The sequence below is a fragment of the Hibiscus syriacus genome, unplaced genomic scaffold (genome assembly GCF_006381635.1).
Source record: "Hibiscus syriacus cultivar Baekdansim isolate YM2019G1 unplaced genomic scaffold, ASM638163v2 tig00110430_pilon, whole genome shotgun sequence".
In the NCBI taxonomy this organism is placed as follows: domain Eukaryota; kingdom Viridiplantae; phylum Streptophyta; class Magnoliopsida; order Malvales; family Malvaceae; genus Hibiscus; species Hibiscus syriacus.
This window is the reverse complement of record NW_024062734.1, coordinates 166,775-238,863: the sequence shown is the minus strand read 5'-3', so window position 1 is coordinate 238,863 and position 72,089 is coordinate 166,775. Positions and strand designations below refer to the sequence as shown.

At 35.2% G+C, this 72,089-nt stretch overlaps 4 protein-coding genes, 1 non-coding gene and 3 pseudogenes across 5 annotated transcripts; 1 reads left to right on the top strand and 7 right to left on the bottom strand.

Moving 5' to 3' along the window:
• Positions 1-19,496: 19,496 nt before the first annotated feature.
• On the bottom strand, positions 19,497-21,031 carry LOC120125296 (probable receptor-like protein kinase At2g39360). Its single transcript, XM_039143763.1, has 6 exons — positions 20,926-21,031; positions 20,725-20,838; positions 20,419-20,637; positions 20,234-20,349; positions 19,901-20,161; positions 19,497-19,813 (listed from the first exon to the last, which is right to left on the bottom strand). Exons 1-6 carry the CDS (start codon positions 21,029-21,031, stop codon positions 19,586-19,588), a joined length of 1,044 nt encoding a protein of 347 aa, XP_038999694.1. The 3' UTR covers positions 19,497-19,585.
• A 57-nt stretch (positions 21,032-21,088) lies between these two features.
• LOC120125295 lies at positions 21,089-21,927 on the bottom strand. The gene is made up of 2 exons (XM_039143762.1): positions 21,279-21,927; positions 21,089-21,177 (listed from the first exon to the last, which is right to left on the bottom strand). The coding sequence occupies exons 1-2, from the start codon at positions 21,925-21,927 to the stop codon at positions 21,089-21,091; spliced, it is 738 nt and encodes a 245-aa protein (XP_038999693.1).
• Positions 21,928-22,912: 985 nt separating this feature from the next.
• Positions 22,913-28,457, bottom strand: LOC120125384 (annotated as a pseudogene).
• A 1,236-nt stretch (positions 28,458-29,693) lies between these two features.
• LOC120125294 lies at positions 29,694-37,369 on the bottom strand (annotated as a pseudogene).
• Positions 37,370-37,954: 585 nt separating this feature from the next.
• On the bottom strand, positions 37,955-42,401 carry LOC120125274 (deoxynucleoside triphosphate triphosphohydrolase SAMHD1 homolog). Its single transcript, XM_039143749.1, has 19 exons — positions 42,071-42,401; positions 41,272-41,309; positions 41,145-41,167; positions 40,965-41,071; positions 40,823-40,874; positions 40,639-40,723; positions 40,162-40,252; positions 40,029-40,067; positions 39,842-39,909; positions 39,683-39,745; positions 39,468-39,523; positions 39,311-39,384; positions 39,104-39,196; positions 38,924-39,025; positions 38,748-38,828; positions 38,574-38,665; positions 38,451-38,466; positions 38,254-38,364; positions 37,955-38,180 (listed from the first exon to the last, which is right to left on the bottom strand). The coding sequence occupies exons 1-19, from the start codon at positions 42,182-42,184 to the stop codon at positions 38,073-38,075; spliced, it is 1,413 nt and encodes a 470-aa protein (XP_038999680.1). The 5' UTR covers positions 42,185-42,401; the 3' UTR covers positions 37,955-38,072.
• Positions 42,402-50,209: 7,808 nt separating this feature from the next.
• TRNAL-AAG lies at positions 50,210-50,290 on the top strand. Its single transcript has one exon. It is a non-coding gene; the product is annotated as a tRNA-Leu (tRNA).
• Positions 50,291-50,811: 521 nt separating this feature from the next.
• LOC120125224 (protein NUCLEAR FUSION DEFECTIVE 6, mitochondrial-like) lies at positions 50,812-52,712 on the bottom strand. Its single transcript, XM_039143706.1, has 3 exons — positions 52,491-52,712; positions 52,286-52,404; positions 50,812-51,016 (listed from the first exon to the last, which is right to left on the bottom strand). The coding sequence occupies exons 1-3, from the start codon at positions 52,658-52,660 to the stop codon at positions 50,997-50,999; spliced, it is 309 nt and encodes a 102-aa protein (XP_038999637.1). The 5' UTR covers positions 52,661-52,712; the 3' UTR covers positions 50,812-50,996.
• A 4,045-nt stretch (positions 52,713-56,757) lies between these two features.
• Positions 56,758-58,936, bottom strand: LOC120125490 (annotated as a pseudogene).
• Positions 58,937-72,089: the final 13,153 nt, after the last annotated feature.

Genomic DNA, 72,089 nt, shown 5'->3' with positions numbered 1-72,089 from the left:
GTGTCGATATAGGTTGTAGACCTATTCGCGCATAAGACCGGTATATTTATACCGGTTATATTACAAAATTATCTATTTTATTATAATATGTTGAAAGTGTCCATACTTTTATAAAAAGGATCGAAACTTTTTTTAAAGATATGTAATTTATGTTTCAATATTTTTTAAGTATGTTTCATGTTTTCCACCTACAATATTAATTTAATAATTTCATTTGCACAAAAAATTAGTTGATTGTGTTGATATTTTATAAATAATATTAAGAATTTTTAATTTAACAATAATATATACCGTAACGTAAAAAATTAATCATTAGACGCCTATAATTACTAAATTAATATCTTAAAACTCACTCAAATGTATATGTACACATAGAAGCAAATATGGAATAATTAATGAAAATATACATACAATATAATCACACCAAAATTTAAATACACAAGAATGTTCAAATAATGTACCGACAAACAAAATTAATCCGATGAAAAAGGGTTGTTTCTAACGAAGTCCGGAACATTAGAGGCCTTCAACAAATTTTCCAAATACTCTCGTATGTTTCCGCCTTTTTCTGAGGACATACATAAATAATTTCAATTATCAAACTAATGAGGTGCAATTTTACTAACAATAAATTAAATTCGCATAAGCATGAATAAATTTGTGTCATACCTAGAGCTTTGTCGTTCGAATGGGAAGCAGCGTCAAAGGTATGTGGACATATGTAATTGTATTTCTATATAAACACATAAGTTGTTAAAATAATCAATGTCTGAACACCTGTTCAACTGATCAGAAACATATTGCATAAATGCAACCTACCGGATTATAAATCATTTTTTCCGCTGAATCATCGACCAAAAGTGTATTTAGCTCGTTAAAATCTGGACACGCGTTCCAAACATCATTGAGATCTTTACAATAGGTAACAGAATCGTATGTTTTGCATTTTTTTTGATCCTGTTCACAAACAGTCGAACATAAATATGTAGGAATCATAGACAAGGAAAAGTCAGCAAACTGTAATGACATTCATCTTACCCACACGAATAGAAAATGCTCGGAAAATACAGGTAGTTTCTCAAGTACACGGTCGATGTTATGCCTGAGATTGTAATCAAGATTGAATGTTAACATTCAAATGTATATTAACGATTTTGACTACAGTAATTCAATTGCCTCAAACATGTTCTAACCTCATCTTTGAAGACCAAAGGGCAACAACAAAATTGTCGACACAAAATTGCATAAATTCAAATAATCCTCTTCTGAGGACAACATCTACAACATGAAGAAAATGAGATTAAAGTTCTACGCTTATATGTTAAAATAATGGATACAAAAGAATAGAATTAAAACCTGCCGGCAGTCTTGGGATGTAGGCAAGGACACCATTGAGATCAAAAATTAAAAGTTTTCTTGAAGGCGGCGTTGCAGACACGATATACTTGTTTGGATCATCATCTTCATCATCATCGTCATCATCATCATCATCGTCATCTTCATCGTCAGCTTCATCTTCTGCGACCGATTGGTTGTCCACATCTGTTAAAAGAAAATAAAATAAAGTTCAGAACGTGTAAATGTTAAGAAACATAGATAATGAATTACCTAACTCGTTTGATGTCGTTGACGTAATTCGTTACGCAACATGGAGACTTCACGTTGCAATGATGAAATATCGGATCGCATTCCACTCACAAGGGAATCAATATGCTCCCGAAAATTGACCATGTATTCCATCACGGTCTTAATTGTGACATCCTCTGCAACTGTTGCTTCTTCCATCATTGCGTCTCCACTTGGTTGCTCTTCTTCATGGCCAACGGGGTCCATTTCCTCCCTCTCTTGATCTAATCCGACCTCCTTGACACGCTTCCAACCGAGTTTTTCAACAAAATCATATCCCGCTTTTTTAATAAATACCATGTCAATCTTGCGGGTTAATCGAACAGGGGCGTCATGCGAAAAATCAACTTCCTTCTTCTTCAACAGATGGGTGATGACACATCCATATGGTAGTGTAGTTGAAATTGTTGCTCCCTTTGTGACCATATATACAATTGTATTAAATATGAGTTTTGCAATGTGTGGAGCCGTTTGGATTTATACTTTGCTATCCACCAATAATCGCTGTCTCGAAGCGTTGAATGTTTTCCCCCACTAGGCCGGATATACCATGTGAGCATTTTGTGAAACACTCTCGACTCTACATCGAGGTGAATTGGGCTATTTCTAGTAACCCGTTTAATTGTAGACCAATCTACACCATTTTCATCTGAATCCCTGTATTCGCTACACCTAAACCCTCCGCAATAGACTCTGGAGATATATATATCCTTCCCCATGACATGTGTATTAATTCCTATTATATTAGTCTTATTAGGCTCGTGCTGTAAGGAAGCATTGTTGTAGAAGACTCTAACTAGGTTGGGATAATATCTTGGTTCTACACCAAGGAATTCAAGCCAACCCCAAGATGTAAATGTGGATTTAAAACTAAATGCATATTTATCATCAAACAAGAAACCCAGGTCAATGACACGTTCGGGACGAATCTTCCTTACTTTAAAACTCGTCTGCCATCTTTGTTTCTCCATGTCGGATCTAAAGTTCAGAGTTTCGAAGGACCTGATTTCCTCAGAAGAATCGTTTGTTACAGAAGGAGGTGGTTGAGAAGAACTGGGTTGAGAAGAGCTTTGAGAAAGACCTCGCTTCTGACGCTGACGTTTTGGAGCCATTTTGGTTGGATGCTACCCCTATTACAATGGAACACAAACACATTCAGGATAAAAACTCCAATATAGAAATCAATCAAACCCATAAAATATCGATAAATTTACCTGAATATCTGATCGTCACTTATGATAACGGTAGAAGGAAGAAAGGAGAGGAAGATCTGCCTGCTTGCATTTATGTTTAGGGTTTCTCGATTAAGAGTACTATATAAACGGTGGAAAACACTTGATATTTAAATTAGTATCGACACAAAATATATTAGTGTCGACACATTATTTAGACATATTCTCTCATAAAACCGGTATAATTGTACCGGTTAGATTAAAAAATTACATATTACATTATACTTTTGGGTTCGATGATTTTGGGATCGACACTTTTTATATGGATCGACACTTTATTGATTCACCTTGTAAAAATTCATTCTGGAAAAAAATATCGACACAAACTATATTAGTGTCGACACATTATTTAGACTTATTCTCTCATAAAACCGGTATAATTGTACCGGTTAGATTAAAAAATTACATATTACATTATACTTTGGGTTCGATGATTTTGGGATCGACACTTTTTATATATGGATCGACACTTTATTGATTCACCTCGTAAAAATTCATTCTGGAAAAAAAATATCGACACAAACTATATTAGTGTCGACACATTATTTAGACTTATTCTCTCATAAAACCGGTATAATTGTACCGGTTAGATTGAAAAATTACATATTACATTATACTTTTGGGTTCGATGATTTTGGGATCGACACTTTTATATATGGATCGACACTTTATGGGTGCACCTTGTTTTTAATTCATTCTGGGAAAAAAATATCGACACAAACTATATTAGTGTCGACACATTATTTAGACTTATTCTCTCATAAAACCGGTATAATTGTACCGGTTAGATTGAAAAATTACATATTACATTATACTTTTGGGTTCGATGATTTTGGGATCGACACTTTTTATATATGGATCGACACTTTATGGGTGCACCTTGTTTTTAATTCATTCTGGGAAAAAAATATCGACACAAACTATATTAGTGTCGACACATTATTTAGACTTATTCTCTCATAAAACCGGTATAATGTACCGGTTAGATTGAAAAATTACATATTACATTATACTTTTGGGTTCGATGATTTTGGGATCGACACTTTTTTATATATGGATCGACACTTTATGGGTGCACCTTGTTTTTAATTCATTCTGGGAAAAAAATATCGACACAAACTATATTAGTGTCGACACATTATTTAGACTTATTCTCTCATAAAACCGGTATAATTGTACCGGTTAGATTAAAAAATTACATATTACATTATACTTTTGGGTTCGATGATTTTGGGATCGACACTTTTTATATATGGATCGACACTTTATTGATGCACCTTGTAAAAATTCATTCTGGAAAAAAAATATCGACACAAACTATATTAGTATCGACATGACCCTTAATGTGTATAAGAAACATGTACAACAACATACTGCTAACTTTTCTCATCTCATTCATAATTATATCACATAAAAAATATAAATCGTATACAAAATTATAAATCTTATACAAAATTAACTCGACATTTACATCATTGCATCCTTTGTTATTCTTATGTAATATTGCGGCTTTTGTTATCTCCTGTCTTCGTTCATTTTGATTGTGGCTTACGAGATCATTTAATACTCGCGATCGATCCCAGTCTCCAACAACCTATATTCAAATTGTCAGAACGTTAAGTATTGTCAACTACAGCATTCAATCTACGACTTTTAACAATTTTACCACAAACAATTTTTTCTATCCACTTACAAAATCACCAGTTGCCCCTGTAGAACCGATCGATTCCATCCACATCATCACATACATGCCGCAATCATATCTGTTACAAAATTTGAAAACCACACATGTCAATTATGATGAATACTGCATAAATTAAGCTTTCTATTTGTGATAACATCTCATACCCATTCAATTGCTTATTCTTCTTATGCTCCACAAATTTGAAGTTTTTCAAGGGATACTTTCCTAGAGATCCACATGACTCAACCCAAATGCGTTTCTTATTATAAGAATCTAATATTTTAATCTGCATTAAAATAGAAGAAGTTATGCACCAAAAAAATTATGCATTATAATTTACATAATGTCCTTTCATACATACATACATACCAATCTCTTAGCATCCTTCACTCTCTGTTTAGCTGCTTCAGTTGTAAACATACTATCATATATTGTTACAACATGATCTACCATATCCAACACCAACAGATACCAGTGTGAATTATGGTAGTTTATTGTGATCATTATCTGCAACAAATTTCACACCCAATTTGACAAAATTCAACATTCTATATCCGAAAACATCATTTGCAATTGGTATGGTGTCTTACCTTCTCACAGTCCGTGAATTTCACATAGTTATCCAATATGACACCCCAGAAGGTAGAAATATTCTCAACACTTTCTTTATTGTTGGCTTCCAACGCCTGTTGCTGTAATTACGCAACAAACATTATTAATTTACCGTCTATAACACTACTTTTCAATATTTATTAATTTAACTCACCACTAAGAGGTATGGAAGGTAGCCAATCCTCCGGTGTGACTTTTGAGAATCGTAGCATATGGTCCAGGCGAGCAAATCGATAACCTAACAAAATTAATTACACAATCAGAACATATTCAATAAGTTTTATTTATTTTCTACTTTCTACTTACCACACCGCCAACCCATTCTGTAGGCTTCAACGTTGCAACGTCGTATACAGTAGCGAATTGATTTCCCATTGATATTACAGAATATCTGTATGAATCATTAGGATTAATATCTTGTCATGAAATATTTAAATATCACTCACAAAACAATATATTTCACTTACCCCGATTCTAACTCGCTATTCTATAAATAATCACAAATTGCAGCTTCGATGTCATCAATTCCAGTTGGAATGTCCGCTTTTTCAACCTACAATTTTGCATACAAATTTTTGTCACAACAACATAATAAAAATCAAATTAAGTATTCTTTTATTAAACTTACCTTCTGCTTCTTCTTCTGGGTGCAGGACATTCCGAATCCAAAACTGCTGCTATGACACTCTCCGGTGTATAAAGCACATTGGGCCTCTCCTTCCTCCTCATTTCTTCCATCTCTTCTTCTTCCTCCTCCCTCTTTCTTCTTCATTTTTTCAGTTCATCGTACTTTTTTTCTACATAGCTCTTCATATCTTTTATTTCACCCTTCAATTGAGCTCCTTCATCCGAGTATTTATCAACCACCCCCTTCACCCCGTAAGTTCACTCCTCAAATCAACAACCTCCTTCACCACTCCCTCAAATTTCTCTCCCGTCACCATCTTAATATCACCCCTTAACACCGAAACTTCTTTCACCACTTCACCCCTCAACACTCTACTTCTTTCACCACTCCATCTATTTTTCCTTCCACTACCCCCTTATGCCTCTCGAGTTTCTCTACGACTTGATCAAGTTTCTCTTCGACTCTTGATTGTCTTTGCATGATTTCAAATTGGATTTTTTTGATATCAGCCAATTCAGACATCAAAATGTCGAAGTTACTCTGTTTTGCTTCACCGTCGTCCCACTCACCTTCATCCCCCAATACTTCTTCCCTCAATACAACCATCCCTCCTTTCTTCTCCTCTGCCTCCACTGCCTCCTCTACATCCTTGCCAATAACCTTCAAAAAATTAAATTACAATATTAAGACATTGATTATATTCTTAATATTATTTAATTACATTTATTACCATTTCTTGCTTCTTCCCTCTATCCAACTTCAACTTCACCATCACTCTAACCACCTCTTCCTTCCCCCATGCACGGATGCGTGCCACTCCGGTTCTTTCATAAGCCGGCACTGCCTCACAGCCCGACCAAAAATCGAACAGTGCAACCTGCATTTATAATAAAATTAGAATTTTATATAAAAACACAAAAAAGTGATTCAACTCATTTACCTCTAAGATTGCTATGCACCCTTTGAGGTATCTCTGGCTGCCCTTTTTAAAGGTGATAATTGATTCAATCAATCTCGAATGGATATATTCAGCCCAATTGAATTCACCCTTCAAGCCTTCATCGCAAATGAGCTTCATATATTCCTTGTTCGTTGACGTATCACCCGTTGGACAAAGAAATATACCGACAAGGTACAATAGAACTCGGGCCTTCAGCTCATCCCCCAAGTAAGATCCACTTTTGATATCCTCTTCAACTTCAGTATATGTCACCTTATGATTCAAACCATATTTGGAGGCAAGTGCTTTCCAGTTCTTACTCCTACAGACTTCTATAACACTTTTGCCTTTGTTTTGTACCCCCAATACGGCTGCAGCAGTCGATACCCCCAGAGGGAATGAATAATCACCATACTTAGCCATACATTGACTGACGTCAAATTGTGCCATCAAGGATCGACACAATTCCCTCCGAATAGGTCGATCCCTTACTCCGATCAACGATCCAAAACCTATTTCTCCAGCACATTCAACTGACCCTTCTCCTTAAGGTGTTTAATTAATAAATTCACCCTTTTAATGCTGCATCTTGTCGAAACTTCCTACATTTTTTAACAATATAATGTTATAGTTCTTATATATTTTGTATCAACGTATTTACAAGTTTAATGAATACCTTATTTTCATGTGCTTTCCTCCGTTCTTTGTATTCTTTACTATCATTCCTTGACTGTGTGATGTAAGGTTCCTTTTCAGCATCACTCATTGAATTCCATTTGGACCTCACATCTTTTTTCACCTAATATTAAACATAAACGTTTCTTAATCAATACATTAACACTAAATACTAATACTACTCAATGTCAATTTCATTTTACATACCGAACCGCTCTGTGTGCCATCTCCCTTCATCCTTTTGCATTCGGCCATACTGTTAACATTTAAAATTTGTAATCAATTTAAAGTTTATCGATACTTTAATCCAATTACCATTTCAACAATAATAACAAAAAGACATTGATACTTACTAGAAGTACATATATCCACCCTTTGGTTGCTTTCGAGTCTCGGCCTCAATTTCAAAGTCATCTGCTCCACCAACAATTTTCCAACCCATTGACTCCATTTTTCCTTCATATATCAGTTTACGCAAATCAAATTATTTTGTTACATACACTTTTCAATATACAAATATAGATAACTACTCTTGTGGTAAAACGGTTTTCTTCAAAAGAATTTGAATGGCCACACCAAAATGTGTCGGCACATTTATACAACCTATAATATCATTTTCTACCTATAATATTTAATAAAAGTATCGACATTTATCGTTTTCCTTGAATATCTATTTCTACCTGCAATCGGTCCCAAATGCTTCCTTACTCCAAAACCCCAAACAACACATAAAAAACCCTATCGCGATTACTGTAATAATAAAAAATTAGGGTTTCGACAACATACTTTTCGATTCGACTGCAGCAACAAACAAACAAACTTCGCTTTAGAAACGCCTTCTGAAATGCAGCAACAATTACTCTTCGATTTCAAAAACTCGTCCGTTCTATCTATTTTCAGAGGATATTTAGCTTATATTTTCATCGGATATGTTATTTATATTTAATCGATACAAATACAAAAGTGTCGATACTTTTATGTCAGGTGTCGATACTTTCGAAAGGATAATTACCTATTTCTTTGAAAGTGTCGATAATTTATTACACGTACTTACGAAAGTATCGACACTTTCAATATATCCGGTATCATTTTACCGTTTTTATCATTTTGATACCGGTTTTATCATATTTTTACCTGTTATATCGTTGTGGATCGATATTTTTTTTAAAGTATCGACACATTATAGGCGCTATAACTGCTTCTCTTTTAAATTCACAAAGTGTCGATCCTTATATAACGTATCGACACTTTTAATTTTACCGGTTTTATCATTTTGTTACCGGTTTTATCATAATTTTACCTGGTATATCGTTTTGGATCGATATATTTCTTAAAAGTATCGACACTTTTTAGGATTTAAAACTGCTTTTAAAGTTATGTAATTTATGTTTCAATTTATTTAATAGTGTTTTATGTTTTCCACCTACAATATTAATTTAATAATTTAATTTACACAAAATTTTATTTGATTGTTTTGATATTTTATAAAATATTATTTAGAATTTAAATTTAACAATATTAACCAAATATAATAATAAATATGTTTTCAACAGTGAAATAAGTATGGACACTTTTAAAAATGATATATACTTTTTTTGAAAGTTATGTAATTTATGTTTCAATTTTTTTAATAGTGTTTCATGTTTTCCACCTACAATATTAATTTAATAATTTCATTTACACAAAAATTATTTGATTGTTTTGATATTTTATAAAATATTATTTAGATTTTAAATTTAACAATATTAACTAAAGATAATAAATATATTTTCACAGTGAAATAAGTATGGACACTTTTATAAAAAGGATAGATAATTTACAATATAACAGGTAAAAATATGACAAAACCAGATTCATTATGACAAAACCGGTAAAATTTACTTGATATGTTAAAAGTATGGACACTTTTATAAAAAGGATAGATACTTACCGATAACCAAAGTTTACCGGTTACCAAATTTTTAATAGTTTTTCATATTTTCTACCTAAAACATTATTAGTTGTCAACATAATAGGTACCGCTAAACCGAATTTATTAAATACATTTTAATGTATCCGGTAATGCTGTATATTAGCCGTATATTAACCCGCCTTTCCTGAGACATTCCCCAAAATTAAGAAAGGACATTGCATTGCATGTGGGGTGGATACCAAGGAACATGAACCTTATCATCTTAGTTACTTTATTCGTTTAATATATAGGACCTTTCTTTAATTTAATATATATATATATATATATATATATATATATATATATATATTATATATTAATAGTTGATTTAATTTTAAAAATCAAGTTGATACTTAAGTTTAATTTTAAAAATAGGAAAAATATATTTATCTGAAATAATATAAAAAATATCATTATATGTATTTTTAGATTATATTTAAAATAGCGCTAGTTTGAGGTGTTTTTCTCGAAAAATTATCGATGATCGGTATATTTATCGATCTAACACTGGTCAGATTATATTTCTCGATCTAACACCCGTAGCAGTAAAACGCGCCCCCTGAACCGCGTTATATGCTGATTTGGCACCACGTGGGGTATAGCGCGCCCTCTGTACCGCGCTATACGCTAATATGGGTTACACGTGTGTATAGCGCGACCCATGATCCGCGCTATACATCACGTAGGGGTATAGCGCGGATCAGGGGCCACGCTATACGCCACGTAGGGGTAATTATATTTAACGCGGTCCCTGGTCCGCACTATATCTTTTATCTGAATAATTACATATAGCGCGGTGCAGGTACCGCGCCTTATATGGTTATAAATACTCTCCTCCGCCGGTTAAGTTTCTCACATCTCCTTGCATCTCTCCTCTCAACTTATAAATTAATACAACAATTCCGTCAACGAGTAATAATTCGGGCAATCTTCTCATATTTGATTTAGAAGTTCGTGCGATTTTTCGTTATAAGGTAATTTTGTTATAATTTTTTAATTATACTTATTGTTTATTATCATTATTTGAAACAATATTATACTAATTATTTTCAATTAATTTTTATGTTTGTAAAATTGAAAAGCGGGAGCATACGTCGAAATAGTTTTGCGGTGTAGGTAATAATATTTACGTTGTATTTTTTAAATTATTTACGTTGATGTGTAAAAAATTTATTGTGTTATATTTTTGTTCATATATAATTTATTTAATTAGGTTTGTTTCAGTAATTTTTTTTGCAGATATAATATTGCCGCACTTTTAAACTAAAAGAATGACGCGACTTTCAGCTATTATTTATTATGATGGTGAAATTCGAGAAGATGAAACCGGCGTTGTTTTCGTATCAAATGAGCGTGTTAAAATATCATTCAAGAGAAACATAACTCTTGAGGAGCTGATAACAAAGATTTCGAGGAAGATTCATGTTAGAAGTAGTAGAAGAATGTCGTCGTTGCAGTACAGATTTCCAACATCATTGTTGCCATTAACTTATACAACGTTCGAATTTTCGAACAGTGATGATGTTCAAATGATGGTTGAAGCTCAAAGTAATTATTCAGACGCCACTATTGAGATGTATGCACATTTTGTCAAGTGCGTGCTGTTCGGGGTCAATCATTAAGCTCCCACTATGAGCTGGTTGAACAAGTTGACAGCCCGACTACAGTAATGTGTAATGATTTTAATGCCATAATGGGGAGACATTCATCCGCAACTCCTTACGATATGTACCGAGGTGGGTCCACGAATAATCCGTATGGCAACACCGCGTCCAGTTCAAGGGGAAGACATTCATCTGCAAATTTCTTTGACCTTAATATGGAGATGCCATCGAGGCAACAATCTGTGCAGTTTCCATTTGACACGATGGCTTCAAGCTCCAGGGGGAGGCATCGACTGTGAGTTTTTTCGATCTCAATGTCGATATGCCTTCTAGTTCAAGGGGAAGACATGCAAGTAGTAGGTTCTTCGACCTAAATGTGGAGCATATGGAGGAACCATCATCTCCACCAGAAGAACCGCTTCATGAGCCTGGTGTGGATGGTGCTAAGACTGGACTATTTATTCACTCAGAATCACCGTAATTCAACTCCGATGATGATGATGTAGATGAAGTTCCAGGAAATGTGACATAAACTGACCCTTCTGCACACATGTATGACGCTGATTATGGTGCAATGTACGGGCCAGAATTTACGGATATGCCTCATCTCGGTGACTATGGATATTACTCATCAATAAATAATGGTGAGTTATCTTTAGGCATGTAGTTTTCAAGCAAAGAAGAAGTGATGATGGCTATCAAAAATTACAATATCCGTAATTCTGTTCAGTCCAGAGTCAACCGATCGACGACCAAAAAATATGTATGCTACTGTGCCCGACGTAAAAACAGATGCAATTGGATGGTTCACGTATCGAAAATGAAGAGGAAAAACAACATATGGGAACTAACAGTATACAACGGTCCTCACACATGTTGTGCTGGAGGGGTCAACCAAGATCATCCCAACTTGGACTCTGAAATGATATGTCAAGCCATCATGCCCATGGTAAAAGCAAGCTCTCATATAGCTATTGCAGTGTTGATTTCAGCTATACAATCACAGTATGAGTACACTATCTCCTATAAAAAAGCTTGGTTGGCAAAACAAAATGCCATTGTCAAACTTTATGGCGAATGGGATGCATCTTACAACGAACTTCCAGGTTGGTTTAGGCTGGTGCGGACGTTGAATCCTGGGACAATTGTGGACTTCGAAACCTCCTATGCATACCATAATGATCCAGTTCTTCGCGATCGAATCCAATTCTAAAGGGTTTTTTGGAGTTACCCACAGTGCGTTAATGCTGTCAAATACTGTAAGCCTGTGGTCTAGATCGACGGGACTTTCTTATATGGAAAATACAAACAAGTTTTATTATTGGCAGTTGTCCAAGATGACAATCGCAACATTCTTCCAGTTGATTTTGCTCTCGTCGAAGGAGAAGATACAGATTCTTGGGCTTTTTTCCTCCGAAATTTACGTGCACATGCTATCACGAGGGAAAACATCTGTTTCATTTCAGATCGCAGAGCTGGGATCAAAGCAGCAATGGAGTCTTTGGGTCCAATGTGGCAACCACCATTTGTCCAACATATGTATTGTCTCCGACACATTGCTGCGAACTATCATGGAAAGTACAAGAAGAATGTGAGCATCAATTAATTGTGCGCATGGGTAAGTAAAAGCAAGTTAGTAAGTTATACATTTTTTGATCATTTTAATTTTGCAAAGAAATCAAGTTAGTAAGTTATACATTTTTTGATCAGGTTACGAACTACTTCCTTGAACGTTTGAATCAATGCTTCAAGATTTGCGGGCGGAGAACGAGGAAGGATACGATTACATTAGCCTCATCGATAAATAAATATGGACGAACGCATATGATGGTGGATATCGATATAGACACATGGCGACCAAATTGACTGAGGCAATCAATTCAACCTTAAAGGGTGCACGTCACTTACCTGTAGCGACTTTGGTAAAAACTACATATTTTCGTTTAGGGACGCTTTTTACGAAGCTCGGGGGACAAGCTCAAACCTGGATGCAAGACGGTCATGTCTATCACCCTAGATTAGTTGCAGATCTACAGAAAAAAATTGTTGCATCAAATGTAATGTCTGTAACAAGTTTCTTTAGAAGGAATGAAATGTTTCGTGTCACAGAGTTGTCGCGACCTCTTCAAGGGATTGAAACTGTGTCGTTAAGAGTAAATCTAAGGGACAGAACGTGCGATTGCGGGTTTTTTCAAGCTCTGAAGTATCCATACTCTCATGTGATAGCAGCTTGCTCGCACACAAGTCAATACTATAACCATTTTTTGGATCCCGTATACCTACTATATGAAGTTTTTAAAGTATATGAATTTGAGTTTCCCCCCATAGGTAATGACAAAGACCCTGATGAGGTTCAAGATTGGCTTCCGATTATACCAAATCTGAGTTTATTGAGGGAGCGTGGTTGTCCAAAATCCAATCGAATTCATTGCGATATGGATATTCGAGAAAGATCTAGACAAGACAGAAGATGTGGGCATTGTAGAAACCCAGGACACACGAGAAAAACATGTCCACTTCTGTTGTCATCAAGTAACAATTGATGAGGAAATGATGTATTTGTTTATCAAATAATAATTCTTGTACTTTAATTTGCATTTACTTCAAGTTAATGATAACCAAATTGGTATTTGAATATAATTTTAAATACAACAAACTTACAATAAGTATTAAATGGTAAATGATAACCAAATTACAATAACTGATATTAAATGGTAATAAACAAAATTAACTGAAATACATTAAAAAAAGTCCAACAAATTTAACAAAATAAAGTAAGTATTAAATGAGAAATAATAAAAAATTATAATTTAACAAAATAAAGTAAATACAAATATAATAAAAAAATCTATCGATGCATACGATGCGAATGTGTTCCGCAGGGCGGTGGCTGTCGGTCTCGAGGAGGATTTCTTCGTATCACTGGTTCTGACTCCTCGTTGTCATCATCATCACCATCGTCGTCGTCCTGAGCAGATATATTAGGTTGATGAGGAGTTGATGACGATGAAGCACCTCCATAGAATAAGGACCCTGGAGGTGTATGACTGACTATCCCATCGGCCTGCGAAAACTGCGAAAACTGGGAAAACCCAGACATCGTTGAGTGTGAAAACTGTACAGGAGGTTTCTGTGCTGCGACCATGGGTGATGAAGCTGAACCCGCCAAATATCCAGCATATGAACCCCAAGTCGGATCTACAAACATAGACCCATAATAGCCTCCAGGAGGGGTCATCTGTGACGGTAGAGGCGGCGGCGGTGGCATCTGGTAATGGAAAGGCAATGTCGGCATCATATATGGCTGCGATGGCTGCTGTAAAGGTCCTGCTGGTGCAGCTGAGGATGAACCGGAAGAACCTGCTCTCCGTCCACGAGTCGGGGGACGATGGTGTTATGTCAGATCACGTCTCTATCAACGTCGCGGAAAGGTCTACCCTCGTGCATCCTCGGGAAGAAGAAACGGTTCCCCATTACTATTGAACCACTCATAATAACCCTCAACATACATCAAGAAGTCAGTAAAAATGGGCTCTCTATGGGGAAGGCGCCGATGTCGATCCTCCCACAACACGACCCACTCATGATGCCTCACCAGCCAATATGTATATGTCTTGCCGCGTCTATCTAAGCTATGCAACTCGTTCATATTACGTGGTGCATCCGGAATTGGTTGAAAACAATCAAACTGTCGGATCACGCGATCAGTGGAGTGCCACTCGACGGTCGCATAACATATCAGAGGGACCATCACCATCCAAACATATGATGGACCCCTCAACTCAGGTGGGATCATCGCCCTCACATCATCAGTAGAATATGGCACCCATTCAAACTAAAACAAATAATATACAATTTTTATCAAAATAATAATCTAATTATATAATTATAATCTAAAATCGATTTTCAAACATTAAAATTCATACATGTGTGCCAACCTTCTGATCGATTAGCACCCTAATTTTTTCTAAATCATCAGGTAGCTCCTGATGATTTTTCCTATCAGTAGACCACCTATTCAAGGAAAAAATTTTATTATACGATGTATAAAATTATTAATATACAAAATCAGTTTTATAATTACCTCAGAAGTAGTGGAAATACGAATGGGTTCTTCATAACGGGACATAAAAAGGGCAATCGATACCATGCCCAAGACTGCAGCAGCAAGAGACATCCGCCGATAGCATTACGCCTGTAGTCAGTGGCTCCACACATCTCCCTGTACAGTAAAGCCAAAACTGTCGAGCCCCAACTGAATGATCCGGCGAGACGAAAGTCGCTAAGATGTCGCAACCACATGCAGTGAACTAGGTTGCGCGATTTGTCCGGCATCATCAACCCTCCTATCAACTACAATATGCATGCCCGTGCATACATCTTAACCTCATCCTAAGAGGCGTCTGTGCTCAACTCCCGAAAATTGGCATCTCACCAATTTAACGGTATCCTACCTCCGATAAAACTTTCCGGGACACGTCCTAGATTATCTCAACACAAAGTAGTCCAAGAACCGGAAGCTATCCCTGATATCACATCTCCATCCACCGGAAGCCCTAGGTGTATAGAAACATCCTCAAGCGTGATCGTGCACTCTTCGCACGGAAGATGGAATGTGTGGGTCTCCGGCCTCCACCGCTCTACTAAGGCAGAAATAAGGTCTGGTTCTATCTTACAGTGACCCTGATATCTACCTATGTAACCAAATCCAGCCTCTACTAAATACGGTAAGACACGGCTATGTATCACTAACTTAAGATTCCTAATAAAAGGATCTAATACACGATTCTTCTCCTAAAAATAAATAATTACAAAAATTAATTCTTAATCTAATAATCATGCATTAAATAAATCAACTAATTATTACTAATAATTTAAATTAAATTAAAACGTTAAAATGTTACCTATCAGCAAAGTGTCGAGATATATGATTTCCATCCAAGCGAAGTAGAATGCCTTCCATTATATATCTGCAAAAGAATTATATTAGTAAAATATTAAATAAAGTAAAATACTTAAATAAATTAAATACATAATATTAAAAATATTATAAAATATACCTTAAACATAGAGAGAATTTGAGAGAGTTTGAGAGAATTTGGGTGTGATAAAAGTGATTAAGGATGGGGGTATTTATAGGGAGGATTGGGGTGTGGACGGGTGGGTAATTAAAGGTATAGCGCGCGCCCTGTACCGCGCTATACCCATGTGTAACTCATGTCAGCGTATAACGCGGTGCAGGGGGCGCGTTATACCCCACGTGGCGCCAAATCAGCATATAGCGTGGGGCATGGGGCGCGCTTTACTGCTATGGGTGTTAGATCGGGAAATATAATATGACCGGTGTTAGATCGATAAATATACCGATCACCGATGATTTTTTGGGAAAACACCCTAGTTTGAAGCTCATAAGTTCATTTATAATTAGAATAAATATATAGGATTGTCGTAACCGTCTTTTGATTGGGCCCATAATCGGGCTTCGACTTGGATAATTGGGTTAGGAGTCGCCACAGATCATTTATTTAAAAGTAAATTGGTTGACCGGATACCTTATTTCTTACCTGATCTGCATCTTACCAGTGATGTGTCGGAGTCAGTTATAGTCAAGGAAGGGTTAGCACCCTTGAACTGCCCTTTCGATACTATGTAATTTCCAGTTGTCTTTAGTTAAGAAAAATATAACTTTAAATTAAAAGGTAAAATAACGATCTCAACTACTTACAATTAATTGATTTGAAAGCGTACCCTTTAAAAGTCAAAATATGTGTTAGAAGAAATAAATAATAAAGAAAGTAAAACAAATGAAATAAGGAAAGTGATAAAAAATAAATTAAATATAAAAATGAATAAAATACATAAAATAAATAAAACGAAGAAAAATAATAACACATATATATACATAGTAAATGACTAAATAAAAATAAAATGATAATGCAAATAAATGAATAAAACAAATAAAAGGAAGATAAAAAGATAAAAATAGAGAATAAAAATAAAAATAAAAATAAAATAGATCAATAATTAAAGTTTATATATATAAGTAAAATAATAAAATAAAATAAAATAAAATAATATATATAATAGAAAATCAAAAGTATATATATATATACATACATATAGGAAATAAAATAGGAAATATAAATATATATATATATATATATATATATATATATATATATATATATATACAACAATACTAATGATAAAATAAATATATAATTAATAAAACATAATATATATATAACACAAATAATAAGAAAAAACAAATAATTAAAAAGAATTAAAATTTAATAACCAAATTGAAGTTGGCATGGATTAAATTGAAAAGAAAGGAAAATCAAGTGGCCAAATTAGAACGAAATCGAGGTTTAAATGCAGTTTTGGGACCAAAATAGAAGTTTTAAAAACTCATAAGGATTGAAATGGACTTTACCCATTTAAGAAGCAAAACACGCGAACCCTAAGCAATTGGGTCGGGTCGCGCGCAGATTCCAGATCGACCCACGGGCCAAGTATTTAAGTTAATTTTTCTAAAAGCTTCATTTTCCCTTCTCTTCACACAAGAGCCTCCCCTTTTCCATATTTTTCTCTCAAGTGTTATTGAGACTCAAGAACACAGCTGGTTTTTCCAGATTCCAGCATCGCGTCGGCCGTCGGTCATCGACGGCAAAAATAGTTTTTTTTTGTTTCGAAAGCATTTTAAACATGGTTTTCAAAAATCAAACCTTTTTTTTAAAAACAAATCGGCCTCGGGGATAGGTCTAATAAAATAGATCTAAAAAAAAACCCTTATAGATCCTCGACCAAATGGGTTTTTGGTCATTTTCAAGCCAAACCACAAGCGCAAATCGACATGCAAGGGAAAAGATGAACGAACAAATGTAAAAAGAAATGCTACCTCTTTTATTTCTCTTCAAACCGATTACAAATGCTTCAAAAATCACTATCTATTTGCTCGTATTTTCTGGTAATTTCGTATGAAATCCATGTCAATCATGTTCAGTTTACATGTATTTATATTCTAAGAACACTAGTCATAGTCCCGATTTTCTAGCATTTTATTTGGACTGAATCACTATTTGGTTGGTTGTGAGTGAATCCTTCTGAGTCACGTCTGTTGAAACGTGAGGAAGCTGGTTGCGTGGGGCGAGGGTACCGGTGGTAGTTTCGGGTTGCTGGTGAAGTTGCGTTGAAGAGGCTGCGACGCTAGGGTTTTTGGAAACCCTAAGTTTGCACAAGTTTAGCTTAGAAACTGGTTTGCACGTGGGTTTGGGTCCGATGTACTAGGCCACTGGCTTTGTAATAGTTTTTGGGCCACCTATAAAATGAAACATGAATAAATAAATAAATATATATATATATACATATATATTATAATATAGTTTGCAATAAACAAATACAGTAGAAACTCTTTAAATTAATACTCGGTAAATTAATAAAATCTCTAAAATAATAAATTTGTCCGGTCCCGACTTGGACCAATGTAAAAAATTGAAAAACCCGATAAAATAATAAGATAATAATTTTTCGTGAGATCACTTTATAATTTTCGGTCCCAAGAAAATCATAAATTAATAATTCATAGAAACTGAAAAAAAATATATTACACTCTATTGAAATATGATTTAATAGTTGTCTGTTTTCCTTTAAAGTTCAAGTTTATTTAGAGCTCATTATTAATTTAACTCATCTCTTGCAACGTAATTCTAAGAGGCATAGACTAATTTATCTTTTTATTTGGTATGTACAGTATAATTACTTAAAAACTCTTTAAATTAATAATTATTAATTTATCGATAAATTAATAACTCTCTAAATTAATAAATTTCTCTGATCATGACATTATTAATTTATAGAGTTTTAACCGTATATTATATACAACAAAATCCAAGGACGAAAATTTGATGCTACTCTAGCAATTTTAGCTACTCTAGCTGAGAAAATCGATGGCACGGTGGCTATTTTACGTCGTGGAGGCTTGCGGTTGTTAGTGGACGTTCTAAATACCTCCACTTCTAAGACAACTAAGGAATACTGCGTTTCCATGTTGTTGGCTCTGTGTGCAATGGCGGTCTCGATGTCGTCGCTCGATTGGTGAAGATCCCTCTCTAATGAGATACTTTTATTCCCAACTCAGTGAAGGCACGTCTCGAGCTCGCAAAAAGGCCAGTGCAATCATCAAGATTTTGCACCAATTCTATGAAAACAACCCTCCGTCGGCTTCAGTGACTCCAGTTCTTTCACAGGAACGATCCGTTCATGTGTGGTAATTCGTGATCTGATCTTTTTCAAGTATCTGTTTATCAGATTTCTATATGTCCATACCTGCAATCTTCCAATGTAAATACTCCTGTCTACACTGCTTGCTTGCTTAATCAGCTCGGCTCGGTTTTTTGAAGAGCATCCACTTAGCTTCTGCCTTTTTTTTTAATAAAACTGAGTAAAATAAAGGTTGCAAGACTGTAATACTGTGATGTAAAAACACATTCCTCATAAGTTGTATTGCAATATTATGTATAAGTATATACTACTCTGTTGTACGATTCTTCGTCCATGTTTTTTTAATAAGATTATGTTAAAATCTCTACAAACATGAAGATTTATGTCTCTTGTGTTTCCTCTTTGAAACTTTAGTATGTTATCGTTCCATTGGATGCAACTGGCTTTGCTTGTATTGTGATATGAAGTGCTTTATGTAGTCTTACTACAGCTTGCTCCATGGATGGCCTTTCCTGCTTTATCCCTATACATAACAAAGCTAGCTTGAGTACGATGTCGAAAGCTTCTAACGAGTACTCCCCGTTAAGTTTCGGGTCTGCAAATTTGCTTATGTCCCCATCTCTGGTGAGTTTTCTTGCCTGGGAAGTGATAGAAAAAACAGTTTGGGATCTTAGTAAATAGGAAGGATGGATATCTATTGTAAACTTGATGGTGATTGTTATTACCGTTTTACTTAGAGACAGTGGTGTGTGAAGATTCATATTGAGCACCCTCTGCCCCGACAAAAGTTGTAGAAGTACTATACCGAAACTGTAAACATCACCGGATGCGTTCACATGGCGGTTTCTACGGTACTCAGGGTCAACATAACCAAACGTCCCTCTCACTTCTGAGCTCACATGGGATTGACCTATATCCATAACTTTAGACAATCCGAAATCTGCTAGTTTTGCTTGAAATTTATCATTAATCAGGATGTTTGTTGGCTGACAAAACAGAAAACACCGTAAATACACCAAATTAGAGAAGACTAATGATTCCTCTGTTCTCGAATGTACCTTGATATCACGATGAACGATGCAACCTTCCGGATAAGTATGGAGAAACCAGAGTCCCCTTGCACTGTCTATTGCAATCTCGAGTCTTTGAATCCATGAAAGAGCTTTATCCTTTCCTGCTCAATATGTTTGTGTGAATGGCTCTCTATGTAACAAAATCTTAAAATGACATTAACTCCACATACCATATAGCCACTCTGATAGGTTCCCATGATGGCACAGTTCATACACTAGGAAGCATTCATCCTCGTTCTCACAATAGCCGACCAGAGCTACGAGGTTCGGATGCTTAATATGAGATAAGCTTCTGACTTCCCGGACAAAAGTTTCGATCTGTCCATCGTTGATAATATGCTTAACTGCGACGTGCTGGCCATTTGAGAGAAGACCCTTGTATACTTTTCCTGCTCATAATGGAGCGAAATGAGGATCCGAGATTTCCTAGTAAGGACCTTAAAAAAAATCCAAAACAGTCCTAGTTAGGGTCTAACCAGCTATGCCTTGGCCAATGAAGTTTGATGCATCGAAATGGTTTGTTGCTGAATAAACTTCTTTGATAGAAATCTTCTGAGAGGAGGAATGCTTCGAGAATGACTCGTTCGACTCTGTAAATTACGAAGAAGATGATGATTATCAATAGCTATTAGTAATCTGTTCTTAGCCTGATTGAATTATTAAGCAGAAAAAACTACCATTTTTCATAGCAGGAAGGATTTGTTCTTTCCTCTTCTTGTAGCAGATCCATGTAGAAATGACTACTATTATCAAAGTTGCCTCTAACCCTCCAATTAAAACCATAAACCTATTATGATCAACAATGTTTTACACCTTTCAGTCAATAATTAGGTTAGAACATCAAAACTCGGGACTTGAGAATGCCGATGATTGCGGTTTGCGATTACCTTTCTTATGGATATTGTAGCTAGTTGTGCTTCCATGTTCATCTGCAAGTTACAAGGGAAGTGCATAGTTATAATCATTGATCTTATGGAGAATTACGTCGAAAAACGGGATTCAGAAGGCAATGGCAGTTATCTTGTCTTACCTAAGGAATGAGCCCTTTCTCCAAGGCATTGAAATACTGCAAGGACCCAATTCTCATCGTCAACCCTATTGCTTATCATGGATACCAGTGCTGCAAATCTACATACATCAGCATCACCAGTAACGTGTACCGCAAGATTAATCTCTTCCCAACTCCTCAAACATGTACGACACGATTGATCCGATCCGTTACCGGTACCTAGCACCCAACAATCATCTTGTAAGCTTCGGAACCTAACTCCCATCTTACCGATTACATCGGTGACGGTATAATCCGAACAGCCACCGGCTCCACTCGTTAGCTTCTGAATTCCACAGCTGTATACATCTTTCTCAAAGCTCTCCATCTCTTCCAAGCATTTGTTTTGTTGTGTGGAATTCAAGTAAATGGCTTTTGTAAGGTTTGCTCGCCGTCCGAGCGCATGAAGGTATTCTTCAAAGGCGCCACCGTAGCAACTGCCGTTGATAAAACCAGCCCAGTTGCCTGATTCACAATTCGAAGGTTTTTTAATATCGAGAATGCAATCGCCTACCGCCAAAGTCTCGGAGAACGCGGAATCAAGGGAGGAAAACAGAACAAGGACATTCATGACGATGAAAGGGAATGCTTTATGGTTTACCCTTTTGAAACAAGCTAAATCCACAGCCATTTGAAGAGAGAATAATAACCCAAACCTTTCCGTTGGTGTTAAATGAATCCAGGCAAACCAAGAGATGATGCTGTTGGACTCATAAATGTCAATAACTAAAAGATTGTTCCAGTGAAGAAAGTATTGGAATTTAGTCTTATATCATTACTTTAACAAGGTATAAACACAAGGCGCCAAATGTCTACAAGGAGCATAAAAGCTTACGTCCTTTGAATACAAATGGAATCTAGTTAATATCATTCTCCATATGCTGCCTTAAAAAGGTCAAGACATTGTCCAAATAAAGTTTAATTTAAGGCTTAACTATATTTAAAAAATGATGGTTGCTGCCGGCTCGTATTGCAGAGGAAATTTACTCTTTTTCATTGTCATGTTATAGTTGAATTAGTCACCCTCTTCCCAAAGTATTGAAGCATGGTGACTCACCTAGAAAACTTTGACAGCAAACGTCCTGCATTATTTGATGGAATTTTATGTAAATTTGATTATAAAATATACAAATATTGCTATAAAAATAATTTTAAATAGCAAAAGGAGTTGGTTCCTACTCGATCTAAATTTTAATTTAATTAGAAGGGTTAAAAATATTCGAGGTTAATCTGGTTTAATTATGCATAAAGAACTTATGAGTAGCTTGAAAATGAGGAGAATAAAATGATGTAAGAACCCTCTTCACTTGTTGCATTTCAATCCATTACCGCTTAATATAGATTTCCTAACCCAAAGATTGATACAACTGCACTCTTAATATAAACATGGAAAACCATTTTTGGTTAGCACTACAATAATACTTTTCATACAAGAAAATTGTTCTGTTCTTGATAGAATAGAAATGGGAAAATGGATGTTTAAAACTTGAAAAAGGAAGGGCTACCACAAGTAGTGAAGAACATGAGTCATGACTTCATTCCATATGGTAGACAATGAAGTAGGGTACTGTCAAATGTCAATAGTGCTCTTCATTGAGGCGGCCAAAAAGGTTGTCCGGGGTTGATATTTAACCTATATTGTGCTTAGAAGTATTACAAACTCTCTACATTTACTTCTTAAAACCAACAGAGATTGAAAAAAAAATGTATCCATGACTCACCCAGCGAAGAGCAACACATGAACCGCCAGCACGGCATCAATGTTAGATCAGGATCTCGAACGCAAAGCCAGACCAGTCTCCACTTTTTTAATTTCAAATATCAGCATCCTCCACATCTTAAGCACAAACATCTCTGCCTCCTCATCTAATATAGACTGCAGCAGCTCCAGCATTTGGGAAGCCTTGACATGTTCCTGAGTACTAGATACGATGTAATCAACCAGAGTTTTCTCTTCTTCTCCCAAGAACTCCATAATTTTCTTTGAAATCCAGGGTCTCATTCTCTCATGCAGTGCATGCTGCACAAGTGACAGTACCACTTAGAATTAGTGTCAAGTTTATAATTTGGGTTTAAACTAAAATTATAAGGTAAAAGATATCTGCCCAAAGATGATTATTTCAAACAAATGCAGAAGAGAAATATGGATACTGCAATGTTCATGTTAGTTCCATATATGCCAAGGAAGAACAAGCCTAATGCAATTGAAGCTAACATTATGCACTATTTTAACTAGTTAGCCCTAACCAGAGGACAGAATGTTTGAAAATAACAGTTTGAAAAAAGACATGTGAAAAGATGCTTACCTGGTCATAAACATTCCAGTTTATCTCATATGAAAATAGCTCCTCCTTGGTCTTTGGAATCATATCAATTAATTGTTTTGCATCCAAAAGCTTCTGGTTATCGGTTGTTTTCACCTTACCCTGTCCATGTTCCCTGTCTCTATCCCGGTCAGGGATTTTCTCTTTGGTCTTGTCTCTGTTGCGATTTCTATCCTCATCATTACGATCCTTATCCCTACTAGATTTATCATATGAACGCTTGGTTTGCTCTCTTTCTGAATCAGGCTTTTCCTCTTTAGCTTTAACATTCGATATTTGCTTTGCAAATTCAGCAGCTGCAACCAAATTTGGTGAAGGTGCACCAGGTTGGACAGCCTGCAATTCCTCGTTAGAGTAATCAATGGGAACTAGAGGCCTCATTTTCTTCTCCTTCTGTGCATCATCATCTTCCTCCTCATGGAAAACAGATGGAACAGTCGTCCTCTTTCCAGATCCAACAAGACCAAAACCCAACTTTCTTGCTGGTGCATTCCCACTCTGTCTTGTATCCGAGGCAGAAACAAAGGTTGTGTTTGATTCATCAGCTGAACCATTTTGCATATTCTCATCACCTATCATACAAAAACGTATTTCATTTCAGAAAAACAAATAAAACAAGATGAACAAAATAATTAAATTCGACGAAGTTATGAAGAAGAACAAATACCAACTATCTTGTTTTCATGACTTGATTCGCGCTCATAATGCTGTTCAATCGCCTTATCTTTGCTCTCAACGCTAGCTTCTTCAGTCAATACAGTCTTTTCAGCTCCGTTTTCAAAGCAACCAGACAAAAGCTTTAATGCATCTCGTTGCTGCTGCAGTTGCAGCTCCTCCTCCTCTGCCCTTTTCTTCGCCTCAGCCATTTCTTTCTCTTCTTTTAGTCTATCAGCCAAGTCATCCTCCTTCTCCCGCAACCTCTTCCTTCTCTTTTCCTCCAAAACACCCCTGCGCAACCTTTTTCTCGAATCATCATCATCATCCTCTCTTCATCATAGCGAATCTCCTTCTTTCGTTTGCGCTCCCTCTTTTTCCTTCTCCTTCTCATACTGTCTCTGCTTCTCCTTCTCCTTTTCTCTTTGCTCCCAATCTCTAAGAAATTTTTCATACTCACGCTCTGCTTCCTCAATCTTCCTTCTCTGCTCCCTCTCTTTTCTCATCCTTTCCCGCTCTGTTTCTCTTTCTAATCTTTCAATTTCACGCTCCTTCTCCCTCTTATGATCTTGCTCTCTGTCTCTACTCCTATCATGCCTACGTTCTGGTGAACTTGTCTCTGGTCGATCATTTTCAGTTGTCGCTTTGCCCTCACTGGTAGTCCCATCATCATTTTTACCTTCAGCTCCATCTGCAAAATATACTTAGTATAATCTCCTCTATTTGAAAAATAATAAGTATAATTACTTCCTCCAGTGTAATTCTCATAAAAATTTCATGACCTTTATAGATTTTGATGACTGGCATGATTAAGATAATAAAGAGATCAACAAAACCACAAATATGGAGCCACAAAAACTCACCATTTCGCACTAGATCAACATCTGAATTTGATTTACCAACATCAGAAGCAGTTAGTGGAGGAGGTGGAGGGAGAGGATTGGTCTTTAACCTCTCCTCAATCATGCCAGCAAGCTTCTCTGAAGCATCTCGATCAGCCTCACGGTCTTCATCAGTAACAATGCCAGAATTGGCAATGTCAACAATAGTTTTTTCTTTGTTGTCACTGTCACCGGTTTTGGAATTCTCGACAGAAGTTGAGGATTCATTCTTCTCATTATCTACTGCATTTTCACCTTCTTTATCAGACCCTGCAGCTGAAGCTTCATTTGGTTTCTTTGCATTTTCAGTTTTCTTTTCAACATATTTCACCAGATAATCCTTTGTTGCTTGATTAACATTTACCTGTTAGTGCAAAATAGAATCAACGAAACAAGGACTAGAAATGACCACAAGCAGAAGTAAATCGTTCAAATAGAAACATCAGCTCACAAACACTGAATAATATATTGCTTTGCCCTTCATTCTAGGATGCAGAGACCGGAACCAATTGCTGCTAAAGGAATATTACTTACAGACTGCCACTTACTCCACAGAACCAATAATCAACCTTAAAGTAATCTATTTTAGGAATAAAAAGGCATAGAAGTTCCAGTAAAGTGCCCATTTGAAACAATTTTAAAGTGAAAAAATATCTAGAAACGCTTAGAAAAGGAGGCAACACAATCATTGAAAACAGATCATAATGAAACACCTTGCATTTAACCAGGAAGATTAATTCTATCTTAAAGCTTAATGTAATTCATAATTTTCTCCCGTGTTTTACATATCATTTATCATACCGTTCAATTTTATATTTCATACATGATACAGGTTATAAGATACAATCATTTTAAATTGAAGTAAAAAATAGTAGTTTGATCAAATTCAGTTTCTAATAAACTGAACAGCTTGTCACATAAACGAAATGTGATAATAATCCAACCTTCACAATATTCAATCATAGTGAATTTAGAAGCAAACCTCACCACACGCACACAACACAATATGTAAAAAAAACTTTCAAGAAAAAACGGAAATTAAAAGGATAATAAAAAGAACTCACCATTAATTCTTGTCCGTCAATATTAAATTTGCTAAGTAGACGTAATGCACGAAGAACCCCTTCAGCAGACTCGAATTCACAAAACCCAAAACTTTTTGGAGCCCCATTAGAGGGACGTTTCCAACTCTTCACAGGTCCACAAAGCTTCAAAAAGGTGAAATAAAAACATTATACTAAACCAAAGCACAAAAATAAACATAAGCAGAGCAACTTCAGAAATGGAAAAAGTACATCAATATACAAAAATAATAACTCACACGAAGAAGAGAGAGCATGAAGTCATTGTCCACAGATGGTGCTATCTTGCCAATATAAACTGTAGTTTGTGGTTTCTCTGTTGGAGTAACATTGGGAATAGATGGTCTGATGATAGGAGGAATAATTGGGCGAACACCAGGAACAGGAGGCCGTGAAACTGTTGGAACCATACCAATAGTTCCAGGTGGACGTGGAGGGAATGCAGGCCGAATCATTGCTGGGTAGGGAGAAGGATAGCGAAGAAGTCCTGCATAAACAGAACACAATATCTATGCAACCATATCAGAGCAAGTTGACAAAATAAACATATCGATAATGTTTTAAATGTAACTAGGCACTCTTACAGGAAATGAATTTTCTAAAATAATAAATAAATTATTTTTACCACACATTAAAACTATAAAGAGATGGCACCACATGCATGGCAACTATCACCAGCTGACTAGCAAACCTGAAGGAAACATCAAGAGAATAGCATCGAATTCATAATCATGGCTGTGTAGAGTGCACTTACCTCATACATCCACTCGTTAATAGCCTTATCCCATGCACCAATTGCACAATTTTGAGGATTGGATAACATGAGACTTCCAGCATCTCATGCTTGCAAATGAATTATTTAACACAAAATTCTACTTTCATATTCCACCATTTAGATTTATCTCAACTGTTAGAGCCCAAGTGCCACGTAAAAAAACAAAGAGGAGAGGACGAGAAAGAAAAATGTAATTGGGAGGATTGCGATACCTTAGAATACAAAGCCAAGGAGCACTCAGTTGTTAACATGGTCAGCTGCTGGCAATTCATAAACCCATGAATGGGAAATTATCCTTAAAACTACCAGAAAGTATACATCCTACTAAAAATTAACATGACAGAGTGCGACATAATTTAGAGCAAAATGGCACAGTTGTTAAGTTATTGAATTTTTCTGCACATTTTCCCCTATTACAATTAAAACTCTAGGTGGTTTTAACTTGAATATGATATTAAATATCTACATTTCTTTTTAACTCTAAGCGAGAGACAAGGAAAACAGGATTAAAAATATGAATTGAAGCCTCGTCAAGATTTCTTTCAACCTTATTCAATCAAGACACAGACTTTGTAGGAGAAAACATTCCGTCCGTCCCCCTTATTCAATACATCTCCAAAAGTTATTTATTTTCAATCCCTAATTCGCTTACACTAACTAAGGATTTTATCAGAGCACATTCATAACATTTGCACCAGAAAATATCACAGACAAGCAATAAGCACAACTACATACATATGAGAAATTGCTAGTCAACTTAATAATATAAAAAGTCAGATTAAAGATCAATCTTCGAATTAAATTCACAATTATGCACCCACTTTAGAATCGAAGGAATAACCCACCCGGAGGAGGCATGGATGCCCGGAGCTCCCGGTACGGCTGCATATCCATTTGGAATCGGAGCAAATGGTCTAAGGGCAGGGTTCGGAACCTGACCCGGAGGGCCCTGGTACTGCATCATCATCGGCGGAACAGAACCAGGAGCCAAATTCACGCCGGGCGGCTGCAAGCCAGGAGCTGAAAAATTCGATAACGGCAAGAACTGCGGTACCGTACGGAATGAAGGCGGCGCCGCAGGGACGGCGGTTGCCGCTCCGGAGATCGGCTGGGGCGTCAAGTAGGAAGGAACCGCGGGAGGAGGTTGAGTTACCAAAGCAGCGCTAGGGTTAGGGTTTGGTTGGAGGTGTGTCGTCGTGGTCGAGGAAGGAGCGGGATCGGGTTGGGCTGGTGACGGATTCGGGTTATCAGAATCGGGTTTAGATTGGGAATTGCTGGTATTATCTAGGGCTTCCATAGAGGAGGGAGAATCAGCCATTGAAGAAGAAAGAGATCAAGCGATGAATCCAGAAAAGATTTCCAAAAGAATGATATTAATTTAAAGTAGATTTTGTATTTTGTGATAAAACTTCAAATCAAAATCCGATGCTCAGTTCATGCCGTCATCTAAGTGCCCTAAACTTATACTACATAGGAAGGACATAAGAGGAAGGGTAAGAAAAGCGCGTGAATGTTAATGGGGGAAAGATTTCTTGGTGTCGGTGTATGATATGATTCTGGGCTTCAGTTTCCTTAATGTGGCCCATTAATGGGGCTAAATGTGGTTTTTACTGAAATTGAATTGCTATTATTAAAAGGGATAAAATAAATAAATTTATACTTCATTTAATGTATAATTCAATATATGAATTTAGATTTAGTTTAATTATATGTTTAAAATTTTATTTTTTATTTGATTTATTTTTCAATCAAATTGGATTGAATATTGATTCTTCTAATTTAATTTGTTTCGTTCAAATATCAGAATTCAAATAAATGATTTTATTTAAAGGATATATTAATATCTCATCTTATTAAATCAACTAATTGTTGATTATAAAATTTTAACTTTAATTAAAAAAAATACATAAAATTATAATCTATATTCATCCATTATTTATATTTAAGCTGTCTATATAAACTAATAAAAGCACAATCTAGTAAACTTTTGAGCAAATAAAAATATTTTTATAATTTATTATGTAACTAAATTGATATTAAAAAAAATATAATATATTGGTAACTTCTATAATAATAATATTATTATTATTATTAGAGAAAGTCATAATAATATGAGAACGTACTGTATATTCATATTAAATTAAATTTATTTTATTGATTATCAATGCATTAAATTATAATTATAAATAAATTAAAATAAAAAAATTAATATTATATGTAGATACATTAATATCAAGTAATTAAGGATTTTTGTTCAAATCTAGAGTAAATACGAGATAATACTTATTTAACGATTCTTAATTATTTGACAATAAATATTTATATTATTGTGCATACACAGTGCTCGAATTTGAGACCGTAAAAAATGATAATATAAAGTCTTTAACCACTAAAGAATACGAATTTATAAATTTTTAATGATATAAACAGATTATTAATTTAAATTTTTCAAAGACGATTACTCCAATTACTCTCTTCGATTCTGTCCAGCGTATGTTGGTGTTCATGAAAGCAAGTTAGGGTTTTTTTTTTTTTGAACAGAGTTAAGTAAAACTCTTAAATTAAAGTAGCCAAGAACATTGTCCTTCGTCAATAGGACCAATGTCTTCATCAAATTATTTGAAACCATCTCAGCAAATACAATACATTCTTAAAGCTATTCAATTTCTACAAGCGCATTGTCAGATTCTTCGAGCCAGCTTCCTCTTCAGTAACCGTTTCGCCTTCCATTCATGGATGCCATCAACAATCGTGACAAACCAATTTGGTTCACGTTTTCGAAAAGTGAAACATAACATAGCTACTCCGAATGGCATTCCACAGCCGTAACCTGTTAGCAATGCTTTCCAAAATTCACTTTCATCATTAGACTTTAACGGCGGCGGCGGAGGCGGTGGTGACAATGACGGCGGTGAAAGTCGACCGTCCAAGATGAAATTCGGAATCTGCAATAGTGGATTTCCCAGGAAGGATTCTTTCCCGAATGTTGCCAATTGTCCCGTTACTGGAATTCTACCAGCAATGAATGGATTGAACGAAATGTTGAAGTTGCTTAGGTCAGTCAACTAACTAAGCTCCTCAGGAAATATGCCTGAAAAATTGTTGAGTGACAAATCAAGATCCTGTAAGCATTTGATGTTTCCTATTTCCGTCGGAATTCGGCCTGAAAATCTGTTCCTTGAAACGTTTAGGACTAGAAGCGGCAGCTTCTCCAGCTCTATAGGCAGTTCCCCATTGAATTCATTGGAACCAAAATCTAACACACTCAAATGTTGCATCTCACCAATATCTGAAGGGACCTCGCCTGTAAGTTGATTCCCACTAAGCTGAAGAAAACATGAGACCACGTATTCCCGAACCAGTGAGCCTCCGGCGCAGATTTGGAAAAAACCATATCCTTTAAGCAATCGATCCCATATGCTTCTACAAGTCTTCATGGTAAAAATTGTGTACACTAAACCCAAAGGTGAGTAGTCCATGTTTAGCAATCTCTTAGCGACCGAGCACTCCGTAGGACCGACATTCAACAGCTTTCTTTTCCAATTTGATTCAAATGTCGGATTCGGAGTTCTTCCGATATTTGTCAACTCGAGAGGGAATTTCCCGGAAAGTTGGTTGTTAGCAAGGTTTAGCCATAATAGGCTGGTGCAGTTTCCAAGTTCAAGGGGATTTCGCCCGTTAATGAGTTGTTTGCAAGCATTAACCGCAGTAGGGATCTCAAGTTTCCGAGGGAAGCTGGGATCGATCCGGAGAGCCATTGAAGGAGAGATCAAGGACTTGTAGATTTGACAAGTCCCCATACTCAAATGGTATGTCGCCGGTAAATTGATTGTAGGCTAAGATTAAGAACTCCAAGCCTACCATTCGAGAGATTTCAACAGGTAACCCCCCAGAAAAGTTATTGTAACTTAGATCAAGTCGAGACATATTCGATAGATTGTGAATCCCAAAGAAAGGAATCCATCTGTGTATGAATTCCCATGAAGTGCAAGAGATTTCAACCATCTGAATCTCCCAAAAATCTCTTGTACTTCTCCACTAAAACTTCTTGCTCAAATCCAGTAAGGCCAAATTCTTAAGGTTCAAAAGAGATTCAGGAATTACTCCAGAAAAACGATTGTTCCCCAATAGTAAGCCTTCCAAGGTCGAAACTGATCCCAACACTTGTTGGAGAAAAGTCAAAATAGGGGGCAACTAAATTGATTTCAACATGGGGCGGCTAAATTGGTTTTCAACAAATGTTTGACACTGCCAAACGCACAATTCAAATGTGGGTTGTCTAATTGTTTGAAAATGGTAATGGATAAATCATACTTCGAGCCATTGTATTTTAGGGTAATTACAAGATTAGTCCCTAAGTTTCAACTATAAATACCCTAGCTCATTTAGCTTCAAAATCATCCCAAAATCCCAAATCATTTCTTTCTCCCAATACTAGAGAGTTTCTTATGAGTAATGAGTGTTTTGTAAACACATGTAAATTTTCTCTCTTAGTAAAAGATCTGCAACAGTCCGGAGACGTAAGCACAATTGGTTGAACTCCGTTATCAATTTTCGGGTATTATTTTTTCGTTTTTATTTCGCATTCTTAATAATCTGATTATAGGAAAATTACTCGTACTTGGTTTATTTCCCAACAACTGGTATCATAGCTTTTGGTTGTGAATTCTGTCAATTTTTTGCGGGGTTACTATTAACGTGAATAGTGAATTTCATGAATAGTAAAATTCGGTCGGCGATACGAGTTTGTCGACGGAGGTGTTCTAATACACGGCGGTTCGCAGAAATTGTCAGAAACGATTCAAACGAAGCCAGATTCGAGTGGGAGCGATGGCTGCAGACGAAGGGAAGGTGAAAATTGAAAGTTCGATGGTGCGAACTTTGGATTTTGGAAGATGCAAATTGAAGATTTTCTATACCAGAAAAATCTATATCAACCCCTCTCAGGAAAACAACCAGAGGGCATGAAGAATGAAGACTGTGCTCTTCTCGACAGACAAGCCCTCGGAGTTATCCGACTGACGTTATCCCGCAATGTTGCTTTCAACATAGCAAAGGAAAAGACCACGGCGGGTCTTATGGCGGCTCTCTCCAGTATGTATGAGAAGCCACTGGCCTCAAACAAAATTCATTTGATGAGGCGATTATTCAATTTGCGGATGACGGAATGGGCATCGGTGGCATAACACCTAAATGAACTCAACACAATCACAACCCAGTTGAGTTCAGTGGAAATTGAATTCGATGATGAAGTTCGAGCTTTAATTCTCTTATCATCTTTACCAGACAGTTGGAATGATACTGCTACAGCAGTCAGCAGTTCGTCGGGAAACAACAAATTAAAATTCGACGATGTTCGGGATCTAGTACTGAGCGAAGAAATTCGACGGAGAGAATCGGGTGAAGCATCAACCTCCTCAGCCTTGCACACGAGTCCAGAGGGAGAACTTCAGAAAGGAATTCAAATCGTAGCAGATCGAAATCCAGAAGGGGAAAATCAAGAACAGGAAATAAAGATTTTACATGTTATAATTGCGGCAAGAAGATCACTTCAAAAGAGATTGCCAAGCACCGAAGAAAAATACCGGCGCACAGGAATCTACCAACATGATGGAGGAGACAGGTGATGCCATGATTTTAAGCGTCAATAGTCCGACTGAATCATGGATTTTGGATTCAGGGGCATCTTTCCACTCCACGTCATGCCAAGAAATCATGGAGAACTATGTCAGTGGTGATTTTGGGAAGGTTCATCTTGCTGATGATGAAACCTTGAAGATCGTCGGAAAAGGAGACATCCGACTAAAGCTGCCAAACCAGACCACCTGTAAGCTGACAGGAGTGACACATATTCCTAGTCTCAAAAGAAATTTGATTTCTGTATGACAGCTTGATGGAGAAGGATACAGTACAACCTTTTCAGGCTGTGAATGGAAGATTACCAAAGGAGCACTCGTCATTGCTCGTGGTAAGAAGACTGGTACTCTCTATGTAACCTCAAATTTAGAGAATATCATTACAGTAGCAGATGCTGATGGAAAATCAAACCTATGGCACCAAAGGCTTGGCCATATGAGCGAGAAAGGGATGAAGACACTTTTATCAAAAGGGAAGCTGCCGGATCTAAAGAATGTAGATGTCGGACTATGCGAGGATTGCATCTTTGGCAAACAAAAGAAAGTCAGTTTTTACAAAGATTGGCAAGACACCCAAGGTAGAAAGGTTAGAATTGGTTCATACTGATGTATGGGGATCATCCTCAGTTACATCTCTAGCAGGCTCACTATATTATGTCACCTTCATCGATGATTCAACAAGGAAGGTGTGGGTTTATTTTCTGAAGAAGAAATCAGAAGTCTTCGATACCTTCATAAAATGGAAGGTCATGGTGGAAAATGAGACTGGTCTGAAAGTCAAGCAGTTGAGGTCTGACAATGGAGGAGAGTACAGAAATCGTAGATTCATAGATTTCTGCGCAAATAATGGGATCAAGATGGAGACAACAGTTCCCATGACACCGCAGCAGAATGGCGTAGCAGAGCGCATGAACAGAACTCTGAATGAACGTGCCAGAAGCATGAGGATACATGCCGGATTGCCCAAATTTCTATGGGCTGAAGTTATCAACACTGCAGCTTACTTGATCAACCGTGGGCCCTCAGTTCCTTTGGATCGCAGAATACCATAGGAAGTTTGGAGCAAGAAAGAAATAAACCTTTCACACTTAAGAGTGTTTGGTTGTATTTCTTATGTACACATAGACTCTACTGAAAGAAGTAAACTTGATGTCAAGTCCAACAAATGTGTCTTTGTTGGTTATGGTGGTGATGAGTTCGGTTACCGATTTTGGGACTATGAAAATTGGAAGATCATTAGAAGCAGAGATGTTATTTTCAATGAGAATGTGATGTACAAAGACAGGGCAACCATAGAATCAAGTAGCTCCAATACCGAAGCTGAAACAAAGGAATTTGTTGAGTTCGATGAGATTTCTGGAAATGATGTTCAGGTCAGTCCTGAAGCAGTTCAAGAAGAACCAGTCACACCAAAACTGAGACGCTCCTCCAGAATTCTTAAACCAACCCAACGTTATTCGCCTTCTTTGCACTACTTGTTGCTGACTGACAATGGTGAACCAGAGTTCTATGATGAAGCAATGCAAGTGGAGGATTCAGTCAAGTGGGAGTCTTCCATGAAAGATGAGATGGACTCGCCTATGTCAAATCAGACGTGGGAATTAGCTAAATTACCATCAGGCAAGAAAGCACTCCATAACAAGTGGATTTACAAGATCAAAGAAGAGCACGATGGGAGCAAACGCAAGAAGAGCACGATGACAAAGCAAGATTGGTTGTCAAAGGCTTTCAGCAAAAAGAAGGTATTGACTACAATGAAATTTTCTCTCCAGTCGTGAAGCTATCTACAATCAGACTGGTGTTGAAAATTGTAGCTGCAGAGAATTTACATCTTGAGCAGTTAGATGTAAAGACAACTTTCCTTCATGGTGATTTGGAGGAAGAAATCTATATGAGGCAGCCAGAAGGCTTCATAGAGGCAGGCAAGAAAAATATGGTATGCAGGTTGAAGAAGAGTTTGTATGGTTTAAAACAAGCTCCTAGACAATGGTACAAAAAGTTCGATAGTTTCATGGGTAGCAGTGGTTTTACCAAATGCCAAGCAGATCATTATTGTTACATCAAGAGGTTCGACAACAACTTCATTATTTTATTGTTGTATGTTGATGACATGCTCGTTGCAGGCTCAGACATGCAAGAGATTATAAACTTGAAGCAAAAATTGTCGAAGCAGTTTGCTATGAAGGATCTGGGCGCTACAAAGCAGATTCTTGGGATGAGAATCAAGAGAGACACAAAGTCGGGGACTTTGATGTTATCACAGGCTGAGTAAATCAACAAAGTACTCTCCAGGTTCAACATGCAAGATGCTAAACCAGTAAGTACACCTTTAGGTGTTCATTTCAGACTCTCCAAAGACCAATCACCAAACACGGAGGAAGAACGTGCACAAATGGTGAAGGTGCCGTATGCCTCAGCAATTGGAAGTCCGATGTATGCCATGGTTTGTACCAGACCAGATATTGCTCATGCAATGGGAGCTGTTAGCAGGTACATGAATAATCTGGGCAAAGTACACTAGGAAACAGTCAAATGGATCCTCAGATATCTTCGAGGTACCACAAACAAAGCACTTTGTTTCAAAGGTGGAGATACGATACTGACAGGCTATGTAGATGCTGACTTAGCCGGAAATGTTGACATCAGAAGGAGCACTACAGTGTATGTCTATACTCTAGGAGGAACCGCAGTAAGTTGGGTTTCTCAACTACAGAAGATAGTTGCTCTCTCCACAACTGAAGCAGAATATGTCGCTGTTACGGAAGCCAGCAAGGAGATGGTTTGGCTCCAAAGTTTCTTGGAAGAGTTAGGCAAGAAACAAGAAAACAATGTCTTGTATTGCGACAGTCAAAGTGCTATCCATCTAGCGAAGAATCCGTCTTTTCATTCCAGGACGAAGCACATACAATTACGATATCATTTTATCCGGTCTCTTCTGGAAGATGGGATTTTGAAACTTGAAAAGATTAGTGGAGCTCAAAATCCGGCAGACATGTTGATAAAGACGGTGACCACAGACAAACTGAAGTTGTGTTCAACTTCAGTTGACATGCTAGAATAACAAGATCAGAAATACTGCTGCATTGATCGAGGTGTGAAGACATATTAAAATCAGTCTTCAAGCGGGAGATTGTTGGAGAAAAGTCAAAATAGGGGGCAACTAAATTGATTTCAACATGGGGCGGCTAAATTGGTTTTCTACAAATGTTTGGCACCGCCAAACGCACAATTCAAAGGTGGGCTGCCTAATTGTTTGAAAATGGTAATGGATAAATCATACATTGATCCATTGTATTTTAGGGTAATTACAAGATTAGTCCCTAAGTTTCAACTATAAATACCCTAGCTCATTTAACTTCAAAATCATTCCAAAATCCCAAATCATTTCTTTCTCCCAATACTAGAGAGTTTCTTGTGAGTAATGAGTGTTTTGTAAACACCTGTAAATTTTCTCTCTTAGTAAAAAGTCTGCAGCAGTCCGGAGACGTAAGCACAATTGGCTGATCTCCGTTATCAATTTTCGGGTATTATTTTTCCGTTTTTATTTCGCATTCTTAATAATCTGGTTATAGGAAAATTACTCGTACTTGGTTTATTTCCCAACAGCACTGAGGGAATTGGCCCTGAAAAGTCGTTTCCCCACAGATTCAGGGTGACCAAATTCTTGCAATTCGAAATCTCAACCGGAACTTCACCATGGAACTTGTTTTCTGATAAATCCAATACCTGCAAACTACAATTCTCCCTAAAGCATGATGCTGTGATTGATTCTGTAACATAGTTTCCAGAAAGTGAAAACTCAATCAGCCTTGCAAACCCTGTCCAAATGTTACCACCAAAATGGTTGGAGCTCAAGTCCAGATACTGCAAATTCGTGTACCCATCGAAGTAATCGAGTCGACCGGAGAAACAGTTCATCGAAAGATTTGCAACAACTAGTCTATGGCAAAATTCTGGGAGACTAAACTTAACCTCCCCATGGAACCGATTAGTGGACAAATCAAGCTTCTCTAAACTGGTCAATCCAGTCAAGTTCAGCTCACCTTCGAGGATATTGTGTGATAAGTTGAGGTACATCAGGTTGTGGCATTGATTCAAATCGTCAAGAACAGGTCCATTCAGTGTGTTTTTTGAGAGATCAAGATGTTGAAGTTCAGTTAAGGCTTAGAAGTTGTTGAATATTTCCCCTGAAATCTTGCTGTCCGAAAGGTCTATACCAATGATTCTTGCCCCGCCATTAGAGCACAAGACTCCATGCCAATCACATGGATTTGAGCTCCTTTGGTTCCACTCCACGTATCTTCCTCGATTCACTCGGTTTTGTGTTTCAAGAAAAAATTTCAGGTTCATCACCACTTCTTTGTCTCCGTCTAGTGAAAAACTCCCTGAAACAGCAGCAGTAAAAGCTGCAAATCTAAAGCGCTTGTAATTTCATCAAACATAAATGGATCACTAGGGATACAATTGTTCAAGATAAGAGCAACAAAACTGTTATGAATTAAAAGAAGCTAAATGAGTTTGCACCTGTAATAAGGATTAAGAACACTGGGATTATGAACGTGGAACACCGTGAGTCAGCTTTGTCTTCTAACAACATGGTCTTCTTCTTCTTCTTCTTCTTCTGGTATGAAAATCTGGGCTTGTGTTAAATTATTGAGTTCTTTAAACAGGAAACAGGTAACTGTAACATAAAACCAAGATTAACACAAGTTTGGGTTCTTAATTTCAGTTTCTAATCCAATTGCTGCCTTCATAAGATTTGTTGCATATTCATTCGAATGTTAATATTATTATTCGATGTGAATCCACATGTCCGAATCTGACTTCGAATTACAAATAAAAAATATATTTATCTATAAAATAATTCAAATATTAATCATAAAACTTTTAACATATTTAAATATTTTACGTATAGTTTAAAATTTAATTCATATTTAGATAATAATATTCCGGTTTTTCTTCTTCTCAGGAGCATCATGAACTTGTGCTTTCCTTCCATATGTCTTCATCTGATAATTTTCAAAGGCCTTAGAAACTGCTCCTACCTACATATATTACGTATAGTTTAAAATTTAATTCATATTTAGATAATAATATTTGAATAATTTATAACACTTCAATTTCAGATGTGCTTAATACAAGATTAATATCAATAAGGAAAAAAAAACAGAAAAGATCATAAATAGTAACAGCACAGCAACCAATTAACTATGTCAATATTTGTATTACCTGAAAGAATAGGATCACAAGAGATGAGGCCTTGGTTAAAATTGGGTTAAAGCTACAGAATTTTAGATTCATGCCATAGCCAGTTTCTTAGTATTAAAATGTGGTTTAGGAAATTACTCGGTCAAGCCATACGAGTATTGTAAATTAGTAAACCGAGTATAATATTGTATTTGTATATATGAAGGTAGTGTGTGATTAATATCTAAGCCGGCTTTTCTTCTTCTCAGGGGTATCATGAACTTGTGCTTTCCTTCCATATGTCTTTAGCTGATAATTTTCAAAGGCCTTAGAAACTGCTCCTACCTACATACACATACATATATTACATATATTATCAATATCATGGAAATTAAATCTAAGAATTTTAGGAGGATACCAGTTCAGATTTCTTGGAGTATACTCTGACAATCATATCTTGATAAAATGAAGGCAGCAGGTGACTTATGAGCTCATCTCGTATAGGAAATTTGAAATCAGTCTCGTAATCCTGATCAAGAACTCCGAACACGGCCGGTATATTAAATTAGTTTCAGTGTCACAAAAACACAACTAGGGAGGAAGTGATGTTAGTACCTGGAAAAACTTGATGCTGGATGTGGAAATACATGTTCAAGGAGAGCCATCACAAATCTGTTAACTTTGTTCAAGAGTAAAAAAAGTAACTTAAATGGAAACATTATGTCCATTGGCAAGTACCTTTCGAGAGGGTTATTCCTCCCGCGAGTCAGGTCAATTTTCACAATGCTCACAGCAATATCTTCCTCTTTCAATGGGGGGTCACCATTTTTCTAATGGCAAGATCAATTTTCATGTCAGTTAGATATTACTCTGAGTGAAGAATCTAGCTTAAAATTCTTTTTATTTTGGCACCTGAGAACAAACAATATCTTGAGGAGTGATGGACTTGAAATGCTCTTGCTTGTCCTTTGGAACAATATACTCATTACAGAACTGCAAAATGTAATGAATTGTTGAAGTGGACAATCCAAAATTTCTTTCAAAGAAGAAAGAAAACCCTATTTGATATATTATTTGTTAAAGAATACCTGGTATAGGTCTCTTTTCCGGATGCGCCAGACCAGATCTCTCGCTTTCTTCAGCTCTTGTTTATCAGAGGTTTCAATTTGTTTTACTATTGAATCATCTAACTGCAGTTCTCAAAGGGAATAAAATTGGAATGTTGAAGATACGTGCAAATAATAAAAAATGCTTAAAGCTCAAAAGACCTTCCAAAATTCAGCTGGCTCATGGATTGATGCCGATATACTCAGTTCACCATTTGCTAATGTTAAAGCATCTACAACCATGAGTTCTATTGCCTGGATAAATAAGAAAAAATGACAAAGCATCAAAAGACCATTGCGTTTACTGATTAAATATTCTACTTGAAAATAGGCTCTAAATACGATAGACAGAGAGTAGTTGCAGAGTACCTTTACTTTAGCATGTGTGTAAACTGTTCTATGTAAATCAGCTCGAGTAGCAAATAACTTGTGGACAGTCAGATCTGTCAGAAACATGGAGTATATTAGCTGAAGATGTAATTATTCGATGAACTGATGAAGATAATAAATTTGGACAAATACTAACAATCCTTCGCCCGGTAGCATATCTCGTCTTCCATCACTCTCATCGTTTCCATTAACCTGCAGGTTAAAATGAACATGAAGAATGTGTACCACTGCAAAATATGCCCAATAACTGCAACTTTGCAGATGCAGAAATGTTCAATTAGCTTGAAACTTAACAGCTCATCACATTATGTATTTACCAATAAGTGATGATCATTATGAATCTATCCCTACCTCTGAAACTGAAAATTGAAGCCAAGGTCACAAGCACGAGAGTCGCGTTCAATATAGTCAAATCTGCAAGGAAATATAATCATCGACTCTACTTTCGAAACCATTGTAGTGTAGTCAAGTTTAAAATTAATTCCCGATACGGGAAATCAGTATACTTACTTATCAACATCTATTCCATTTCTACCATTTGCAACAATATCGTATAGAAAACGCTTTTCGTTCACAGTCTACATTAATGGAAATTTAAAATTGTGATGGCAGAGAAATTGATGAAGAAATAAAAAAACAGGCAATAATATGAGAGAGCATACAAGATTTAGGTAAATTCTTGTGATTACTCGCTTACATTTTGAAAAGAATTTGCTGAGCTAGCAAGTACCATGTCCTGTTGAAATGGGAAAATTATATCAATCCCCGCATTCCATATAGCTAATTTCCATGTACAAAGTGAATAGGAATTTCACAGAACATAATTCTACCTTCACATTCTTAAGCATTGCAGCATCTATTTCAATGTTGTGCTCATCAACAATGTAATCAATCACCTTCACTGACATGTCCTCATGAGACCTGAAATATTCAAACAATTAATCAGAAAAAAATGGATTAAAGGATTCAGAGATCACCATAAACCGCAGTTACTTTTATCTTGTATTAGATTTAGATGCACAATATGCGGTGTCAACTTTGAAATGTTGTCATTTATATGAAACACGCATAGAAGGTTGCATAAACTGAAAATTTTTATTGTTGAACATAATGAAAAAAGAGAGAATCAAACTCGTGGCAGAAATAATCTTAACAGTGAAAAATACTAGACTGTCTAGAAACAAATCGTGTATTTATTCTTAGGATAATGAGCTATTGCCTATTCACTAAGGCAATGTACTGCACCCAGTGATTACATCTCAGACAAATATTAATAATCTATAACCAGAGATGAATGTAAGAATCACCATTCAGATCCATTAAGCACCCGGGGAAGAAACTCGCGCTCAAACAGATGGCTAAATGGTCCATGTCCAACATCATGCAATAGTCCTAAGTAAGTAGCCAGCAACGGGGGAAAATGTTAGATACAGAAAAAGAGGATAAGAGATGGCTCAAAAGAGAGGAAAAATGGGTAACAAGGATGATTACCAGCAAGCTTTACTGTGTTGATATCATTACGCTCAATGCTGATCTCCGAACCCTACAAGTATGCCCAAGCGAATAAAGAGAATGTCTTAATATAATGGAGGGTCAGAATGAGAACCACCAGACTGTGAAGTCATTTTCCTACTTGGTGAGCTTTAATTGTATGAACAGCTTCATCAGCAAGCCAATAAACTCCCAGCGAATGCTCAAAGCGAGAATGAACAGCTCCTGGGTACACCATGTGCGACAGACCTGAAAAGCAATCAACTTAGATCAGCAAAAGGATCAAGCTCCTAAAAGCCTGATGTAAGGAAGTTCAGCTTACCAAGTTGCTTTAGATCGCGAAGTCTGCAGTGTACAGTAAAATCATCAAAACTTAAAGTAATTTCTAATTATATATGTAAAAAGAATAAAAAACCATGCATTATCTCAACAAATCAAATCAATCTTGCCTTTGAAACTGCTCCGTGTCAACAAACTTTAAGAAAAACTGCATTAACAGCAAATCAAAAGTTCAAATATTATTTGTACCAAAAAAAGGTCAAATATTATATATTAAGTAAAACTTTAATTATCAACATTATCTTCAGAAACATAATATTAATTTTATGTTCTGCCCCCATTCTAAAGTAGAAAGTTATAAATCTATTCAACATATTCGTTATTCCTTCACATTTCTTTTTCGCTAAAAAAGAGTTTAAACTTCTAAATCTATTCAAAATATTCTTCAGTCCTTCTGTTATGAATGAGAGATCAATTGAGCAGCCAAGTCAAAATGTTCAGCAAGCTCAAAGATCGGTCAGCAACAAAACGCAGTTGAAGTTAATAAAACGGTAGCGTAATAGGGGAACCAAACGTGTTTGGTGACTACGCTTGCTGCAGTGATTTTGTATATAAAGGGGGCTAATTTTGTAACAGATTCATGAAATTGGTTATCAAAATACTTTCTCCTGATCTTCTTCTCCTCTCTTGTTCCTTTCCAATCAGCAGGATTTGGTTAATTTGCAGGAGAGTTCCTGACACCTTCAAAATTCTTTTTCGCTAAATTATACTGGTCCTTCTCATATTCTTCTGAACCGTCTCTACGATGAGATTTGTAGATTCCTAAACTTTTCTTTATATTTCACTGATTAAAATTTCATTCTCTAGATAAAAAAGCATTTTGTAGTATAAACTAAATCAAAACCGGTTTATCTTATCGAAACACAGAAAACACGCATGCAAGTTCGGAAATGGAAGTGAAGCTAACACCTTATCAAGGTAGATGTTGCCGTGAACGTTGTCGCGGATGTGCTTGGACGATCGTCGATCCCGGCAGCACAATGAGTAGCAGCTCGTCACTTCTTCGTTCCAACTCGTTCCCATTCTTTTTCACAGAGGAAACGCAAATTTCCAAACAGAGAAAAACAGAGTTCATAAAACTGTGAAACGGCTTTAAAAAAAAGCACGAAAAAAATCAAAATCTCCGAGTTTCAAATTCGTTTTATTTGAGCTGTGCTAAGGTTTCAAACAGCGAGAGGGAGATAGATGACTACCGGCTTCTTAGTTGGAAAATTATGAGATGAGAAGCGAGAGAGTGAAAGAAAGCGGTTATTATAAGCGCAGGAAAGTTGGAGCGGAGGCGAAGCGAAAATTAATGCCGCTAAAAGAGCGATTTGTTCGTGAACGCGTTCTTGGGGTAGGCGCGTGGACTTCACTATCCAATAATTTTAATGATAAATTTATTATTTTTAAGGGTAAATTATACGGTTTCTCACTCTACTTTACTATCTCTCCTAATTTGTTTGCTGAACTTTACAGATTTAATCATTTTGCTCACTCTCCGTTTTCTCTCAAACGTCTGATTTTTTTTATTTAATATAAAAAATTAAAAAATAAAATAAAAATAGAAAGTGGTCGAATGCCACCGTCGACCACCGTTGACTGTCGTAGATGGTGACCGTTTGGTCTCAAAATGGGATGGGTCGCTTCGCCTTAACGTTGTGAGTTTGAATCCGACCTTCATTTTGTCGCAAGTTGCTCCGAATTCCACAAATTTGAGATTGAAAGTGAGGAAACTGAAACGTTTCAGCCCAAATTCACGGGTTTTGGGATATTTTCCGGTGAAACAACACCCAGATCTAAACTTAGGGGGTCGAAACGAATCGACCTGACCCATTTTGGGATCGAACGTCCACCATCTACGATGGTCTAAATAAAAATGATGTGGTGACCGACTGAGAGAAAATGAAGAAGAGAAGGAAAAAAAAAAGATAAATTACACCATGAGTCATTAAACTTTACTCTATCTCATATTTTACTTACCAAAACGACATCATTTTAGAGTATATTTGAGTTTGTCAAAACGACATCATTTTGACTCCTGTGTCATGTCATAACGCCTTTAAAATGTTAACGGCAAAGTGAGCAAAATGATTCAATCTGTAAAATTCAGTTAGCAAATTAGAAAAATTAAAAGTTCAGTGAGCAAAATTGGAGAGAGTAAAGTAGAGTGAGGAACCGTGTAATTTACCCTTTTTAATTGACAGCCGTTATTCGGTGGATTGGAAATTTGATGAAGGAAAAAAAAATGAATGTTATATGAAAATTAATATATTAATTTATATAAATATATAAAATTTAAAATGTAATTATAACACAGCCCGTTATCAAGTATATAAATTAACTATTTTAATAGTGTAATAATTATAATTACTATTGATTAATTAAACGAAGCAGTTACTCATAGAAGGAATCTAAAAATGTTTCAAAGCTATAAGCTGTTTTCAGAATTATATGGGTTGTAATAAGTTAAAATATTAAAAATATATTTAAACTTCATCATTTTATTATTTTTTTAATTTTTTATACTAATATGATTTGATATTTTATTTAAAATAGAAGAATAAATTCATATTTAATTACAAATTAAAAAGGTTAGGCTAATGATTTATTTTAACTGTATAAAGTTGTCATAATAAAGTAATATTTCGTTTTTGTATTACTAACTTAGTGATCTATATATAAAATAACTTGCAAAAATGGATGCTGGATTTTTATATAAACAAAGTTGGAGATGGATGGATGGATTTTATAAAATTGTTAGCCCAAGTTATACTATTATATGTTTGAAAAAAATTAGGTTAAATTATGATTGAAACCGGCTACAAATTTGGATGAATTTAGAGATGAAATTTGAAAATTCAAAATTTTGGGGATCAATTTAGAATAAGAGTCTTAATTTAGGGATGAATTGTAAATTTTAAAAGTTTAAGGATTAATTTAATTTGTGAATCATAGTTTAAGGATGAAATTAGAGTGTTTAAAGGTTTAAAAGCCAATTTAAAATAGGATCATATTTTGGGGACACATGATGTAATTAACTCTATTTTATTTGAATTCAACGAAGCTATTAAGGCCAAAAATATAGGTTTGAAGAAATAAATAAAAATAAACACTATGTTTTATTGGGTTAATTTTCAGGAGTGATATTCATTTTAATTTAATTATGAAAATGTCACTCAAAAAAATTTAGGAAAAATAACATTCTTATTGATCACGTTCACGTAGGATAAAAGCAAGTCCAGTTAGTCCACCACTCCGGCTTAACAAAGGCACATTTTACTGGACGTATCTTTATCTTATGTAGTAAGATGTATCAGCGCTGCCTTAGAAAGTATTCTTAAACCCTTCTTAACCTCTAAATTTAGATAGTAACATTTGTGTTGATCTCTTGCTTAGTGAAAGAAGTTGGAGAAAATTCCAAAGCTAGAGGAAAGTGTTGAGGTTTGAACGTCCACAACAGCTTAGGAAACAAAGATTACATACTTCTAACTCATCTCTACCACATGTAGATCATTAGGTGTGTTTTGGTAGGTTGCATGAGCTATGAAGCATGTCCATAATAAATTACATCTTGTGATGTTTTAGTGTGTTAAAAAGCCCTTTTATGATCCTTTTAATCATACATAAGGCTTAAATATCAATTAGGAATTTCAGTAGGGCTTGGGGTAGAAAGATAGGATTTTTCGTGCCCAAAATAGGACATTTCTATGCCCGAGTATCTGTACTGGTAGAACAATACCGATATTGTTCTTCAGCCAGGGTTAAAATAAGAGAAATTTTGGAAGGGAGTATCAATACTCATTCATAGAGTATTGATATTGCATGTTTGATTTCGATACCCGTAGGGTGGTATCGATACCGGGGGCACAAATTAGATTCTAGTAACCATTTTTGATATCGGTACTCAAGGGAGTATCGATACTCCCAGCAGGGGTATCGATACTGAGGTATTTTTTTTCAAAACATCGAACCTAATTTTGGTATTGATACTCAGGTCAATATCGATACCCCAACACTAGAGTATCGATACCCCAACACTAGAGTATCGATACTCAGCCAGAGGTATTGATACTACCTTTCCCTATCATCCTTTTTCAAGTGGTCAATATCGATACCAACAGACAGATTTGGATAAATAATCCAATATTTAAGGGATAAGACTTGAGGGGGCCAATAACAACACTATACTAGCATATAAAACTACAAGTGAGAACAATAATTAATACCAGAACAGTTAGAAACAATAATAACTAGGAATGCATAAAACTAGCCTTGTTTGACACTCGAGAAATAGCCAGGACACCTAAGTCTCTTTAGCAGAACACGGCAGTCTGTTGGATATCCGGTCAGTGCCAAGGCACTTCAGTTGCTGACTAGGCGTATACGCTCCATGACTCGACGTAGTAAATTGGTGGGTGTTCATTTTCGATGCAGCTCCGATCTCATCTAAATACACCAGGGTATTTTAGAAAGGCTAGAAGGGTGCCTGAGCTCCGAGAAAACAAAACCAAAGGCTTGTTTTGTACATGCCATGCTCCACTCTCCAAAGCCCAATTCCTAGCCCTATCATTTGAAAACGAGAAAACATTAAGATTAACAGTTCTCTGTATAGAGTTGAAATAAGGCGCCAACCCAATAAATTGACTAATCAAGGAATGCTTCCACTCAGAAATCCCATCCTCAAAAATAGTAGGAGGTTGAACTATCAAAACCCTTTCGCGAACAGATGACGGATGATAATCCAATGATTGCCCAACCGCCCCCGCAAACAATTACTTTCAATCAAACTTAGAAGAGTCACTGATTTCCCCTAAAAAATTGTGCTTATACCTTTATGTGTAAATCAACATATTGTTTGGTCAACTGCTCATAAATAATTCGTATAATGTTCGTTTGTTAAGCTAAATAAATTAGTATGAAAAAAAATTATGTTTATTTAATAAATGAATGAACACGAACAAAGATGTGTTTGATTCATTTATGTTCATTAACAAGCTCATTTATGAGCTTGTTTATGAGATAGTTTATAAACTCGTTTATTGACTCATTCATTTATGTTCATGAATAAGTTCATTCAACTTGTTCTCATTTTTATTTTATTTTTTAACATTTTTAATATTGGTGAAAGTAAGGACTAAATTGATCACATGGTAAAACTTGAAAATTAAAATGTGAATTAAAGGATTTTAAGCACTAAGAACATAATTTTATCATTTTTCTTTAGCTTGCAAATGAAATGGTAAAACTAAAAATTGAACATATAAATGAACACTAAACAAACATTAAATAAACACTAAATGAACCTTAAACGAATATATTCGTGAACGATAAATGAATACATTCGTGAATATATAAACGAACACGTTCACAAATATTAAACGAATACGTTCGCAAATATTAAACAAACATGTTTACGAACACCAGCAAAAATAAACAAATAAACACGAACACCTTCAAAAATAAATAAATGAACATGAACACGATACTAAAAATTTAAACAAACATGAATTAAACATTAAGACCTTCATAAATAAATAAATGAACACAAACGTAGCTTTATTCGTTCATATTTACACCCTTTAATTTCACACGATTTCTACAATGTCATGGTCTTAAAGAATATATTCTATTAAACATAATTAAAACAACAAATGGAAAATATATGCATCCCGTTGAGATGGCCGAAGGTTCTGGTCCGAAAGGGCGTGGGTTCAAATCTCACTCTCAACATTATTCCTTGTTTTTTGTGCAATAAGGCTATAGACTTAAATTGGGGGGGGGGGTAAGTAAGAAGGCATTACCACTAAATACAAATTATTATTATAAAATAAACTTAAATGATTTGTTATGGGATATTAACACATACTTACAAATTGACATTTACAATCTATCTTAATTCAATGGTAGTTAAATATTATTCGTACTATTTTTATAATAATTGAAATCTTATCATATTTATTTTTTGAGTATAAATAAATAAATAATTTTATTTTAAAAATAACATGGTAAAAACATTTTTAAATAAATATTTGTTGTACCCTTCTAGTATTCTTGATGCTTTAACTCGGGATCTTAAGGAATAATAACAATTCATTTACCATCGAAGTCGTTTGGTTCAGGGGCGGAGTCAGGATTAGATATAGACAGGGACCGAAATATTAAACTTTTTAAGAAAAATACAATAACATATTAAGTATTTAAACTTACAATTCATAAAAGAATGTCTAATTTGTCTAATAGTTACATTTATAATGACCTAAATTGTTTTAGACTAACAAATTGAGAACATTGGATTATCATTCTTTGTTTTGTGTACCACCAGTTCCAATCTATCGGTCGACTAATTTGGATCAGGTACTGCAGAGGCAAGGGTGACTCTCCCAACCCAGTTTGCTCCATTCGTAATAGCCAAGATTCGAACCCTTGATCTTGCTTAAGAGATCTAGTGTCTCATCCCGCTAAACCAACCGGTTGTAGTATCAGATTATCATTCTTTAGTTCACCCCTACTTGATTAAATTTCTAACACATTCTTATATTTCTTAATTTAAATACTTATTTTTTACATTAACTAAAATAATATTAGATCAAAAAAATTTTATAGGGGTCGGGGCCTTTAGGCCCTAAGGGAGGTCCGCCCCTGGTTTGATTCCTGCATGAGTTTTAATATTATTATGTTTTTTTTAATTAAGTAAAGTTTAGGTCAGGGGTGGTTTCCTCGATCTAGGGCATGACATATCTAAGATTCAATTGGAATTTATATAAAAATTTATATATTGACCATCAAGAATGGCGGTGGTAAGATTCGAACTGAATTTTAATATTATTGGTGCCGAAAATGTATCATTCTAAATTTAAAGTGATTTGGAAGCGATTAAGAATGGTATCTCTATCACATATCTTGAACAAAAACAGTTTTTTTTCGTTTGTATTCTGAGGTAGATTTAACGAGCGTGCCTTAAGGAGCATCATAGATTTTCAACAATCATCCATAGAGCATTATTAGACATGGAGCCATGCATTTTGGAGGTAATCAATAATACGTTTATGATCGTAAATGGACACATAATCTTATGTCAGAAGTGTAAAATTTTAAGCTAGTAAAAGATAAAAATATATTATTAATAAAAATAAAAAAAATATCAAAATGTGAAATAATTTAAAATTTTTAAGCAACATGTTGTTAAGGGTGTTTAAAATCGGATATTTTTATTTTTGGGTATTCGAGATACCGAATACCCAGAATTGCTTAGTACCAAAAAATATGCTCGTGTCTCGACCACTTACATCCGGGTATCCATAAAACTCGAGTACCCGTAAAATATGGGTACCTGTATTGTCGGGTCACGGGTGCCCTATTCATAATTTTTTATTTTTTTAATTATATTATTTCTAAAAAATCATATAAAATTTTTAAAATTTTAAAACTTAAAGGTATATAATATATATAATCCACACATAAAGTTAAAATTTTAGATTACATAATTAAAAGAAATTTATTAAAAATTAAGATAAACAAATATAATTAAATTTCAAATGTTTTGAAGTTAAAATAAATATTTTTTAAAAATAATTTAGAATGTTAATGTAAAATAATTTAAGAAATTAAGAATTTAGAATGTTATGATCGTAAAATTTATAAAATTAAAAATTTAGAATATTAAAGTGAAATAATTTGAGAATTATGAATAAAAAATTTAATATAAAATAAAAAAATATAATAAACCAGATACCCGATTAAGTAATATTTTGTGACTCGAACCCGACTGAAAAACCAAAAAAATAGTAAACCAAGTATCCGACCTAAAAAATTGGATATTTTTATTATAAGTACTCGATGTTTTTTTAACCATAACGAGTCAAATCAACCAGATAAAATATTTTTGAACACCCCTATCATGGACTTTCTATAAACTCATCCTTGTTTATGATAAAATTTTAATACGAGAATATTGTTATCCATATTATACTCCAAAAAAATTAAAAGATATTTAAATAATTCAACTATCCTTGAAAAATATATTTATATCTTCTCTTACGTGGCAACATAATTTAACTCGATTTCTAAAATGTTAGGGTTAAGGATGGTAAACAGGTATAGTTTTATAGATTCCGCACTGCATCCGCTCCAATTGGAGAGGGGATGGGTATAATTTTAGCAGGTAGTGGACGAGTGTGGATTTATAAAGTGGTACCCGTCGTGAGTGGTGGGCGGGTAATGGGTTTGAGACATTACCCGCCCCGCATCCGCCCGCCCAACTAAATATATATTAAATTTTGGACCATTATGAATTTAGGTGTAATTTTAGAGACTAATTTATAAATTTTAATATTGTATAATATATAACATATAATTTAACCAAATTTAAGGATATTTAGTTTTTAATCTGGTCTTTAATTAGGGAAATATTCGGCTCTTTGATTAAACTCATAATCCCACTAACCACGTCACTTTCCATGTTCTTTAGCCCATGCTGCCCATCCAAACACAAATTAGCCGTACTATATGTATTAACATCAAAAGCAACAGTTTCCATGTTCTTTAACCCCTCAAAACCCATATTAGGCGCACTATGAGCATTAACATCGAAAGCAACTCAACAATCGAGCTCTGCGACTACATGCTCCCTATAATCTAACTCCATAACATTCGTAGAGCCACTCCTCTAACAAATTGAAGCATGCATTGCTACCCCATCACGAACTGTCTGGGAACCAACTCCAACATCCCATTAGTTTGATGTCAGACGGGTCTAGATGGGTATGTCGCTAGTGGGTAGTGGGTGTGGGGATGGATTTGAAAATGTACCCGCGTGGACGAGTGTAAATTTGAAAATTTGTACCCATCATGAGTGGTGGACGGGTGGTGGATTGAAAAATATTAGATGGGTATAGAGATGAGGGAGGAGATATCCACACCCGACCCGCCGGTTTGCCATCCCTAGTCATGGTCATATGGAACATTCACGAATTCTTGGACTTGCATTTCAATTCCAATAGACGGATTGTTGGCAGCTAGTTGATGGAATTAAAGATATTAAATAGAAAGGGGAAGTCTACAATATATGTTGAGATGGCCGAGTTGGTCTTAGGCGCCAGATTAAGGGTCTGGTCCGAAAGGGCGTGGGTTCAAATCCCACTCTCAACATTATTCTTTATCCGGGTTTAATCGGCCCAAGTGAATTTGAGTCACGATCTGCTCTTCCTTTCATTTTTGGGCCCAAATTTGAAATCATTAGATCTTTTATTAAGTGAGAGGTATTACATTTTCAAGGTAAATTATTAAATTTGACACCAAATAAGTGTTTTCTAGATAAAAATTGGAAAGGATTTGTTTATTTTAATATTGCTGATTAAAGTATGTGAGCTTTTAGTTTAAAATTGGGGAAAATTAATTTAGTTATTGTCAGTCAAAACATGTGATTAGGTATGAAATATTGTGTAAATAAGGTTAGTCAATTTATAAATGAACCTCTTTGATACACATTGGAAAGCAGTAATGTGGATTCTAATTTATCTCAAAGGAACTTCTCATTGCTTCAACGTCGAAAGCAAAGTATAAAAGCTTAGCAAACTCAGAAGTTGTATGGATTGAACGACTGCACGTTATAATGCCATCGCAACATTTTAATGAAATTTGGTTCCAAGTCCAATCTCATGATTGAAACCCATATATCTCAATAAATCTCTATCAAAACACGAATTTCTTAGGACATGCAAGAAACATCGGGTGAACAAAAAATCTTATTACACAACACTGTGGCGAGACAACAAACTTTCCTTTTCAGGGTTTAATATTATCTTTGATTTGAAACAAGCACAGAATGAAGGTCCAAGCAACACTGTAACCAATGCTATAGAGGAGTTGCAAATCCTGTCACAGTGAGCATATCGATCAGTAACTTAGACCCCAAGAACCACATCACTCAAGCTGCCATGCTATAAGCTTATTATGGAAACTAATGGCAGATACACTTCAAAATGAAATGCTCATCATTAAAACCAATAACGACGTCTCTTGCATGCATGGTTTATCGAGGTTAATAACCAAATTATTTTCAATTCTATAGGTACTAAAAATGCTGTGCAGCAAAACCCTATATTGCAAACCTGAGGCAAGTAAAGGAATTATTTAGACAAAAAATTTGCATAAATATGAATCTGGAAGAGCTTAAATATGGCATGGCATCGACATAATTTCAAAACAAAGTGTTGTAGCACCACGATGTTAATGAACATTTACCCTAGAAGACTTCCTAAGGAGATACAAGAAATCTAAGAGAAAAAGGTATAAGCTTGTGTAGCACAAAAAAGACAACAGTGAAGTTTCTTTCCTACTAAAATGGTTGACAGCAGCATAGAACGCTAGTGACAACCATTATATTGGATGAATCAAAGTGAACTTCCAAACACCAAACAGGAATCGTTTCACAATAATTTTATAATCAAAGGTTGAGCTCAAATAGCTTACACGTGAACCATAAAATAGGTATAGGGTTAGTGGTTTCAGCTTCATTAGATATAAAACAATCTGGGAATAAATGGATCTTAAACCAAATAAACTTTGGAAAACATTCAAAGTAACTAGCTGAAAATAAGGCAGCAAGATTCATTGACATTTCTCCGACCCCAACAACTATGCTCTTTTATCCTTATAAGTTTCCCACTCTAATAATTTACCAGGATAAAGAAACATATAAAGTTTTATCGAGAACAGGGCGAGAACAGGGCCCCTGAGCCACGAATTTCACCATCCCCCAATCCAGCCATAATTTCACAAACAAACATGAAACATACTTTGTCCAACAATTGAATACTCTCTACCAAAGAATGGAAAACAAGAAGAGGCTGCGCATGATGATGTTCATTATATCGATCAACCCACATAGCTTCTAGTTCCATTGTACCTATAAAACCAAATACCTTCCCGTGCTATTTATCCACCATTCTATTTACCCACCAAAGGACAAACTATCTTAAAACACGAGCACATTCTCACCCCACAAAAAGAGAAAGACGCAAACAATGCAGCAATGAATGGAAATTCCAGACAATAATACATTGCTATAATGCAACCCAAAGCATTACAATAAGCTAAAGAAGAATATACAAACAAAAGGGGGCGGCATCAAGCAGAAATTACCTTCTGACAAACACCCCCAGCTTTGATTATGCAAAGACAGCAACGAAGTGAACAAAGCGGAAGCCGTAGCACTGTGCAATGGGATCAAACTTACTGCACCACCCAATTCCACTGGAAGCCTATAAAACAGAAACGTCGAGCAAACACTTATTAAGAACTTAGAACACAAAGAAATGAAGCAGTAGCATGGAAAATGAGGCAAAACCTGGAAGAAGTGAGATTGCGGAGAGAGAATCGAGGAGCAGAGATTTTGGTAGGAGAGAAAAGGCCAGCAAGGCTATTGTTTGCAGGTCTTGAGGACGGTAAATGGGTAAATATGGTCTTGGCCGAAGCGCACGAGAATCCTAGGGTTCTTCTTCCACAAGTAGCCGCCATGTTCCCTTTGGGTTCCCAAAAACCCTGAAGCCTAAACCACAGATTTCTTCTTTGTTTTAGTACTCCATATACTTTTAAAAATTATTTACAAGTAAATATTTGATTGAAAATATTATGGTATGTTTATTGCATGAATAATAGATTTCGAAAAATAAATTTTGTAAAATAAATTATATTTTCTAAAAAAATAATTTCTGGAAATCATTTTACGTATTTGGATGATGTTGTGTAATTCGTTTCCACTAGTTAGTAATTTTTAAAAAAATTCATTATGGTAAACATCAAATACAATAAATAATTTATTTATAAAATATTAAAATAATTATTTAATATTATTTATATCAATATTATTATTAAAATATTATATCTACAATTTTATAAATTAAAATATTATGATTATTATATTTTATTAAAATAAAATTATTATAAACTATATTAAATATTTATTAAAATGAGAAAAATATATTTTTAATTATATTAATTATTTATTAAAATATTAAAAATTATAATATTAAAATAAAATACTATATTATATTTTAAAGAGTATATATTAAATATTCAACAATTCAATAATATTATTTTTATAAAATTAATAAATAATATTAATTTTACTAATAATTTATTATTAAAATAAAAATATTATATTATATATTATAATAATATAATTATAAAAATAAAATATTATATTATATTGTTAAAATTATCAATAAATATAATTTAATTATTTTTATTTTTATTAAAAATAATATATTAATAATGTATTAATATTACATATAAAAAATAATAATGTTTTGAGTGTTTATATTTTGAAGTGAAAAGTTCATAAAATGGCTTACGGAAAATTAGATCGTAAGTTATTTTTCAGAAAATACAAAAGAAATTCAATTGACCAGAAAAATGAATTACATTGATCGTCTGTTTTCCGCCAATCAAACACTGAAAAATGAGTAAAATGTTTTTCGAAAAATCAATTACAAAAAATAAACATACACTAAATTTATATTTTTTCTGTTATATTATAATATAAAAATTATTTTTTAAATCTTTTTAATATCATCCTCTACATGTGGTATTATTCTCAATCACGTGTCCAAGTCTCAATCATATAAAAAGGATAAAGTACATAAATAAACACAAAATCATATGTTAAAATAATCCTTTTAGCTACTAAACTCTTAGAAATTACAAAATAGTTATTAAATTTCTCAAACAATTACAAAATGATCATTAAACTTTATTAAATTATTACAAGGTATAATGCCAAAATCCACATTTAACATTTTACAAAATAGTCACTTTAGTCCTTAATTCTTTTTAAAGCATTTTGACCCTCTATGTTTCATTTTAAGATAAAATACCCTTTGGTTGAATGAAAATTATTAGTTAACTAATGACTAATGTTGGTGGCTGCTTTCAAATAATAATAATAATAATAATTGTGGCTGAGGTGGTAAGTAATGTGTGTCTAGAGTGATGACGTGACAAGTATTAGGTCATCACTTATATATATATATATATATATGACATATGTCAAATCATCATTTATGATCACGTGTCATATGACATGCCATCACTTTGGATACATATGATTTTTCACATCAACGACAAGCGTTAACTGTTAGTCAACTAAATGTTTTCATCCAACCAGAGATCATTTTATCTTAAAATGAAACATTGAGGACTACAATGCTCCAAGAAAGGAATATAAATCAAAATGATCCTCAAATTTATCAAAATCACTATTTTTATAGTGTATAATGATACTTTATAGCAGGTCCATAAATTCAATGAAATAATGTATAACTTCTAAAACTTTAACAATGAAGAAAGTATTTCGATATAATTTATTAACCATTTATATGCTTTTTTCCTACAAATATGTCTCATTCAAGTTATCAATATCACAGAGCAAGCAGTTATATCAGACGTCCATAGAACATAGATATATGATTGAGAAAACGAACATGTGAGAGGAACGTGGTGGGAATGTATTGGTTATAATAAAGCATGAATGTAACTATCTTATACATGCATCATTTATATGATGCAGACTGGTCATCAAACCTAAGGAATCAAATTTATTCAATGGTTTATGACCCCAGTTTCAAACTTCAATTTCAACAAACCCCAGATCATATATGTTATTTACTGAACATACGTAAAATTTATAGTTATTATTATTATCGAAAATCGATAATTCAACTGATTGAATTTAAAATAATAATTATTCGATTGATTAATTCGGTGAAATAACATTATGATTCGTTGATCCTTTGAATGGGTGTTCCAAAGATAGCAGAATATGAACATGGTTTAATTATTTATTTCTGGTATTGACTTGGATGAACGATGAATGTATGATTCATGCATTATTAGACTTATATTTGACTATTGCACAATGCAATAGTAACATCTGTCAGATGGGTAGGTTTGAACACAGAATTGGAGCGAGTGTCATTAATGCTTGCTGTGGATATCTATGTTCAGATTACATATTAAAATCAAGTTGATTAGGGTGAATACCCAAAAATAAGGCGTTATTATATAAAACCCCCCTAAAAAATTATTTATTAGATTAGGGTAAATTACATGTTTACTCACTAAACTTTACTATTTCTCTTATTTCACTCACCGTAATTTTAATTTGCTCACTGAACTTTAGACATTGAAAACTTTTTTTGTCACTCGACCATTTTCTCAGTAACGAGGTGTTCACGTGGCTTATTTTAATAATAAAATATGTCACATGTTTACTCGCTGAACTTTATTTTCTCTCTCTTATTTCACTCATTGTACTTTTAATTTTTTTAATTTTAATTTAACGGCGTTAGAAATTTAACGGTCGAATAACCAAAAAAGTTCAATGTTTAAAGTTTAGTGAGGAAGCGTATAATTTACCCATTAGATTAATACCTCCTAAACAAGTTTTTTTCTTTGAAAATTACACTCAAATTGTCCACGTATGATAACTTCGCGTTATGTAAAAATTGATATCATACCTCATGTTTTACGAAAAACAAGTATCATACACTGATTTGTTACCTTATAAAAAAATTACTTTATCTTAAAATTGATGGGTCTCACGCCTAAATAAAACTTGAGGTCCGTTAAACATGTTTAGTATCTACGTATACAATTTAGAGGATATTTTTCTAAAAAATATGTTTGGGAGGTATTGGTCCGATTATATATATATATATGTAATAAAACCCAAAAATAAACCCTAACATCACATACTTTGGATTATGTTTCCAATACCATCTTATTTATGTATGTTGTACCATCCAAATGGCCCCGCTCGTATTAAATTTGGAGAATTACGATGACAGAGTAGAGAAGTCAACGAAGCCATGGACTAGTTCTTGGGTGGGGACATTATAATAAGTAAAAAGAAAACTTATTATACTTTTTCTAATTATTTATTAAGAGATTGGATGGTATATTTGAATAATTAAGCAATCAAGAAATTACGACAAATTATTTAAAAATTGTAATAACTTATATAATTTGTTATTTGTGTAATTTGATAATATTTTTCATAATTAAATGATTGGCTATTAGGATCAGTATTCTATTGGAATATTAAATGTTAATTTATATAAGACTGTGAAGCATATTTTATCAAAATTACAAGGCCGACGATCACTATTCTCTCAGCGGCATTTATTCAAACACTTGACATTGAGTGTTGAAGTTTATGGAAACTTTTGAAAGATGGTTGAATGGTGCTGTGATTGATTGTTCCTTCGGGTTTTCACTTCTGTTGGATGAATTATCAACCACAAGTGAGTGAAAAACCTGCATTTCTTAGTGATTGATGGGCTCTCTTTTGCCTTTTCTTTGGAGGAATTGTTCATATTTGCAGAAATGGAAACGAATTATGCATTTACACGCTTTACAAATCTTCATTAAATTCACTCATATCCCGTGATCTTCGACTAACATATTTAAAGCATAAAAAGGAGGAAAAGAACAAATAATTCATATTTCTGTATTGCATTCCATAATTTTAAACTAAAGGAGGGGGAAAAAACAAAATGGACAAATTCATAATTTCATCATTGGCTAAGTTATCTTAGCCAAAGGTTTTTTTTTCCAACCAAATTTAAGTTAATTTACTTACGAATCAGCTATGGTCCAAGTCATATCATTCTCGAAAATCCAGTGGCAAACCTCGATCCGACCCGGACCCGAACCCAGAGCCAAGAATGCCCCGTGATTCGAACTCCAACTAGATGTGTCCAAATGACAGATGGCCACACCGTGATTGATCTTCTCCCTTGAATTCGGATCCAGAATATCCGCTACATAGACCCGGACCTTGGGAACCGAGTGACAGTAGTAAAGCAAATACGGGTACAAACTCTGGTGACAGGAAACCGATTTCGTTACTTTCCCACCGTTGATTCCTCTCACGGTTCCGATCTTTATGTTCTGCTTCGACCCGTTAACGCTCTCCGTAGTACGAACCTCCACGTTCCGCCCCAGAACCGAGGTGGCGAAGTCGATCATGTCCTCCGCCGACCCAACGCACCGCTTGGTCTCGCCGGGCTCGGTGCTCGCTCGCACTCTTTTAAAGCGTCGAGCATTAGGGTTTCCAGTGTGGAGTTATCCCCAGCCCGGAATATCTGTTTCAATTCATCGATATTGGAGGAAGAAAATGGAATTTTTGAGACAATGGTCCGGGGCAAAAACGACCTTTCAGGCATTTTATCTTTGATGTCCGGCATTGGCATCACCGTCCCTTGATTCAACATCTTTTCCCGGAAGAACTTGCCCGGCTCCACCCATTTATTCACGACACTGCCACTGGCCTTAACTTGAGCAGTTTCAGAAGAACTCTCGTTGTATCTACTGAAAGTAATACCTTTTTTTGAATAATCCTTGAATGTGTTGTTTCTTCCATAGATTTTGAACCCAATGGATTGACCGACGGCTCCTTGGCCATACCCGGTGAATTTATCAGTTCCTTCGTTGAACGATTGGCCGTAGTTTGAGAAATCGACTCTCTCCCCATTGGAATTTTTGGCGTACGATTGGAAAGAATCGTCACCCACATTAGCTTGATCGCGGTAGCTTGAAAAACTGTTGACCGCCGCATTGCCGCCGTCTCCATAACTCTTGAAAGTATTTTGCGGAACATTGGAGTCGAATCCGTACGAAGTGAAACTGTCATTCGCCCCATTGGCTGATTCCCCGTAACCAGAAAATCCTGACCCTATCACATTGGCTCCTTTCCCGTAACTACTGAAGTCGTTGGGGGCACTGTTACCGTTTTTCCCGTAACTCGTGAATGACTGCCCGTTCCCGGCGTTGGCATTCTCGGTGTACTGCGTGAATGTCTGTCTTTGCCCGTTGGAGTCGTCCGCGTACGAATTGAAACGGAGATTGGGATTGTTGACTTCTTTGTTGTAGTTGTTAAACTCTCCGGAACCGCCGGTGGCGGCGGCGGCGTAGGTGTTGAAGCTCTGGTCGACGACGTTTGATTCACTGGCGTAATTGGAGAATTTTTCCTTGTGGCCCGCCGAGTCCCGACTGTATCGGCGGAACGAATCGACGACGACGTTGTTGTCCTCCGAGTAGTTCTTGAACGAGTCGACTCCAGAGAGTCGGTCCGTTCCGTAATTGGTGAAATTCTTGATGGCGTAGACTGCGAACTTTACATCTCCGGTGTGCTTCTCCAAACTCGGGGATAAATCGGAGAAGCAAAAGAGTTTGGCGGCGGAACAAAAGGAAGGGAGACGGGAAGCGAGGTTGTTTTGGGCGGCGAGTTTAGAAAATCCGGCCGAGTCGACGGCGGTTAACGGTGAAACCTTGGAAAGCAAAAAATGGTTTTTGGGTATTTCACTGCGGATCTCTTTGTTCCAGTAACGAATCACGGAAGCCTTTGGAGTAAATGGATTTTCCGACACCAAAGAAGCTCCGACACCGCCGAACACAACCTGCATTGTCCGAAAATTACAATTAAAAAAAACTGTCTTAATCTAAGTTTCAATCAACACACAAAACTAAATAAACATAATGCCCAGAAAAATAAATTTAAAAATACAAAAAAGGGAAACAATAAATTTGCTTACACTGAAGGATGAGAGAAAGGAAAGTAAGAGAAAAGTCCATTGATTAAGCATTTTCAGTGTTTTTCTTTTCAGCGTCTTTGAGAGCGAGAGAAAGAAAGTATGTGAGTTTTGTTTGGTTGCGTTGAAAGAAAGATAACTAATGGAAAAAGAAAATGAAAGGAGGAAAATTCTTTGGTTTAGTGAAGTGAAGAGAGTGATGAGGATTCACGACGGTGGATTCGCTTATAATCTCCGAGTTCCAGTACTATTTATTTGCTTTTATTTTTAGGTTAAGTTAAAGTACACACATATCATTTAATTATGAATGACTTACAAGTAGGATTGGGATTGAGGAAGTCAAAATGACCCTTAGAAAGATGAGAAATGACAAAGCTGTGGTCCAGATCAAATTTTTATCACTGTGTGGTTGACCCTAGGAGAAGAGGGAGTTAAGCGGTTGATCAACATCTTTAATATTATTTTAGAGACTGTCAATATGTCAGAGGAGTGGAGAGAGTCTACGGTGATACCAATCTATAAGAATAAAGGAGATCCACAACGTTGTGGTAACTACAGAAATATTAAACTACTCAGTCATACCATTAAGCTATGAGAAAGAGTGATAGAGGCTAGGTTGAGACAGATTACTAGGGTTTCGGAAAACCAATTTGGCTTTATGCCAGACAGATCTACTACGAAGGCGATTCATATACTTCGACGGCTTATGGAGAAATATAGGGAAAAAATAGAGATCTTCACATGGCGTTCATTGACTTTGAGAAGACGTATGATAATGTACCCCGCGATACGATCTGGAAGACCTTGAAAACGAGACGGATCCCAACTGCTTATATCCGGGCGATTCGTGATATGTACTGTAGATCTATTACATACGTCAGGACTACAGTTGGTGACATCGAGGCTTTCCCGGTGGAAATCGGACTCCACCAAGGGTCGGCTCTTAGCCCTTACATCTCCGCCTTGATTATGGACGACATCTATTACGCGACACCATACGATGTTCCATGGTGTATGCTTTTCGCTGACGAAATTATCCTAGTTGATGAAACAAAAAATGAGCTGAATAGTAGACTGGCTACCTGGAAGAATTCTTTGGAAGAAAAAGGTCTAAGGATCAATATTGAAAAGATAGAGTATGTATGTTCAAACTTCAGTGGGAACCAAAACGATGAAGATGCAGAAGTATGTATCGAAGGACACGATCTCCCCTCAAAGGATTGTTTCAAGTAACTAGGGTCTATGATACATAAAGATGGGGATGTAGATGATGACGTTACACACCGTATAAAGGCGGGATGACTAAAGTGGAGGGCTACTACTGGAGTTTTATGTGACAAGAAGGTGCCGCTAAAACTTAAGGGAAAATTTTATAGAATGACAATAAGATCAGCGCTGTTGTATGAATCAGAATTGTAACATCCTAAATACCGGGTTAGTGACCAAATTGTAAAGTTTCAGAAATTAGTGATTAAAGTGGGATAAATTGAATAGTTCAATAATTTATTGGAAATATGATGAAAGTTATTTAGTAATTATTGAATGAAGTAAAGGGTAAAATAGTCATTTGATATGGAAGATTTTTATTTTCCTTTATTAGATAAGGAAGCCCACGTGGAAGAGAAAAGAAGACAAAATAAACTTCCAGAGTTCTCTTCTTTTTCTTTAGTTGTGAGTCACCATGACAAAGGTGAGTTTTGTGGTTAGTTGATTATTTGTTGAAATAAAAGTTGGTTTATGATTATTAGATGATAACTAAGCTTAAGGAAAGCTTAAGTTATCTTAAAATCAAAGTATGATAGAGTTAGGAGGGATTAAAGATTTGAGGTTCTTAGGTGAAATCTTGAAATAGAGTTCATAACTAGAGTTGGAAGTTAAATTTGACTTGTCAAGGGTCTAATTAAGAAGTTAGAAGCCATAGAGTTGGAATTAAAACATATTGCAAAGTTGGTTTAATTCTTGAGTTACATATGAGGAATAGAATTTTGAAGTTAAAGATGGTTTACATGGATATAAATTGGTTTAAGCATGTGTATATGAGTTGAGAACATGAAAGGGGATGAAAGATGAGTTGATTTGAGTAGATTTTCAGGCTTAAAAATGAATTATGGGCTATGTGCATCGATACACATTCAATGTGCACCGATGCATCAAGGGTAAATCTCCATAAATTGTTCAGTGTGTATCGATGCACAAGAAATGCATCGATGCACCTCTTAAAAATGGAAACATCGAATGCAATTAATGCATCGATGCACTTCAAGGGGAAATTGAAATAGACATTTCTTTTGGTCTAAGAAATGATAGATTAGAGTATATCAATGGGATATTGATATGTATTAATGTATGATTATGTAGATATCGAACATGAACAAGTTCCGGAAAGAGTATCAAGTTAAGATTCGATCGAAAGAGAGGAAATCATAAAAGTGGATTGGAACTTAGTAAGGCCAAGGTGAGTGCAATTTCATTGTACTTATGTTATAGAATAAGCATTGGCTTACGATGAGCCAGTGAAAGAGTTACTATGATAATAAGTAACTCGTAAAATGTTATTTGATTTGTGAATTCTATGTATGCATGAGTATATGTGACATGATTTATATGATTCATATGATATGTGATACTGAACTACATGAATATATGAGAATATTATATCAGTGGAATGATAGGTTTGACATGTTATTTTATGTGATACGTGTTTACATGATCACAAGACATGAGTTATATGAAAGAGAAAGTATTTGTGATACGTGAAAGTGAATCATATGTTTATATGAAAAATGACATGAATTACATGAAAGTAAACTATATGACTATATGCACATGTGATATGTGCCAGAAGAAAAGTAATATGTGATCATAAGAGCAATGAAAGTGTATAAGTGAAAATGCCCATGTTATGTGTATTGAGAACTAGAGGTATAGTTGGCATGCCAAGAGTCGAGGGTTTACCTATGTTCTAAGGAATATATGGATAGTTTACCTAGGTTCTTCGGGACCTATGGACATTTACTGAGGATATTTATGACCTCTGGATAGTTATCGATGATCTCTATGACCTCTGGTTAGGTCCTTCGGGACATTTATACGAGCTGTGGTGACAGCATAGTGGTGCACAACCTCAATAGACTCACGTATCTACAGTTCTCAAAAGTATACATGGGCTAATAAAGCAATAATATAAATATATTGTACGTGATATGTGTAGGAGTGATATGTTATGAAAAATGGATTATAAAGATTATGGGATGCTATGTGTGATTCTTGGTGATATGAATTGTATTATATGATTGATATGATGATGTGTATATGATTTGAAGGAGTCATATGTTGATAAAAAGATAGGTATAAAAAGGTATGATTAAAGGATATAAATGATAATAATACGGATTATAGAATAAGATTAACGATGGAAATGATGAATAATGGGTATATGTGTACAGTTGATTATATGGGAAATTATATTATTGTGTATGATAGCATGAGATGATATGTACATGCATGTTTGAGTAGTTAGAGTTACTTTTATACATTAATGCCTCACTAAGTCATAGACTTAGCGTGTGATTGTTTCACACGTAGGTTACAAAAGTGAGAAGAGTAAAGAGCAATATGGAGCAAGACATGTCAGTTTCCTTACCAAAGGTCAGATTAGAAGAAAGGTGAATAATATGTATTTTAATATATGAAGTTCTAGTTGGCATGTATTCAAAAGAATATATTGTATAAGCTCTGAATAGTTCTGTAAATGTTTAAATAAGTTAATATGTATAAAAAATTTAAATTACTCACTATATTATACAAGTAAATGTTTTGAAAAGTCAATGTGACACCTCGGACTCGGATTCGGGTCGGATACGGGTTGGGGTGTTACAAGAATGTTGGGCAATCAAGAAGGACCACGTAAGGAGTATGGAGGCCGCTGAAATGAGAATGCTTCAATGGATATGTGGTAGGACTCTGTGGGACATGACACCGAACTCTGCAATTAGGATGTCATTGGGGGTGGTGTCTGTATCCGAAAAATTGAGGGAGGAAAGACTACGATGGTTTGGGAATGTCCTTAGGCGACAACAGTCAGATGCGGTCAGGAGGGTAGAGTCGATTACAGCCGACTGTACCAGAGGAGAGTCGACCAAGGAGGAAGTGGGTAGACTGCTTGAGATCTGATTTGAAGGATTTAGCCCTTACCGAGGACATGACCTCTGATAGGAAAATATTGAGAATTAAGACCAGGGTAGCCGAGTAGTGTGGGTCACGACCATAGGGTGTAGCATCTATGTCTTCTTTTTAATTGCCTTTGTAGTATTTTCCATTACCTCTACTTTTTATACGTTTTTGTCATTGGAATTTATGAAGGATTAAAACTAGGGTAGGGAGTAGTGTTGCCTTAGTTTAGTTTTTAACCCTTTTGACTTTATTCTCTCTCGTAGTTTGCTAACGTTGACTTCTGTGTATCCTTCTCTTCATGTTTCCTCTTTTTAAATTTAGCCGAGACTTACGTTTCTGTCTATATGCATGGATTTTTACGCAGGGATTACTTCCCATTACACACGCACATATGAAGACTCTTTAACTATGTATTTATCTATTTATTTATACATGCATTGTATTTTGTGTTTATTTTTAATTTTTTTAACTGCCGGAGGTCTTTCCACGAAAACTGCTCTCAACCTGACGTTGGGGGTAGCCTACTACTCTACCTCCCCTTACCGCATTGCATATGGGAATATGATTTTATTGTTGTTGTTGTTTATTAATAAATATATTATCAATTAGAAAATTATTCACAAATAATTTATTCCATCCTTAAATATCATACTAAATAATGACAAGATCTTTTTCTTTGGGTTTACGATCTAATACAATAATACATTATTCTTTATATAATTTATCAATTTTAATCCTAATTTAGAATAATTCAATAATAATTATTAGTATATCTTATAAAGTCAACTAAATTGGCGGAAAAGGATATTATGAATTTTCTATTTAAGAAATTCAAGGAATCGAACTATCACATGCTTTTATTGACAATACTTTTTTCAAAAAAATATTTCAAAATTCTTATAATATACAAAATATTATATATTGTATAATTTGCATGCAGGGTAGGTTTAATGATATATTTTCTTTTTTAAATTTTTCATTTTTTAACCATCAAACTTAATAAAAAACAAAAGAAAACAATACAAATGTAAAAACCATTAAAATTAATAAAAAAAATGTAAAAAAAATTGAAACGGTTTAAAAATATGAACATATATTTATTCATTATCTTTTTATTCCCGCCAATTCAATTATCCAAAAAAAAATTAAGTCTGAAAAAAGAAACAAAATTTAAATGTTAAAATGATTTTTTCAATTGAGTACAAAAATATCACTATACATAATTTTTATTTAAATATTTTTAATTAAAATAACTGGTTAAAAAACTCTAAAAGGTAGTCAACGATTTTCTAATTTTTAATAGTTATTTTCTAATCTTTTAAGATTAATATTTGCTAACGTGTGTTGATATAAGTAGTTGAGATTCAGGAAGTTGAGTTTGTAAGGTCAAGTTTGAATTTTATCACAGTCTCTCTTGGTGGATAATCTGTAAATTCCTATGTAAATTATAATTGGGTCTTAAGTATATTCTGACCCTGGACTGGAAGAGTTGCCCCTAACCTAAAATTTTTGTAACAGAAAAAAATTAATATTTTGTCTTTTAAAATATTTCTCCAGAAAAAACTTTTTTTATAACTACATTTATTATTGGTTTGGCTTAATACCAAAATAAGTGTCCAAACTATACCTCAATTCTCGAATAGATGTTTAAACTATTTTTTGACTCATCCACGTGTCTAACGTTACAAATTATCATTTTACGTGTTCGAGTCGTCAACAATGTTAATTTCCCCTGCTAAGTGACATGTGTCCAATCTAGTAATTTTAAAATCTTTATTTAAAATTAAAAAAATAAAATTATGTATTTTTAAAAGAAAAACATAAACATTTTGAAATAACCCCAAAACTTTTAAAACATTCATTTCAACCCTTAAACCCACACCAATCATCCTCCTTTGATGTCGATGAAACTCCACCCGATCTTATCTTCCCATAGCGACCAAAACTCCCATGAAATCGTGATCGATAGACATTCGATCAACGGCGAATCGACGTTTAATACCCCACGAATCCTAAGATGAAAATCACGATCTCGATGGCCAATTGATGGCAACTACGACCACATATGACTAGGAAGTTGGTAAGAACTACGTCGAAGATAATGGCCGTGGACGGAAAAGGAGCAATTGTGGGTTAAGGATAGAATTTGAGGATTTTAGGTATTTTGAGACTTTTTATAATTTAAGAGAAATTATAGTGTTTTTATAAAAATAATTTATAAAAATAATACTATTTTTTAATAAATTTAAAAATAACCAGATTGTATCATGTTTCACTTAACGGGAAAATTAACATTGTTGAAGGCTCGAACACCTAAAATATAACGTTTGTAACATTAGACACTTGAATGTGTCAAAAATTAGTTTAGACACGCATTCGAGAATTGAGGTATAATTTGGACACTTATTTTATTTTGATGGTAAGCCTATTGGTAAATTACTAAAACGATATTAGTTTAGGAATGTAGTAATCGGTAAACAAAATATAAATCTAAAATACTTTATATTAATTAGGATAAACGATTTCAATCGAAGTAATAACTTACTATATATTAACTGTCTTTAAGACTTTCATCAGCGAAGCTCTTATTTTATACTATGATAGTTTTGATTTGAAACTAATTAAAATATTAATCAATATCATATTTGAAAAGGAAATATTAAATTTTGAAATAATTGCATCATATGCCCCCAAACTATAATTCTCATTTTAAATTGATCCTTAAACTTTTAAATATTATAATTTCATCCCCAAACTATGACTCTCATTCTAAATTAGTTCTTAAACTTTTTGACATTTTAATTTCATCCTAAACTATGACCCTCTTTCTAAATTAGTACCCAAACTTTTGAATATTCCAATTTCATCCTCAAATCCATCCAACTATGTAATTAGTTTCAACCATAGTTTAACCTAAATTTTGATTTTTCAAACATATAATATATAACTTGCCTAACGATTTTATTAACAAGAGATGTGATTAGTATATATGTATAGTTTGGGATAAATTTGGAATGTTAAAAAGTTTGAGGACCAATTTAGAATGAAGGTCACAGTTAGGGAATGAAATTGAAATGTTCAAAAGTTTGAGGACTAGTTTAAAATAATAGACATTGTTTAAGGATAAAATTAAAACATTTAAAAATTTATGAACCAATTTAAAATGAGAGTCGTACTTTAAGGACATATGATGCAATTCACTCTTAAATTTAATTAAGGTGGTATTAATCACTATGTGGTGCAACAAATGCCAACTGTGGCCTCACAGACTTTTTAGTAAAAGCATCAAAGTGATTAATCTAACTGTGCTAATTGCATTATATATCCATAAATTATGATTTAATTTTAAATTTCATCCTCAAATTTTGACTCTTCTAATTTGAAACATTTCAAATTAATCTCCAAACAGAAATTTCCATTCTAAAATAGTCTATAAACTTTTAAATATTTAATTTCATCACCAAACTGTCAAATAATTATCGTTTTATGTTACATCATGTTACTACATAATATATATCTGTGTTTTCTGACATTTAACAATTTTTAACTGCTTAGTTTGTGAATAGTTTAAAATAAGAGTTTTAATTTGGGGATATAAATAGAGCGAATAAAAATTCAAAAACTAATTTCAAACTAGGATCATAATTTAAGAATAAAACAAAAATATTAAAAGATTTAAAGACTAATTTAAAGCAATGACTATAATTTAAAGAGAAAATAACCTCAGTGACCAAAAATTACATATAATATACGATTTTAATCAACTTTTTCCGGATTTGCCAAAATGACCAACAAAATCGCAATGCGATCGCTAAATCGCAACGCGATCTCCATTATCGCAAATTCGTGTTGCATTTCGCGTTGCGATAGTTGGAAATCGCGTTGCGATGGTATACAATGTCGTTGCGATTTTCCCAATTCGCAATGCGAATAAGTAAATCGCAACGCGAATTGGGAAAATCGCAATGCGATACTGACTATCGCAATGCGATACTTACTATCGCAATGCGATAATACAAAATCGCAACGAGATACTGACTTTCGCAACGCGATTCTGACTTTCGCAACGCGATTTACATAGCGCCATTCGTATTAACGCGTATTTTTTTTTTCAAATTCCAAACACGAATTTTTTCTTAATAAATCGGAAACTGAACCGTCCACAGTAATCGCAACTCATAACCTCAAACCAAAAAACACAACACTCAGTCACATCTCCATCTCTCACTCTCTACGGCGAAATCCGTCCCCATCTCCGAAGATTTCCGTCCCCATCGCCGGCGAAATCCCTCACAACCATTCACAGTCAAAAATCCCTCACAATCATTCAGAAATGGAAAATCAACCTCCGAGGGTTAGTTTTTTTATTTTTATTTTGAAATTTTTGCATTATTTTAGGTTTTTCATATTAAGATTGATGATAAGTTTACTGGTAATTTCAATAATAGATTAACCATTTCACTTAGATTTCTTATTAAATTCATTCGATTGCTGCCAATACTGCTAAACTGTTTAGCATGTGAAGTTAGTATTTGTCTTTGCTTTGTCTTTTGGTTGAAGTAATGCAGAAGAAGAATAGTTTCGAGAATGAAAATCGCAACGCGGAAATAACTATCGCAACGCGAAATAAAAATCGCAACGCGAAACCAAAATCGCATTGCGATTTTCATTTCGCGTTGCGATTTTCATTTCGCGGTTGCGATTTTCATGTCGCGTTGCAATTGTCTGGTTGCGATAGTCATTTCGCGTTGCGATTCTCTCGTTGCGATAGTCATTTCCGCGTTGCGATTCTCATTATCTCGTTGCGATTTTCATTTCAACCAAAAGACAAAAATATTGTTGCAAATTTTAGTTTCAAGAATAAACTACTATTTATGTTTATTGTTTTGTTTTTGGTATATCTTGACAGTGTAATTTTTGGTATATCTAACTTGGTATGTTTATTGTTTTTTTGTAGAAATTTTTTTTGGCTTCATTGACATTAAGGAATAAAGTTAGCCTAACCGCTACAATTGCTTCGAAGCTTTTACCTGCACAAAGAAAATTATTTGAAGAAACCTGCTTCGGGCCATGGCTGAGAGTACAACATCCGGGTGGAGATGCTAGTTTGACCCATTTGTGGCTTCAGACCATGACTAGCGATCTACCTGACAGTATACAACGTGGTGAGGAAGAGATATGGTTTCATTTTCCACCGGCGTATACTTGTTTTGGGCGGAAGGAGTTCTGCTTAATCACTGGTCTACGATTCGGACACGATGATGTAGGCCGGTACACTCGTCATATCACCCGCCCATCATGGTTATCCAGGGTTTTTCCTGATGAGTCAATAGAGAAGCCGAACTTACACGTCGACGACATGAAGAAATTGTTTAATAAGAAAGATGGTTTTACTCGGATGAATGACGTCGATGTTGTCCGAGTATGCCTTCTACTACTTTTGTATGCCGGCTTTTTAGGCAGAGAGGCCAGACAACCTATTCCTCAGGAGCTAATATTATTGGTAGAGGACCTAAATGCATGGAATCTGTTTCCGTGGGGTTCGTATATATGGAAAGCTACCTGGACTAAGTTGTCGTCTGCCTTTGATGACCGCAAAAGTTTGCGGGGCGATGGGTCGAAATACACTTTGTCAGGCTTTGTTTGGGCCTTTAAGGTAAGAATTTCTATATAATGTTTTCAAAATTATAATTAATTATTTAACAATTACTAATGTTTGTTATTATATTGTTTGTAGATTTGGATATTCGAGGCTTTCCCCAGCATGCGGACATATGCATTAAAATCCTCAGATGATATTCCTAGGGCTATTTCCTGGAAGAGGAAACGTATGTTGGATTGGGAAGACTTAATACCATATGCGACAATAAATAATGTAAGTTAACACAAATACTATCATATATAAACAAGTTATTAATAGTAGACGTTTAACTTTGTGTTAGTTTTTATATTTTTAGGAGGCCAACACTCCATTAATGAGATTGACACCCACGGAGGCTGAGCTTGCCACTGATTGGTGGCAAGCTAGTCAGCGTTTTTTTGATGGCACGAATGATGAGCAGCCTCCACTTCCTCCACTTCGAGAGCCATCACCTCACCCAGAGCCATCACCTGATCGACCCGACTATACACCTCTACAACGAGAGCCATCACCTATCCCGTCACATCATCGAGTCTCTTCTCCACCATCACCTCATGATAGGCGACCGACAAAGATGCCACGACTTCTATCTCCCTGTTCTCCACCTCCACGGGATGAGTCAAGGGAGTTACGTGATGAGGTCAATGCCTTGCGTGAGGAGATCGGTACTCTACGCGATAACGATGGTGCATGGCGTGTGGAGGTGTCTACTTTATGTGGTTAGGTTGCCGCTCTACGTGAGATGGTAGTATCGTTGCAGAATGAGGTTCATACTCTACACAACGAGGTAAGTTTAAGATTTTCCATATTTAACTTGATGATAAATTTACTCGTAATTTCACTTAAATTAACCATTTCACTTAGATTACTTAGTAAATTTATTCGGTTGCTGCCAAAACTGCTAAACTTTTTACTTTAACACTGTGAAGTTAGTATTTGTCTTTGTTTTGTCTTTTGGTTGAAAGTTTGAAATATATTTATCTTTGTTTTCACTGTTTAAATATCATGTCTGTTTATTTACTGATATTTGTATTTTTATTTAGCGGACCGATAAGGTGGATGCTTTACGTCGGGTTTTTCTTGCACGACAGAGTTCACGCATCAGACGGCGTGCACGTGCTATTAAGTCTCCGTATACCCCAATAGTGCGAAGACACCGCAAGAAGAAGCCCGACTCGCCTATCATCCCTCAAGAGTCCACTCCTATCGTTGAAGAGGCCCCTATCATTCCTCGAGAGTCCCCTCCCACTGTTCAAGAGGCCACTGTCATCGTTGAAGAGGTCCCTCCCACCATTCAAGAGCCCGATTCACATGGCGTCATATGTAGGATTCTTGAGAAACCCTCTGACGTGCCGGACATGATGGATTCAAGTTGGCTCTCGTATGAGTTACCGGCCAGTACCATACCAGTATCTGAAGAGGAGAGGAAACAACTACCGGACACAATTCTGGATAATACCCTTTGGGCTAAGACCGCAGTTGATTTTTATCTACATGAGCGAAGCCAGGGGTGTTTCACTGACATATGCAAGCTCAATGATGATATCTATTTGTTGCTTGATCGGTCTTGGTGGGGCGTATTATTAGGGGTCGAAGACAATGGCTATTTTGATGGAGGGGTAAGTCTTATATTTTTCTTATATTTTCATTTGATTATTTTTTTTGTAAATTTATGTAAGTTACTAATATATGTATTTTTTTGTAAAACAGCATATCGATGCGTGGGTGTCACGTCTTCTAATAATTAGGAAACTTAAGGAAAATAAAAGAAATACACGGTATACAATTATGCCGACATCTTTTAACGCCGTTCACTTGAAGAATCAACGAGATGAATCCTTTGTGTTGGGCAATGGACAAGCTAAACTTTATCCTGCATGGTGGGAGGTCGATAAGGTTAGTGTTTATTTTAGATTGAGTTTAAAGGTATTCATAAATAAGTGCGCAAATGAATGAATTATTACTTATGATTGCAGGTGTTATCCCTGTTTTGGAACGTAACCATTGGCTTCTCGTCGAGCTTCAGATCCCATCCCTTAAGGCAATAGTATATGACAGCATGATAAATTACATATCATTGGCTGATTTAAGAGATATTATTAAGGGATGGAGCTCTTATTTGGCTAAATACTTGGATGCGATAAATTATTGGACTCGTTCTGGAAACAAGAAGCCAAAGAAGCTCAATATTACAGTTAGCAGAGACGAGACCGCACCACAACAAACGAAAGGGCCCAGAGGGGATTTTGGTCCTCTCGTATGCTTGGCGTTGGACCGTTTGATCACAGGAAGTATAAAGTATCTACCTCCCACCGATATAGATAGAACTGCAGTAGGCTTGTGGTTTCGACATTATATGGCTAGATCGATATATACGAGACACTGCCTACCTACATCCGCGTTATAAAAATATCCATAAACAATTGGTATGTTTATAGGCTTGTGGTTTCAAAATGTTTGGTTAAGTACCTAGAATTCAATAATTTGCTGTTTGTAGGTTTTAGATGTGTAGAAAGTGTTGTTTGAGCAAATGTTTGGTTTATGCAGGTTAATCTCATAAGTGAGCTGCGTGAAAATGATGTATGGCTGCAAAAGTTGATTCAATAATAGAAGTGTTATTTTCTCTAATAATTATTGCTTATTTTTTGATTGTTTAATTGATTTGTAAAAGGTGATTTGTAAAAGTTGATTTGTTTAATTGATGTTAACATAATTCTTATTTGTGCTTGTTTAATTGATTGAAATGTAATGGTTGATTTTGTTGATTTCAATCTGCATTATGTTGAAGGCAAAAAGTACTATCGCAATGCGAAATTAGCGTTGCGATTTTCATTTCGCATTGCGATTCTCTCGTTGCGATTTTCATTTCGCATTGCGATAGTAATTTCCGCGTTGCGATGACATTAAGATGATTGCCTATTAAGTGATAACAACTGGAACAGATCATAGCAATTTTCAAACTCAAGTTACTAATACATGCCTAACTGAAAATGTTAAAAGTTCACACATAAAATCTACATAATACAACGTTTGCATTTAAAAATCACCTAAGTTAACAGTCCCAAAAGGTGAAGCCAGTTGTGATTGGGATTTTAAAGATGATTGCGATTTTGATTGCCTTTTTCTTGACACCATATGAGCTTTGGATTTTGATGATGATCCATATTTTGGTAGAGGAAAAGATGATTGTGATGGCACTGGTGATCCACATGTCAACCTTGTATGACCACTTTCCTTGCACCGACTACATGTCGATCTCTTCTTCTCTTCACCCTTAGACGGTATACGATCGTGACTTTTTGGTCGGCCAGGTAGCCTTCTGTCCATGGCTGGTGGCAAAACTGTTTGTAAGTCATCTGGTATGTCCCACTCAGAAGGATGTGAAATAGGGTAGACAATCTCGGCATAAGTCTGTCGATATACTTCTGTAGTGTAGCAATCCATAGCGTATGTGCTTGAATCATCTTGGTTTAGATGAAGAGCAACTTTTATAACATGGCCACATGGATAACCAGATGTTTGCCATTTCATACAACTACAC

Excerpts from the sequence above, each read along its gene's own strand:
- LOC120125296 (XM_039143763.1), bottom strand. The coding sequence starts at position 21,031 with ATGGTTTTAATTGGAGGGTTAGAGGCAACTTTGATAATAGTAGTCATT. Across the intron at positions 20,839-20,925 it reads CCTTCCTGCTATGAAAAATG|AGTCGAACGAGTCATTCTCG; the intron begins GTAGTTTTTTCT and ends CGTAATTTACAG. Across the intron at positions 20,162-20,233 it reads TCGTTCATCGTGATATCAAG|CCAACAAACATCCTGATTAA; the intron begins GTACATTCGAGA and ends CTGTTTTGTCAG.
- LOC120125295 (XM_039143762.1), bottom strand. The coding sequence starts at position 21,927 with ATGGCTGTGGATTTAGCTTGTTTCAAAAGGGTAAACCATAAAGCATTC. Across the intron at positions 21,178-21,278 it reads AGAAAGGGCTCATTCCTTAG|ATGAACATGGAAGCACAACT; the intron begins GTAAGACAAGAT and ends TGTAACTTGCAG.
- LOC120125274 (XM_039143749.1), bottom strand. The coding sequence starts at position 42,184 with ATGGGAACGAGTTGGAACGAAGAAGTGACGAGCTGCTACTCATTGTGC. Across the intron at positions 40,724-40,822 it reads CAACACAGTAAAGCTTGCTG|GACTATTGCATGATGTTGGA; the intron begins GTAATCATCCTT and ends CTACTTACTTAG. Across the intron at positions 39,026-39,103 it reads AGCCAGCTGAATTTTGGAAG|TTAGATGATTCAATAGTAAA; the intron begins GTCTTTTGAGCT and ends TGAGAACTGCAG.
- LOC120125224 (XM_039143706.1), bottom strand. The coding sequence starts at position 52,660 with ATGGCGGCTACTTGTGGAAGAAGAACCCTAGGATTCTCGTGCGCTTCG. Across the intron at positions 52,405-52,490 it reads CGCAATCTCACTTCTTCCAG|GCTTCCAGTGGAATTGGGTG; the intron begins GTTTTGCCTCAT and ends TCTGTTTTATAG. Across the intron at positions 51,017-52,285 it reads CTGGGGGTGTTTGTCAGAAG|GATTTGCAACTCCTCTATAG; the intron begins GTAATTTCTGCT and ends TCACTGTGACAG.